The sequence below is a fragment of the Fukomys damarensis genome, unplaced genomic scaffold, assembly GCF_012274545.1.
Source record: "Fukomys damarensis isolate Sample0158 unplaced genomic scaffold, DMR_v1.0_HiC HiC_scaffold_2, whole genome shotgun sequence".
Lineage (NCBI taxonomy): Eukaryota > Metazoa > Chordata > Mammalia > Rodentia > Bathyergidae > Fukomys > Fukomys damarensis.
In genome coordinates, this window is record NW_022900914.1 from 40740036 (window position 1) to 40812124 (window position 72089).

General features: G+C 41.3%; 2 long non-coding RNA genes across 5 annotated transcripts in view; both read left to right on the plus strand.

The window, feature by feature from the left end:
* Positions 1-4008, plus strand: part of LOC104852187 — a 16676-nt gene extending 12668 nt beyond the window's left edge. For all 3 annotated transcript variants that reach the window (XR_777442.2, XR_777443.2, XR_777441.2), the window contains one exon: positions 2526-4008. This is a non-coding gene — a long non-coding RNA (uncharacterized LOC104852187). The remainder of the gene's footprint in view (positions 1-2525) is intronic.
* Positions 4009-25560: 21552 nt separating this feature from the next.
* LOC117286340 lies at positions 25561-45378 on the plus strand. Of its 2 annotated transcripts, none has more exons than XR_004517473.1 (3): positions 25561-25626; positions 36583-37230; positions 44674-45378. It is a non-coding gene; the product is annotated as an uncharacterized LOC117286340 (long non-coding RNA). The 2 variants fall into 2 exon arrangements; XR_004517474.1 differs by lacking the exon at positions 25561-25626 and adding an exon at positions 35824-35923.
* The last annotated feature ends 26711 nt before the right edge of the window (positions 45379-72089 follow it).

A 72089-nucleotide genomic window follows, 5' to 3' on the forward strand; every position in this document is an offset into this window, starting at 1 on the left:
GTTACTATGGTGAACTTTACAATTTCCTTTGATTGGTGGATTTCTGAAATAGGCCATCAATGGAATTCATTATATTCTGCTAAGTAAAAAATTTTAAAAAATACTGTAACTTTCCCTCTACACCAATATGAAGAAAATTTACACTCAATGACATAATGGATCATCACTAGATGTCTAGGATCTTTCAGAAGACTCAAGAGTGATGATAATCCTATGCCAAATTTAGGTGGGAAATATTTTATTGCTTCCAGTTGATTGTTCAGAGTTAAGGGCATTGGGTGACGAGAGTTGGGAGGGGCTGTTGGGATGGGTTGTGAATTGAAATGTAAACTCCTTTCTCTCAGGGGCATTAAGGGCAAGCTGGGTCTAAGTGCAGAGGACTGAGGGACATGCAGGCTCTAGGTGGTGCTGGTTAATTTTGCAACTAACAACAGCATGCTTTCCAATGCTTCTCCAGAAAGGAAAGCTGTGGGTTCTCCTGGCTAGAGATGGTTGACTAGAGTTGGAATCAAAATAGGCTTTGTGCTTTCTGAATTATTTCTCCCACCGTTTCCACCCTGGCTCAGCTTCTTCAGGTGGACAGGTCAGTCCTGGATATCTAGGCTCAGTACAGTGTGGAGGACTGTTTTAACCATTCATGGGCTAGGGATTTAGCTCAGTGGTTCTGCTGCCTGCCTCGAAAGCGCAAGGACCTGAGTTCAATCCCAGGTACCCCCCCCAAGAAAAAACCTTCATAATTTAACTTTCCTACAAGAAAAGTGGGAAAATGGAAGAAGAACATGGGAGGAGGGATGGATTATTTTAAGTGCTGTTGGCAATGGGAACAGGGGAAGGACAAGGCTGTAGGTAAGGGAGACTCAGAAAGCCACAAAAACAAAGCTGGTGTTGAATTAGAGCTTGGAGACATATTTAACACCTGGAGCAGATCATTTTAAACACTCCTTTCCCCTATGGGACAAAGTTATGTTTAGTTATAAACACAAAATGGACCAAATAATAATGGCTAGAAAAGAAATGTTCTGATATTAAAATTTGTAGTTTATCAGTAAAAACTAAATAATAGTCCCTAATGGAAAAAAGTTATAGAATAATTTTTATTTACATGAATTATTTTTGAAAAAGGTATGAAAACCTATACTTCCTTACTGTTTATTCAGAGTAATGAATAGTTCTTTTACAATTTCTGTTTTGTGCTTAACATCCCCAAATTTGTCAAAAACTTCATCAGAGTTGTTTTTCTTCCCATATTCACAAAGTGTCGACCATCTTTGATTGCAGAACACTTTTCCCAATACAGGGGACCAAACTCAGGATCTTGTACTCGCCAGGCAGGTGTGGCACCACTGAGCCACATCCCCGGCAGGCAGAACACTTTTCTTTTTTGGTACCAGGGATCGAACTCGGGTCCTTGAGCTTGCAAAGCAGGCCACCGAACCACTGAGCTAAATCCCTGGCCCCAGAACACTTTTTAGTAATTTTAATTTTGAAAAGTGAAGAAACAGATTAAATAAATAGGAAAAACTTTCAAATATAAGCACATATGGCAAAGCTGCACAAAAATCACATTTCACAATAAACTCCAGAAAATGTAAACAACCAATAACTCCAGGCAGTCTTGTAGAATGACAGAATTGAAGCAATTCCAGTTCTGATTGTCTTCACAGTCACTGTGCCATCATTGTTTATTTCAAATAGATTTTTTGAACACCAGAATATGCAGTAACAGGGAGGCTGAGACAAGAATTGCACCCAGAGCAAGCCCTGTTAGGCACGTGCTCTCAAAATAAATGCATAGAGTTAATTCTTTGATTGAACTTCCACTCAGATCTCAATGTTTGCTCTAGGAGAAGCAATACTAAATATGTTAAACTGAGGCTTACAGTGATGTTAAAACTAAACTGTGATGTCAGTGATTGTTTAAACCTTAGATCAACAAATTTATTTTTAAATGAGAGAACAGTTTATCACTAACATTATTTAGAATCGCTTGCTGTAGTGATACCAAAGAGCAGACTGGCATTCCATGGTTTTTATTATGGGTTTTAAGTCTTTTCCAGGCTGTGCACCCCTTGATTGCCTGCTCGGGCACGGGCTTCTCCTCCTTCCCTGCCCTCAGTACCACACTACAGTAGAATCACTGGGCTTGAGTCCTTCTGATGGGGGGATTGGAGTAAAAGGCAATAATGTACAAATTTGTAGGAGTTGCAGAACCGCTGAGATGTGGCTAGTCAGCAAATATTTGGTAAATTATCTGACCATGACACAACCAAATAGATTGTTTTTCTTTTCTCACTCTCATAATAGGAGGAAAGAAAACAAAATTGAGCATCATTAGCTTAAGTGTCCTTCTTTCTCATGAAAAACATTAGTGATTTCTGCAGCTTTGCATGTTATTTGTGCTAGCTCTTATGTGGCCTAACATTTCCACCTGAATGTTTGCCGATTTGTTCTATTCAGCTGCATTGTGTTTGACCTTTTATTTCGTGTTGCACTGAACTCAGCATTGGTTTTGTTTCTGTTTTTAGCACAGGTTTTATCTTTACCAATGAAGCACTTGAAACACTTTGCTGAGTCTTCACAACTGCTTTAGGAATCAGAGACCCAAAGTTTCAGGAACCATCAGGAAGGCTGGACTGAATAAGGGAAGGAGGAAGAAAAAAAAAGAGCAGAAGCTATGACTTATCCTTCAAGCTTGGCTAGTTATTTCCCCTGTCACCTCATCAGGCAGATATATTTAGACCCACCCTTGAATTAATAAGTGGTTTCCTGGGAAGGGTGATTTAAAACTCTGGTGCTTGAAATTCTGCTATTAGTCCTGTAAATTCCTTTAGATTAAAAGTTATTTGCTCTCATGGGGCCTCTGGAATGCAGTTTCCTCTGGAGTGCAGATACCTCTGAGTGAAATAATGTATCAGGTCCCTAATACCTCAGTATATAATTGAGTGTATTAAATCGCTTCCTTTGTTATCTGATGGGCAAGATTGGACCCTGGGAATTTAGAAGGCCATGGAGATCCCACTCAACTCAGCCCTGGCCAGCCTTGAATGTGTACTTTTCTTCTAAGAAATTCCAATTGTTATTGTTTTCCTAGAAGACAATAAAAAAGACATCCTGTTGATGTCTAAAAGAACTGCAAATGTAAAAAATAAAAAGTAACATTTTAATTCGATTTCTTTCCCAAGAACCAGAACATCCTCCTGGCCTATAACATAGCCCTCACTTTACCCCTCTGGTGCTGGAGGCTTTTGTGTCTCATTTTTATTCGACTCACACATGTCTGGGGAGAGGGCCCTCTGAGATTTCATCTTGGCTGTGCTTCAGGCTCCATAATAGGAATGGATCCACATTTTTTAATACAAGGAGGGCAGGTGGCAGCAAGCCAAAGTGGCCTCTGTGGAGTATGTGTGCAGGAGTGGTGTTTTTAGTGTGCATTGAAAAATCAGGAGCCAGACAAGACAAAAGCCCATGCTGGCAGTGTGCCCCTATGAAGGGTATCTGTACCAAGACTTAAAAAAAAAGGAAATTAATGCATTTTCTTTTCTATTGAATTAAGTTCTGTACCAGCTTTTGTTCCTAGGTACACTGTGTGGAGTGTGTGTGTGTGTGTGTGTGTGTGTGTGTGTGTGTGTACAGACATACACACAGACTAGTTGCTTCCATAGCTGCCTGAAAAATCACACAAGCAAGCTATAGAACTTGAACCCAGAGTGTTAAGTGGGCAACTGAGTGATCATCTACAAGTCTTTCAAGAGGAAAGGAAGTATCATTGTCTTTGTTAATAATTTGTCTCCTTTTGAAGTTTACAAATATATTTGTGTCAACCCATAATCCAAGAATGTTAATTAATTGCCTAACTGGATGAATCTCTCTATAATATGGATTTATTTTAAACACAAGTAGTTAGTAAGAAATACTAAAATTGATTTGGATGTGCAGTAAGTCCCATTATTCTGTGGTATAGACCACACATTCGAAATGCAGTATCACATAATTTCGCTCTCCATTTCACAAGCCACTGTCCTTCACTGCATATAATAGTGTAGTCCCAGAAGTGTGTATGTAAGTTAAATATTTAAAAAATAAAATCATAATTTGAGTACTGTAAAAAATTAAAATGTTTGTGGCAAAAATTTCCTTTCTGCAAAGTATGAATTAGGCATGATAGGGCTATTGGCTTTGTTTAGCCATTTTCCTTCTGAGGGTTTAGTTTTTATAGCCACAAAATTACAATGTGAATTGTAGCTTTGTCCTCCTGGGTTCTAAGAGCTTTTTGGTAGAGTGAATAATTACTCTTAACGTGTCCATCGGCTTTTTAAAATGTGGAGATTTTGCTCTGTACTACCTAAGGACAGGTTCTCCTGAATTGGGACTAACAGGTTGTCTGAAGTCATCACTCATTTCCTTTATTTTTTTGGAAAGAGGCCTAAGGGATGAGGTTATGAAAGTGCATACAAATCAACAAGAAGACACAGACAGGAAGAAAAGTAGTGACACCTGTCAGCATTTTCTCCTAGTTTGGTCCTGAAAAGCAGAAGCGGAGTCCTCACAGCTTTGTGCACTGCCTTGTAAGCATGGGACACACAGCCATGGGTCACAGCCCAGAGCCCTTCCTGCAAGCCCAGCAGGCCTCTCAGGCAATCAGTTGAGCTATAGTTGTGCTGTTTCTCCGCAGGACAGGAGTCTGAACTGTGAGTTTTAGGAAGTGAATTCACAGGGACAAAGATGGGCAGGGCTCCCTAGTCTTTACCTTGTGACTTCTCCTCAAGCCCAAAAGTTTCCTGAATGAGTTTTTTCCTTAGTATTTCTGTTGTGGGAAATGAAAGGCCTCTTCCTTTGTGAATAAAAATTAAACAATTTTTTAGTATTGTCACTTTTGGTGGTATAAACCCATTCTTCAGGAAAGGGCATATTGGCTAGGAATATTTATTAACATATTTTGAAAAGGATTGACAGCAGAATATGACCTACCTCCAAATCACAAATTACTCAATTTCAGAAGCATAACCATACCATTTACAAAAAACAAATTGGTTTAATGTCCATTTTCTAAGCGTTAACTCAATGTCAGCAGTGTGCTAGAAGTAGATGAAACCTTTCTTGCCATATTTAATACTCCTGGATGACTCCTTAGAGTGTGAACTCTATTTTCCAGAGCCACGTATTTATCCATTCTCTCTCCTGGGATTTTATGATGAGCATGTCAATAAATTCCAGTTTATCTTTAGTTCGTTGTAAAGCAGCAAGCTTGCCAAGATTGTCTGTTGTGCATTTTGACTCTAAGGCAGTCAGTAATTTTCTAGAAATGGTTGTTTTCTAACACAGTCTTCATTTTATAGTATAGTACTGGATTATTTGAACACTACTATTGTAGTTTGTCTACAATCTTAGCACAGTTATTATGGTAGCTGGTATCACTTACCATAGAAAGGAGAGCAGAGTTTACTCTCCTCAGTAGCAACTGCAATGTTTGTATATAATGTTAAAGGGCTGTTTTCTGTAGAATCATTTTCAAAAACCATAAGCCTGTTACCGATTGTTTCAACAAACTCTTCTGTCATCATAAAACATACTTTGGCTGTACCTATTTTACCTATATAACTGACTGAATTGATGCAAGTAAATACCACAAAGGTACAACCTAACCTGGACTGGGATATTCTTCTGAAAATGCTGTAGAATGTCAAAGTTGTCTAGACACTGTCACTGGACAGGGTCTGAGGAGGTTCCCCAAAGTGGAAAAGGGGAACCTCTGCTCACCCCAGCCTGCCATCCCAAAAGGCCTGTTACACACTTGCTGACCTCTATTACAGATAAAGAACTTCCAAGAGGCATCAGTTGGAGACATAGCGAAGTTTATTAGGCAAAAAATTTAAAACATTGTCAGAGAGAAAAGAGTGTAAGTGGGGTGGGAAGAGACAGACAGGTAAATTGTCGCCTAGTGCAGAATATGTAGTTTTAGAGGTGGAAATCTAGAGAGGTGGTTTATTAAGGCACTGACCTTCCTACAGGTGAAAAGCGATGGCCCATTTGCAGGTGAAAGATTCCTTGTAAAAGAGAAAGGGGAAGGGCCATCTGCAGGTGGAAAGGTAGTGGACCATTCTACAGGGGAGAAGCATGATGATTTACTGGTGAAAAGCGTGGGCTCAGACTTTTGTGTCTTTAAGAGTTTTAGGATTTGTTTTGCTTTGAGTTTCCTAGGAGGGAAAAGGCCTGAACCTGCAGTTTTGCTTTAAAGTACAATATTTTTCTGCCTATATTCATTTCTTCTATCATACTGCAGACACCTCATTATTTATCAGAAGTTGAAGGTGAAGGGCCCACAGCTACCATATAAACTGTGTGATACTGAAAATAGTAACTAAATCTCAAGCCCTATAACAAAGTGATTATAACCCAAATCTGAATATGGGAGCAAATGGATCTTTTTTTTTTTTTTTAAGAGTAGGAAAAATGTATGGAGGGAAAGAAAGCTTCTGTCTAAGAGAGACAGACAGGGGACCAGAAATTTTCAAAGATGTTTTACACAGCAAAGCCATGTGGTGAGGCAGTACAAAGTGGGACAAAACTGTAAGACCCAGTGGAAAATTACAAGGTGGGCACGAGGTGGGGCAAAACCATGACCAACTAATAAGATTGCAAGTACAGTCACCCAGATAATATTGATTAAATGGGGGTCACATGGGGAGCAAGTTACATAGTAAATGTATACATGGATTTTCAGTAAGCATGGGATTCAGGGATATTTCCTGGAAAGACTGGGTTAAGACTCTGACCCCCACTTAGGTGACTGAACCCTATTTAGCCTATCAATCACTGCTATTTATCCCCAGGGGAAGCACAAAGGTATGGTAGTTTCTCTCTTTCTATAATTCTGACCACAGTGAATGTGTCTTTATTGTCCTCTATGTTGGCTTCTTGCTGTGTTGGCTCCTTGAGGGAGGCCCTGTCTAACTGCCTACAAAACATCCAAATAACTTACCTATCTGCAATATTCCCCCCTCTGCAGAAGTACACCTTATTGCTGTGAGCAGGCAAAGGGCAAACACAGCTCTGGCTACTTCCAGCTTCACGGTTGTAGCTGTGACCAGCAGTTAGAGTTACTCTACAGAGGGTCTATCTAAAGGCTCTTGGTAGGTGCCTGGCATTGTCATCCTGGTAGCTGTATAGCTTTTAATTCTGGAGGAGACAAAGACAAAGAAACAGTTAAGAATGCATGGACCAAATTATAAGGTCAACAGGATTGCCATGAATATAGCCCTCAAGGAGGATAAAGAGAAGGTCCAGGGGACTTCAGAATCCAACATAGAAGTCATATTGTATAGTTTAGCAGTTATGAGCTGTTTATAAGGTTGATCTGGTGGATCCTGGTAAAAGAAGTCTAGCACATTTGTCCTTGGTTCCTTTTGCTTGACCACTTGGAGTTTGGCAGCCTCTAGGCAAGAATAAATAAAACTTTTAAGAAATTAGAATATTTATAATTTAAGCATGAGCATAGTAGAATGAAAGGGCAGGTTGGAGAGAAAGTCACACTTAGAAATTGAAATAGTGATTGAACCTGCTGGTCTTAGATTTTTTTCATTGTTAGAGGTTATCTGTAAGTCTCATACTTTGTCATAAGTCTCTCTAAGATAAGAGACAATTTGAAGAATAAAATTTTCTAAGAAACATAAACCTCTAGCTGAGCTCTTATAGATTTTTATCATAGTTTTTTCCTAATGATCCACAACCATGGTCAGCTACTGGTAGAACTGGAAACTTCCAGAAAGGATCAGAGACTAGAGCCCCTTTTTATATCTAGCTTTATTACTATGGCATTATTTTATACCTCTTTTGGTTACTCTTTTCTGCTGGGTGTTCAAGACCAAGTTAAAGTGAGACCTGTGTCAATCAACATGAACCTCTTGCTATCTATCAAGGTTAAATCTCTTCAGGCATTATTTTGGACCCATACATAGAGTCTCTCAGCTCCTGTCAGTGTCAGCCATCAGGATGGGTCATGGCCTTGATTGACCATGTTGCTTTCAGTGAAAGCATGAGAGACTTTTCCCTCATGGTGACCTTCCTTTGGCACACAGTATATTTGTCCTCTGGTGTCCAGCAATCTCCCTGCTCAGGAGGTTGAGTGACTTACCAAAGACGTAGGATCCTGTAGGAAAGGTTCCTTGTGTCCTGGATCTTGTAGACCTTGAGGGGCCAGGAACAAAATATGGCTGTCCTCATAGCCTAGTTACCTTTCTAGTTTTGGTCTCCAAATTTTAGTTGTTGAACACCCAGAAAAGTAGACCAGTGACATTAGTAGTGCAGTAGGAGCAGTGAACTTAATGATTATAATTTTGTCTGGACATTAAGGACTTTAAAATATAAAGCATAATTAAGGGGCTGTTATTTCTTATCAACCATGGTTGTTCTAGTAGTTTAATCCCTGAAGAATGTTAACAGACAACAGTTATATATTATAGAAACTTAAGATCAAGAGCCACACATAGTATTTTAGCATGACAATCATGATGACATTTTCTTAGTAACAATGTCCATCTTAATATGGAATGATCTTTCAGTCAAACACCTCCATCTGATCACAAGACATTAAATGACATATATTTGTTATCCTTTAATAGAATGCCATCTAAGGAGTACATATATTGTCCTATAAATATTCCTTTGGAGTTCATAATGTTGAACCTCTAATTTTAGTGTGTCACATTGTTTCAACTGTTTAGTGACTGAGCATCCCTAAGCATGGTGACACATATAATATACATCACATAAGTTTTTAAGAAAACTATTATTTATAGTTATCTCATGCTGGCTTGACATGTATCTTTTATCACAAGTAGTCTTGTCACAAGAGAAAAGCAGGTACCTGAGTCAAAAAGGTCATTACCACAAATATCCTAGAAGACTTGTACACCTGAAAGGCATGAATATATATATATATAAAATGAAACAACAATGAGTAGCAGTTACATGAAACCCTTTGTCCTTTAATTTTGTCTTGTACCAAGAGCATTTTAAATAAAACATTACTGTTTTCCCATAAGAAATTTAGCCATTTGACCATGACCAATGTAAACATATCATAATATTATTTTTAGCAATGCATTTCCCATAAGGCTATGAAAATTATGGAACTCCCCCTTTGTGAACAAAGGCTGGAATAAATATTTTTTCAGGCAGCTGCTCCTTCATTTACCAAGGGGAGTCCTGTCCAGTAGTTTTCCTAAGCCCAAGAGTCTTTGTTTAATTATCTTAACAAATTTTTAGATGACCTATAAGAGCATAACAATTAATACATTACTTTGACCAATAAAGATTCCTGAGTTATTATATATAGACAACAATATGTACTGTATTTGTCAAACCAGTTGACATTATCTGGATAATCTGGCAACCTGGGGAAAGCATGTCTTTAGTGACATCTATAAGCCAACCTGAGTTACAGGCAAATATCTTTAAAAATCCAAAATGCCAAAAGAAAAAAAGATTCAAACAAAATAGCAGTACATGTTGTAACAAATTGGACAGACAGACACACACATAAGACAACTTGTTTATAAACCAGAGTGCACTCAGATGTATTTGGCCAGGTTGAATTATAATAACTTTTATAATTCTTAGGTTTATAATATAAATAAGACTAGTCAGAACTTCATAGATCAATTAGCAGAGATCTCTTATAATAAGAGTCAAAAGGAATAAAAATCTTCTACACCTGTAAAGCAAAAACAGTTTTAAGATGGGTCCTACCCTAATGGTTTATCTGACTGGAATACCCAGCTGCACAGGCTTCTCATGGTTGCTGACAGCCACATAAGACTGTTCTTTCTAAAGGGACAGACTGTTACAAGTAATTTTAACTATCTCCAGTGGGGGTCCACTCGGGCCAGGTTTGTGTATAGAAGAGACCAGGTAACACTCTTTGGAGCTAAGTATGAATTCCATGCAATGAGGGCAGAAGGTCTGCCAAAGGCTTCAACCTGCTGTGTTGCTGATGTCTACCTATGACCATCTTTTATTTTGAAAAGAAACAAAGGGGAAAAAAGGTATCTCTGACTATCCTTCTTGTTCTGTGCCCAATCTAAGGTGTCTCTTAGACTTTATTTCATCCAGGGCCAGTGGTGGCAGACTAGAGGTACAAGGAAGTGGCCAGAGCCAGGTTAGCTGTGATTTTTATTCTCTAATTTCATCTGGGGGCTGAAAGACAGATAAATCTGGACTAAAATTTACATTTAGTCTTCAAGAGTTTTGGGATTAAGCCTAGACCAGTTTTCTATATGGCCCGGAAATAAATAAAGGTCAGCTTTACTCTGGAAGGTTTCCAGGAAGGGGAAACTCACCATTCTGGAATCTTTGTCTTGAAATCCAGCAGCCACAGAAGAGGGAAGTGCCTTGAACCAAACACTCTGATCAGTAATCTCAGTGGAAGACCTCCAAAATGATACAGAGGGAAGAGATGTAACTCCCAAACCTGCTAGATATCCAAAAAGCAAGTTCATGTTCTCTAAAATCAAAGAATGAATTCTAGGAACAATGTAGGTTAAGAGTAGGAAAAATTTATTGAGAGAAAGAAAGCATTTGTCTAAGAGAGACAGAGGGGGTCCTGGAAAGTGGTTGCCCCACAAATGGATCTTTAAAGAGAAGGGAATAGAAAAGGTAGTGGGGAGTTACTGAAGGCAAAATCACTTGCTCAGTAAAAAATGAAAGACTTAGGGCGTGCTATATAAATAGATGGGGGGAGTATCTTGCAAATTGTAAATTGAGTGCATTTAATGGGTTGGAAGCTCCATTTCTGCCTGCTATGCAGTGCTTACAGTGTTGCTTGGTCAAGGCAAATGAAGGAGTGGCTGGGATTAGCTATGTTCCTGGCTAACTCTGCTCTTGCATTTTCAATAGCTACACTCTGAGGAGACACTTCCCTATCCCCCCACAACCCTCACATCTTCCAAGGTTAGAGTTGTTGTTTTTCTCTTAGATTAATATTTCCTTCAAATCCTATGAAAAAGCAACTCTAAAGGGATTCTGATCTCGAGTTGCCTTTGATACCTGAGCAGGAAGGGTGAACCCAATACAATTAAAGAGCTCAGTTGGACCTTGCCCTATTGCCTCAGGAATGGTGTGGGCTCCTCAGAACATGTAGAGGACTGGGAAGAGACCAGAATGCTCTGATGGCACTTGGCTTCTTGGATCTGTCTAGGCTTGAAGGAGGATCTCTATGCCAGCAGGATGCCCTGTCATGACATGACAAAGACATACAGTGGGAGATGACTGCCAACTCACATACACAGAATAATTCTACCCTTCAGTTACAGCTGATGTCCCTTCTGATTCAGGGATGGTCTCCTTAAATGCAGCCACACCCAAGTTAATGGGGAAAATGCCTTGAACTGGGTACAAAAAGAAGCTGGGTAACAAGAGGAAGAACCAGGGTAGAAGGAGATGGGCACAAATAGTGCCAGATCTCCAGACCAGAAGGGCACCCGGCACTATCTAAACCACACTGTTTGCACTGTGACCTTTACCTTGTTGGTAAATGGTGTAGTGTCCATTATACTGTATGAATTCAGTTCTTCTTGATCAGTTTTTCATTTTTTGGGGAAGTGTGAGTGGGTGCAGGAGGCTTGCATTAGCTATGCCTGCGCAGAGGTGCCTTGTCTCTGTTGAGGGGCTAAAGCAGAAATGGATCTAGCCTTCTTGGTTTGCTGAATTGTCCAATGCAGGGCTGGATCAGCTGGAGGAGAATCAGCCAGCCTTTTTTCAGTTTGCAAAAAGATCCTTTCAGGTACTAGTGATTTGTTACTACCATCTAAGAGAGCCCAAGGGCTGTTCGTATAGTGCATTCTGGTACTTAGCATGGGTAGCTCCTGGGCACATGTGAATGAAGTCTGTTCTTTAGATTTCCACTGACCATTCTTGTACCTGAAGAATGACAAAACCTGAGCCTCTGGAAATTGAATTAATGACTGGTTTAACTGCTCCAAGTGAGGCTGAAGAGTCTTTCTAGTATGGGTTTAGGGAATGAACGCTACCCAGAAAGAACTCACAACACCTGAATTTTTGGTCTGAGTTCTTCTCTAAAAGCTGTTAGATCTAGAGTAGATCCACTTATCTCTTCATTTCCTTACTGTAAGATGGAGATGACAATTTTTCACATCAAGCAATTATCTATCCTGAGGATTAAACAAAATAATGTTCTGGAGAATATTTTATGACCTGTAATATCCTGAACAAATGCAAACATTAGGAGTAAGCAAGCATTCCTTTCCAAGTACTCTTAGCCTCTGACTCACCTCAGGAGGGGAAGCCAGATATTCTTGTTTCCTTGTGTGAGGTGACTACCTCACAGTCTTGCTAGGTCTGCTCAAAGATGCTGGTTGTAAGTGGCCCAGTGTTCTGAAGGTGAGGCTGGTCTGTGATCTCTCTGCTGCTGTTTGTTGTAAAAGACTTAATAACACTGCTTGTGGGAGCTTCAGAGAGGAAAAAAATATATATCTGTACCATGAAAGGGGATTTATCTTCATGAGATTTAATGTCTGTAAAAAGATGAAGGGACAGCCAAAGTCAGGAATCTGACTCTCTTCAAAATATTTTTTGTTGGTTTATAAATGATAAGAATAAACATTAGGGGATGGAGGTATAACTCAGGAATACAGCACATACTTAATATGTGTGGGGTCTTGGTTTCCATCCCCAGCACCACAAAACAAAATAAACCCCCATATTTGAGTGAGGCAGATATAGTTGGGTTGTATCAGTTTGACTCCAGGATGTCACCTTCAGGATTCCCCAAATCCTTTCAGATCAACCTCCTTTGAGTCTTCATCCTTAATATAATCCTCTTAAATTTTACTCGCATCCTTCATAGGTGGACCTACAACTTGGCTGATGAATAGGTGCAATATGAAATAACTGAGCTTAAGAAATTTCCCCACCCATCAGTCTCCTAAGTTTCTCATTGGTAGTGACTGAAGTCCTGTTATTAGCTAGGATGAAGAAATTATCTCCCTATTAAAATTCAAGGAATCCCTAGAGAAGTAACATATTAAAACTATCACACTTTAATGCAAAGAGATTGATTCAGGGGCCAGGAAGCTTTGATCTGACGTTAATAAATATTTTAGGCCTTAGAGGTCATAAAGTCTCTGTTGTGACTGTTCAACTCTGTCACTGCAAGGTGAAAGGCAGCCATGGGTAACTGGAACAGAGACAGATAAACCTGGCTTCTTTGTATAAAATATTATCTATGAAAGCAAAAGTTAGGCTGCTTTGGGTCCATGGGCCGTAGTTTACCAAACGCTGACTCCACTGAATCCTCTCAATGGTAACAAGCAGCTGAATGCAGGGGAAGGAAGAAGGGCAAGCACTTAATATCTGGTAGAACCATCATGGACCCCTATAACCAAACTTTAGGGCTGGAGATGCAGCTCAGCGGTGGAGCACTTGCCTAGCATGGGTAAGGCCCTGGGTTTGAACCTTATACCTGTTAAATAAACAAAGTCAAACTTCATAAGAGCAGTCCTGTTATGCCATTTAGACATTTTTTTTCTAGGTTTAGATTACTTGGCTCAACCAGTTTGTTTACTACATATATTTCTATAATTTTTGAGTGGAGGGGTACACTTTTTTCACTTTAATTTTATTTACTATATCAACTTAATAGTCATAATACAAGGTGGCTGCCATTCTACTATTTAACAGCTTGGAGTTTTATTCATGTCGTGGAAGTTGATAGCCATTAATAGGAAAACTCTTGTGGATACAGATAAATTTCAAACTACATTACACTCTCCTTCCTCTATTTGTGTTGAACACTTTTTGACAATTGAATTACATTGTGGATGGTCTGAGAAGTGAATGGTGTTCTGATTTCCTAGAAGCTGTGTTATAAAGAAGCTCTTTCATTTTTTGTCCAGAGAGCATTTTATTTCAGGATCAATGCTGGTTTATGCATAGTGCTTATTCTTAGTCATGACATATTCTTGAAGTAAAAAGAGCATTATTTGTAACCTTTCTTTTTCAAGTCTCACTTGGGTGTCCAGGCACATGGGGGAACCTGCATTCCATCTGCAAAGCTGGGCTGCTGACCCTGCAGAGGGTGTGACTTTGGGTGGTTCAGGGGTGTGTGGGCTTTAAGCTAAGTTATTACTCTTTCTTGCCCAGACCTTCATCTGACAGTCAGTGTAATGTAGAAGACAGCAGATTTAGACAGCAGATTTAGAATTAGGAATGAAGTTTACAGCTGAGGCCTAAGCAAGCTAGAGTCATAACCACAGCCTCTGAGAAGACTAATACTGACCATTAGGGTTGGGGAAGGAGGGCTGTGGACTCCTTGAATTGATGCCTTTGTTTCACTCAGACAGGCTGGCTTCTCTCCACTGTGGGGAATAAGCCCACTGCTTTAGAGACAGTCTAATTATTTTTTAATACATTCATAAAGAAGTTTATTTTTGGTAAAGATGCTCACATTGGAATATTCTTGATTGGTTTACACTGGAGAAGTAATTTGGGACTCATCACCCAAATTACATTACAAATGCTGAAAAGCATCCTAGTTATTACCTAGTCTCGCCTACTTCTTACTGTATCAGGAAGAAGAAGTAACATCCAAATTACTTCATGAACATGAACATCCATTTTATGTTCCTAAATATGAACTACTAAGAAAAAAACTTTCCTTGTAAAAGCATGCTTCACATTTTCTCTGAGATTTGTACATGAACTCCTTCTTCCTACAGAATACTGTCAGTGATCCAAATACAGAAAGCCTCACTCAACAGCCAGTTGCTCAATCTCTGTCTTGGAATTAATCAGAAAGCTTTGATTGCTCCCAGCCCACAAGTTAATATGCCTTCCCAGCAATTTTATTTTGCAGCAGAGGTGTTATTGTTCAAGCTCTAGAGGACTAGGCTTCCCTTTCTCTTGGGACCACAGTGCTTAAAGAACAGAAAGAGAGGGGCCTTGCCCTGTACTCTAGTCCTTTGATATGCATAAACCAGCAACATCTGTCATCACCTAAGAACTTATTGGAAATGCAGAACCCTAGAATGTGAAGCTGAATTTTTAGCAAAATTCCAGGAGATTCATATGCACAGCTAAGCTTGGAAAGCATGCAATGTGTAGCTATTTGAAGCCTACTACTGAATGTGAAGCTGAATTTTTAGCAAGATTCCAGAAGATTCATATGTATGAATGCATGAAATGCATGAAAGCATGCAATGTGTAGCTGCCTGAAGCCTACTACTGGTCCTTCGACCCTTATGTTTTAGGTCCTGAGCCCTGACCTATCTTTGTACCTACTTCAAATTGGATTTCTCAGAATAACCCCACTCCACCTGGCACCAGAGGATGACACCTCAATCTCAATTCCCATGGTTGGAGGTCCTTGAATATCCCCATCTCCTAAACTGGCCAGCAGTTTTCCTTTCTCCAAGTGCGCATGACTCTATTCCAACCCTTCTCCCCAAGAATACTACTTCTGCTCCTACCTGTCCTGTGTTCCTGCCACTCCCTTCTTCTTTGAACTTCTTTGAGGCTCTACATGCCAGACCATGTGAGGAGGAGTGAATGACTCTTCCCCTCAGAACTCACTTGGATGGATTCAAATTCTGATGAAGAGAGTTCTGAGAGGATGTAGGATCAGCTGAGAGTTTCAGGGAAACTGGCTTCAAGTTCTGAGTATCCCATTCCAGAGTAGCCTGAGGTCAACATATGACTTCTGTTTAAGCCTCCACCATAAATTGATAAGAACGCTACCTTTGAACGCCTCAGTGAGACCATTAAACCAGTTTGGAATCCTAAGGTATCCACATGCATTTGCTTTTGAGACCTATTTAATAAGGAACCTGTGGCTGGTAAAGAGTTACTTTGTTGATTTTACTAGAAGTCTAATGATTCCCTTTGCTTTTACTAAGCATGGAATCCATTAACCTGTCATTATGGGCTCTCCCAATGCCATGGAGTCAAATGGTAAGTGAGTGACATGTCTTTAATAGTATACTCTATAATTATAAAAGCCATTTTAAAAATCCTGATCATTCCCAGGGAAGGGAGATATCTCGCCATGAAAACCAGCTTTGAGATTGGTCAGCTATTGGTTGATTTCATGATAGCAGCCATTCTTTCTGGGGTGATGTGGAATCTCAGTGTTGTTTTTATTAGCATCTCTCGAATAACCAGTGATGTTGAACACTTTTTACTATGTTTATTTGCTTCTTCTACTTCATTGTCTGAGACATATCTATTCATTTCAGATACCCATTTTTGGATTGGGTCTTTAAATTTGGGAGGTCTGATTTTTTTAATGTTCTCTATATATTTTAGATAGTAGACCTTTGTCTTAGGAATAGCTAGTGAAAATTTTTTCCCAGAATGTGGGTTGTCTCTTCAAACTGTTGGTTGTTTCTCTCGATGTGCAGAAGCTTTTAATAAGAAGACATCTCATTTGTTGATTGTGCTAGTTCACAGGCAACTGAGGATTTGTTCATAAAATCTTTTCCAACACCAATGTCTTCAAGAGTTCTACCTAACCTCTCTTCCAACTGTTTTAGTGTTTCTGTTTTGATATTTAGATCTTTAATCCATTTCTATTTTAGTTTAGTGCATGGTGAAAGATATAAGTCTATTTTTATTCTTTGGCAAATAGAAACCCAGTTTTTCCAGCTATCTTTCCTCCAGTGAGGGTGTTTGGCTCCTTTGTCAAAGATGGGGTTGAGGTGGCTCCATGTGTCTGGAGTTGTTCCTGTTTTTTTTTTTTTTATTTTATATAAAATGGAGTACTACTCAGTCATAAAGAACAAGAAACTAGAGACATTCATAGCTAAATGGATGCACATTGAGGCCATATTTTATATGAAATAAATAGGACACACCTGTGTGAATACTGAATAATTTCTCTAGAGTGAGAAACTGAAAGTGTAAATAAGGACTAGAAGGTATAATAGATAATGTGAAATAGGAAGAAAAGGTGCAAAGGGGAAGGGGAAGTGGGAGAGGTAGAGGGAAGGAAAGAAGGGAATGAAAATGAAAAAATGGAAATAAAGTCTTTGTAAATAGGGAGGTGTGGAGGGATTGAAGGGAGGGCAGGGGAATAGGGAAAAAGTGAGAACCAAGATAGATTATGTAAAGGTGCACATTTCTAATGATGAATGTCATTATATTGTATACCTTAAATATACCAATACATTTATTAAACTAAAAAGATATTTCCTTTTCCTGGCATTAGGACCACAGTAATAGACAATGGGTTGGTTCCAAAAGTAATTTCAAGCTTCTCCTACTTAAACTAAATCAATTTCTATGCTTTTCTCCCATGTCTTCAAAAGTGGAAAACATAGTCATGAACTGTTCAATCGACTCTAGACTGCAATTTGATGAGATTCATTTTCTTTACTGGTCTGAATTACCGCATGATTAACTTGATTGTTACTGTATCCAGATAGACTAAATGTGGAAATTAACAGTAAATTAATTATACAAGTAAATTGACTTATACATGCCAGGAACACTCTGTGTTAATGCACTGCACAACTCTAGAGGCGCCATTGTTGACTTTGTAAATGGAATTCATGTGTAGTTCATAACTTGTGTATAGCATTCTTAGAGACACTCTTCTCCTGACTTTGCTAGTGGATGATGCGTTATCATCCATCTTTTTCAGCCATTATCTTTTCAAAAAGACCTTCTGACTAGGACATCCAAAGGAACCACAGGCTTGCTCCTCAATCACTTAACTCACTTTTAAAATGATACTTATTGTCTGAACTAACCTAGTTCAGGTTCTGCGTCTTTATATCAAACTGGATCTCTAGAAAGCAACAATGTTGTCAATCTTGCCTCAAGCCTGATTAATACATAGTAGGTACTTAATATTTTTTGTAATGAATTGATTTGATATTCAGTATGTGCATTCAAAGCAATCCCCTAAAACTGGAAGATTATTTTAGAAATCTTTTATTCTATCACCGAAAAGGTAAAGTACACTTGCTTTCCTAGGTATCATAGTAGACCATTTCTGTTGCTAAAGTAGAATACCAGAGACTGAGTTGTTTATAAACGAAAGAGGCTTATTTCATGGTTCTGGAAATTCTAGAGCTTGGCACCAGCATCTTCTCAGCTTCTGGTGAGGGTTTTCTTGTTGCTTTATAACATGAAGGAGGGCACTATATGCTGAGACACAGCAAGCCCTCAATAACCCATTAACCCATGAATGGATGAATCCAATCCATAAGGGCCCCACCTCCACATATCATTAGCATAGGAATTTGAGTCTTAAATTTCTAATAAATGAAATTTGGGGGAGACACTCAAGTCATAAAATACTTTTTTTAGAAATTTCTGATTTGTATACTTTTTTTCCTATTCAACTTTTTTCTTGCCCCCACCCCCACTATCTTGATTAAGGTACAAATAGTGGCCTTCAACAGTATTCAAAAACTTTTTAAAAACTAACTGGTATTTGAGAGCTTATTGAGTGTTAGACACTGTTACAAAGTTGTGAACACCATGGTTCTTATATAAGTGATGAGGGACACATGAAATGTTGATACTTTAAAATTGTTGGTGCCATCTCTGTGTTCTTAAGGATTAACAGGAAAGACTTTCTTGACTTTCTAATTTTTGCTGAATATTCTCAGAATTTTAAAATTCCCTTAAGTATATATATATAATATTACTATATTATATATTATATAGAATATATATATTAAGTATATATATATTTAGTATGATAAAAAAATTTAGAACCAATTTGCAAAAAGAACAGGAGTTGTCACAGAAAATGCATTATTAATTACAAAATTAATTGTACAACCATGACTGCTCCAGAGGCTTGTGAATTTAGCCTGAGGTAGGACAGATTTTAAGAATGTTGGCACTGAGTCTCAGAACCCTGAAGGGTAGGTAGTGGGATTACTCATTTGAATTAAATTGTGTTTGATGGTAAGATTACAATATTTTAAAGTACATCTGATGAAATAACCCGGCAGATAGCTCTCTGGTGTTCACCTGCATAAGTCAGTTGTCAATGGTTCTTCCATGGTGGGGTCAGGGACAGGGGAACAGGAAGGAAAGTATAGGGTCTGGAAAGCCTCTGTTCCGTTGAGAGGCTCTGATCTGAGCCAATTTCCTATTTGACAGAAGCCAAAGGAGCTCCTTTTCTGAGGGATCTGGGCTGTAGGGCAATGAATATTGTTCCCTAAAGTCCCTAGAAACTTGAGGACACCAGAGGCCGTAGTGCTATTACCTGGAGGGGTGTAGCCTTGGGGAGAATGAACCTCAGGATGTTCATGGATGGCTTCGACAGGAGTGTCTACCTCTGCTGGAAACACATGTTGAAGAAGGTAGATGGAGCAGGAGAGGAAGAACGTGGCAAAGGACACATATTTGTGGTATGTTGTGAAAACATATCAAACATCCCCTAGAGTGAAATATCTGGCTATGACTTGGAGGGGCTAAAAGGTTCTGCATCACTCAGGTACAATGCAAGGAGCTTCTATTCCTGTGATTCATAGGCCATAGAAACTAGACAAACTCAAGTTCAGTTTGAATAGAGATCTCTGAAGAGTTGGGCACATACTGTGATGGAAAGGTGTGAAAAAAAATGTGGTCAGTAAAAGCATGCACAATGCACTTCAGAGACATGGTCTTGTAACATGGTAGTAGGAAACCAAGATGTAAAGATAGATTGTGACACTTGCCATGGTATGATGCCTGTGTTGAATCCTTCCCCCAAGTTGATATATTAGGAAGTGGGGCCTTTAGGAAGGTGTAAGCTATGAGTATGGGACCCTAATGAATGGAATTAGTCCTCACAAAAGAGGCCCAGGGAAGGTCTCCTGCTTTTTACATCTTGTGATGTTATAGCTAGAGGACTGGCCCTATCCAGATACCAAGTCCAACTTGATCTGTGGATTTGTCAGCTTCTATTTAGAACTGTGAAAAACAAGTTTCTGTTTTTATAAATTACCCAGTTTTTGGTATTTGTTTTAACAGTCTGAGCCAACTAACATTCCCTGAATGGTCCAGCTGAGGAGTTTGCCATTGAAGCTGATCAGAATAGAATTAAAGTGGTGGATGATTCAAAATTGGGCATCTGAAATTAAAAGACATTTATCAGACAAACAATTAAAGCAGCAAATAAATATATGAAAAAATATTCAAAATTATTGGTCATTTGAGAGATGCAGATGAAAACAACACTGAGATTTCACCTCATTCCAGGAAGAATGGCTGCTATCATGAAATCAACCAATGACAAATGCAGGCAGGGTTGTGGGAAGAGAAAGGAACCCTTCTCCATTGTTGGTAGAAGTGCAGACTGGTGCAATCACTGTGTAAATCAATACAGAGATACCTCAAAAAATTAGGATTAGAGGTCCAATTTGACCCAGCTATCCCTCTGCTTTCTTTGCAAAAGAATTTTAAAAATCATACCACAGTGACATATGCATACCCATGTTTATAGCAGCACAATTTGTGATAGCTAAAATTTGGAAACAGCCCAATTGTCCATCAACTGGAGACTGGATAAAGAAGATGTGGTTTTTCTATAAAATGGTGTACTACTCAGGCATAAGAGCAAGAAACTAGACACATTTATAGCTTAATGGATGCATGTTGAGGCTATACTCTTTTTTGTTCCTTTCTTCAGGACTACAGCAAGCCTTTATTATAGGGAGGATCTGCCAGGCTGTCTCCTAACAAGAAAAAAGCCACATGGTAGAATAGGAGTGGGGTAGGGTTAACCTGAGCTAGGGTGGAGTTGAGTGAAGTAGCATTAAGAGATTGGAGGAGACTGTGACATCACTAGGAGGGGCTTGTGACATCACTGGTTACTTGGAGGTAGCAAATATCAGGTTACTCTTTTGGCGGGAAAAGAGGCATGATGGGAGGAAGAAGGCTGTCCCTTGGTAGGAGAAGCCATATTTAACATGGAGGCTGCTATTCCATATGGCAGCCATTTTAAGGAGCATAGCATTATGGGAAGGAGGCTATCATTTTATGTGGCAACCATCTTGTGGCAAGGGAAATCTAACATTCCAGGCCTTTGTTTTATGGTTTTTTTAGGTGAAGGTCTCTTCTGGAACTGCTTCAAGCTGAAAAAGAGGCAAAGATTGGGGCTAAACCTGGATCTGATGAAGGCAGTGGTAGGTGGGGGCTCCTTCCCTCTGCCACAGCAGCCAGTACCCCACCATGACAAGTTCCATGACTGTCTGGCTGGTAAATGCCCTCATGCATTCCTTCAAACAGCGTAACAGACATGTGCCTACCATGGACAGAAGACACACACAGGTCAGCAGGCCCAATAAGGGAAGTAGCCATGGCATAATCTTTTGGAGCCAGGAGTAGTCTTGGGTCAGTCTTCATGTACCTCATTGTTTCTTAAGGTTTTCAATGCATTGTTGTCATTCTTTAACCTTTGCCTTGACTATGCCTGATTGGTTAACAAAATAACTCTTCACCTAGAGCCTAGCACATTCCCCCTTGAGTTGCTGTTAGCATGTTGAGGAAACATCTATTTTGGAGCAGGATAGCTGCTAGGGAATTAATCTGGTCCTGGACTGTGTTTAGGGATTGGCTTATTTTTTGCATGTCTTTCAAGAGCTCTATTGACAATGCCTGATAGAAATGTGTAGAGGTAGAGATACATGCTATACCCATTGCCATGCTGGTGAGGACCCCTTCTTCCATCAAGAGGTGGACAAGTGTGCCACCCTCTTATTGTCTTTTAACTGTGGGAGGATCATTTCAAACATCTGGGATTCTGTATAAATAGTCAAGGGAGGGCTGAGAAATAACATGTAATAGAAAATTTCAGACCAGCTGAGGCATTGGAATGCCTCCTGGCTGCATATGAAGTGCACACCATTGGATAGGCAGACTGGGCACTCTTCTGAGATAAAGAGGGAGCAAGAAAGGCAAGTGATATTGTTATTTTGCCCCATACATGTCAGGTTAATAATTTGTGTAGGGAATGGGAGACCCATAGCAAAGGGTCCCAGAACTGTGCATAAATTGCCAGTATTTGAGACAGATAGGTTAAAATCTAGGGGGACTGAAATTGGAATGAATGGGTGGGGTTAAACAGACACAAACATCCAACAGTCTGAGATGTTGACAGGGAGATAGTGGAGTGTGGTATTAAATAGGTGTTGTAGCCTTCTTTGAGACTGGATTATCTAGTTTACCACTTGGAGATCTAGCCCTTTATAGGGATGTTGAGTGGTAGACCTTGAAAGTCTATCACTAGTACATGTTCAGTCACTGCTTCTTTTGGTTATTCTTTTCTGCTGGGTGTTCAAGACCAAGTTAAAGCGAGACCTGTGTTAATCAATATGAACCTCTTGCTATCTGTCAAGGTCAGTTAAGTCTCTTTAGGGATTATTTTGGAACCATGCATAGAGCCTCTCAGCTCCTCTGTCAGCATCAGCCAGCAGGATGGGTATTGGCCTTGCTTAACCAAATTGCTTTCAGTGAAAGTGTGGGAGATTTTTTTCCTCTTGGTTATCCTCCTTTAGCACATGTTACATTTGTCCTCTGGTGTCCAACAATCTCCCTGCTCAGGAGTTTGGGTGACTTACCAAAGAAGTAAGGTTGTAGAAAAGGTTCCTTCAAATCTCAGGTCTTTGATGACCTTGGAGGACCAGGTCCAAAATATTGATGGTCTTCTTAGCTCAGTTACCTTTTAGTGTTGATCTCTGCACTTTGGTGGTTGAACACCCAGAAGAGAAGATCAGTGACATCAGTAGTACAGTAGGAGCTGAACTATCATAACTTTATCTGGATAACAAGTATCCTGGAATCTAAAATATGGTTAGAGGACTGTTATTTTTTTATCAATCATGGTTGTTCTAGTAGTTGATTTCCTGTAGAATATTAACAGGAAAAAACTTGGAATCAGGAGCCACACATAATAATATTTTAGCATGACAATCATGATGACATTATCTTTGCACCAAACTTAGATATGTGTCTTAGTATAAAATAGTCATTGTTAAATGTATTTATTCCCCTCTAAGAGCACATTAAAAACAAAACCAAACAAAAAACCAGGAAACTCTTACTTAAGTTATTACCTTTTGATAGGATGCCATCCAAGGAAAGTGCATGGGCCTACAAATATACTTATAATCATGAATAGATGGAGAAGGTCAAATACATGGATCAAAAGGTTATTGCCATAAATAATATGTTGGAAGACCTGTATAGTCAGAAAACATGAATATATTTTGTACACCAGAAAAGTAGTAATAATAATTACAATTATATGAAATCTTATATCCTGTAAAAAATAAAATAAAATATTTATTTCTTTTCCCAGTACTGGGGATTGAACCAACTGTCTTTAGACTTAGCAACAGCCTTAAAGTCAAACACTCCTTTTTAGGCTTTATTTTGAGACAGGGTCTGTTTAAGTTGCTAAGTTGCTCAAAGTAGGTTTAAACTTGCCACCCTCCTGCCTCAGCTTCTGAGTGCTAGAATTATATGTATGTGTCATCATACCTGGCTCGAGAAGGCTTTTTTGCTTTGTTTTGTTTTGCTGAGTCAGGGTCTCTCTTTGTAGTTCAGGCTTGCCCTGAACTCACTATGTGGCCCAGGATGGCCTCAAATTCAAGGCAATCCTCCTGCCTCAGCCTCCCAAGTGCTGGGATTATAGTCAAGAACACTTTATAAGTATGAAACAAATAAGATCAGAGTGATTAAAAAAAAAAGGAGGGGGTGGGCAGAATAACACAGGACTCAAAAGGCAGGATAGGGTCCCAGCAGTTATTTAATGGTGGTGGGAGTGAGTTTCAACCTTTTTTCTAACCTCTATTTTCTAATTCTCTATAATAAACATTTATTACTTTTGCAATTAAAGACATCAAAGCTCTTTAAAAAACAAACAATTCATCACTTTGCTTTTAGAATAAGTTCATAACTCATATCCTGAGAAAAACTTTTCTTCTTACTCTGGACCTCACAGATTTCCTTCCAGTACATCTTACGGGCTCTTTAGTAATCCTGGATTAGTTCACAGAGGCACCTACTGCCCAAGGCGTGTTTATGTTGCCTCCCTAAGTAGTCTGCATACTTGCTGAGGTCAGGTTGTCTTAATCCACGTGTCTTTCACATTCATAAACAGGTGCTCAGTTAATGCCTGTTCCTTAAGGAAACAGGGAGGAAGCAGAATCAGGACCTTCATGAATAGTCTTTGAAACCCTGTTTGGAATGTGGCCTACAGTGTTGGAGACTTTGGCAGGATCTTGAATGTTGACTTGCTTTTAAATCAATTACCAATTCCCACTGTTGGCTGAAATGATATAGACACCCCCTAAATACCCTGTACCTCAAAAGACTTGGCCCCTTATTCAGGATAACTTTACTGATGAAGTTAGGGCAGAAAAAGGTGTGGGAGGCTGGATGCTAATACAAGTCAGACCTGAGGAAATGCCAGGGTGATGGGTAACTTACACCATGTGTATTTCCAGGCTTCAAACCTGCCAGACATGTGACTCATAGGTATCACAGTGACACCTACACCTGCCCACACAGGGCCATTTGCTCTCTCACCTTCAATCCTTCTGCCCTGGTGTCATAATCACATATACTCATGCACACACACAAACACACATATTCATGCAACACATTCTTAGTTTTGTGTTGCCACTTATTAACTCTTTGGTTTTATAGATGTATATGTTCAAGTAAATACTACTCCCTTTGGGTTACTGAACTCAGAAGTTTTCTCCTACATTCTGCTCTGGGTTCTTCTGGTAAGAATCTAAGGTGAAACAGGCATAAACAAAGGGATAAAAGGCAAGAAGCAGTCTGCAGGGACTTCATATTAAACCCATTTCATTACATAACAACAACAGAAAGTCCTAAATAACCAGAGACCAGGATGACTTCAAGACGACTTATTCTTTTCAATATTAATCCCAGTCAGAAAGAAGTTTTAGTGACAAGTCAGGGATTCATATTGCAAACTCTCTGCATGAATATTTGATCTGTTAGCACTACTGGCTAGCAGCCTCTGTCACCGTCTTTGAGTTGCCCTTATTGCACAATCAGAGAAGTTTTGCAATGGCTAAAAAAAAAAAAAAAGGGCCGAAAGCCAAGTTTCCTTTTGTCTGAAGCTGCCCACCCAGAGGAAAGAGGAAAAAGGTGTCTCTCAGACATGGGCCCAAAGGTGCTTCTGTTTCCTTGTAGCCTTTTAGGGGCCCAGTTTTTAGGACAATATGACCCAGAGTGATTAAAGGGAATTAACTATGTCCTCCCAGGAACTCCTAGTAGGCTGGGGCCGGAAGCAACTCTCTAGCCCCTTGTGGAAGATCATCGAGTTGTGAGTCCAGTGCTTGGCATTCTTCTCTACTTCCGGAAGCCAGCCAAGGCTAACCATCCTGAAATTTCTGCCTGGGTACTATCAGAGACAAAACATCCAGGCGAGCCCTGGAGCTTTAGTAGAAACTGGACCTGTAAGTGTGCCTCAGAGCAATTCTGAGTTCTGGGGTTGTTCCTGGTGCCACCCTTGGCTGGCTCAGGGATCTGGGGAATAATTAACTAAGGCTATCTGTAAGAGAGCAGCTGAGAGGCTACTGCAGTCCCCAGGTGACAGAAGATGGTGGATCAGACCAGGACAGTGGCAGAGGAGTGAGTGAATGGATTCTTGATAGGTTTTAGTGATAGAATGTACAGGTCTTGTCATTTGATTGGATGTATATAGTGAAAGAAAGTGATGGGCCAGCAAGAACTCTCAAGTTTCTGTGGGTGAAGAAGAATGTTTACTGAAGGAAGAATGTCTGGGGGAAAACAAGTACATGTGAGGAAATCCAAATGGAAAAGGTCAGAAGCTAGAAAGGGGTTAATAATTCAGAGCACAAAGGCTCTGGTTTGGAAGTAGGAGTGGTCATTCATTGCGTTTTGTTTGGTTTGGTTTTGGTTTTGCTTCTTCTCTTGATCCTGCACCTGTACAGTTCCCAAAACTCCTTCAGTAGGTCTCTCTCAGAGTAGCTGTGGCTTCCTCGAAGAGGCATACTCACCCCTTCCTGTCCCTACAAGAATTACTGTGATTTAAGCTCTCCATCAGTTCTGTTTACATTTTATCTTCAAGGCACTTATCATGGTTTGATTTTAAAGATTTATGCTTGCTTGTTCTCTTAGTGATGAATCTCAGTCCACACTGAGAAGTGCTAGAAAAAAATGACTTTATTTTTCTGTAATAAAACAACTTAAGCTCTAAGTTTTAGAGAGAGAAGGCAGTGAGAGGAAAGAAAGCCCAGAGCTGAGTGCAGATGATTTGCTACACTTATGGATCATATTGAAGAGGAGAAGCTGCCAAAGCAGCCAGGAGAGCTAGACAGAAAACAAGGTGTTTGGGATACAAGAGATGAGAACATTTCACAGCTGAAGATGTGTCCCTATGTCAATCTGTTGAGACATCAAGTATGTAAAGATGAGTACACATTTGCTGGATGTAAGACATGGCAGGCACAGGTCCTTTGGAAGGGCAGGTTGGGCAGAAAGGCATAGAAAGAAGGTAAGCTACAGTTAGGAAAGGGATGAATGGAAAGTAGGGATGGGAAATAAAGCACAGAGACAATTTTTCTAAGAAGTTTTATTGTAGTAGGGAGGACTAGGGTAGTAGTGAGAGGGTACATGGGTTAAAGGAGGGTATTTTAGAGCTGTGTGATTTTGACTGATGTATATGTATGTATAGATGATAGCAAGGAATTGAGGGGGTGGCCATGAGATAAAACAACAGAAGGAATCAGTGACAAATAAAAAAAGTAGGGAGAGAGTAAGAAGAAGAAGATATTAACATGGAGAATGAAGCAAAGAAAGCTCTGGAGCCAACCCCAGAGCAGCCCCTAGCAATGCCCAAATCCAGAGGAGCCAGGAGACTCCTTTGCCACACACAGGGCAGAAAGGAAATGCCAGCTGCTGCTCATGGAGGAGAAATCATGGTTCTGGCCCACTGGTTAGTCAGTCGTCTGGCGGCCAGACCCCACTGGCCCCTGGCCAGCCACATATTGGGAGCAAAGTCTCAAGCCTCCTGGCAGTGTTCTTTGAAGAGAAAGGCTGGTGTGGGTGAGTGCTGAACAGCAGGAGGGCAGCCAGGACCAACTGCAGAATGGACCAAACCCAGAGGGAGCCTACAGGGAAAGGGCAAAGAGCTGCCCCCTCCCTGTTTCCCTTCTGTCTTTCCGGCCAACAAGGTCTGCAACCAAAGGGATAGGGTGTGAGTTAACTCACTCTTACCACCATGCTGTTTGCCACTCTGAAGTGATAACCCAGCAGCCACCTGGATGAATCGCCTTCCCCTCTATGCCCCTTCTGTGGCAGCAGATGGGAAGAGAACAGGGCCACACTGGAGCTGAGGAACCCAAGCAAGGGGGCAGGGACAACCTGGTGCCCATAGGAAGCCCAGGCTGGCTGGGCCATGGAGCCACAGGAGAGGTCCCAGAATTTTGGAACTGCAAATGCCTAAGAGAGAGCAATTCATGAATTTTCCTGTGGACACACACACACACACACACACACACACACACACACACACACACATACACACACACACTTCAGTGTCCTTAACTGAATGGGAAACTTGAACTTAAACCTTACATTAGCTATGCTTTTTTCTCTTTGAAGATTTCCTTTCTTCCCTCTATACAAATCCCTTTCTTCTCCCTACACCAGTGCTTTTCAAATTATAATGTGCAAGAGAAGCATCAGGGGATTGAATTAAAATGCAAATTCAAAATCAGTAGATCTGGGCCAGGCCTGAGAACCAGCATTTGTAATGAGCTCTACTGCTAATAAATCAGGCTGATGCTGTGTTTCTCTAACATGTTCCAAAAAGCAAAGCTTCAGAAGACCAGATGGCATTGAAAGTTTTCTTTCCTGGAATATACATATAAGCTCTTACACACAGATCTTTCATATTAGTGGGGCACACACATGCACCCAGGATGGCAACCCCCTGCCCCACATATTTCTTGTCAAGTTGCTGCCCTACCTCTAAATTGTCCCCTGGGTGTTCTCAGGCTTCAGAGGGTGTCAGAATCTCCTCTAATCAATTAGAGAGAGAGAGAGAGAGATCCCCTTTCTCATTCCCAGGGGATCTGTTCTAACAGATCTGGGGAAGGATCCAGGAGCATGTTTTATAAGTTCCTCGGGTAATTCCAACCCAGGTGGATTCATTGAATACATCTAAGAAACACCAAACAGAACCACTAACTTAGGTGTGCAGTATCACAGGAATGAGTATATGTGCTAGAATCTGGAAATCTGAAGACTAAAGAAATGAAGCTGTGATGGAAAGGAGTTCAGAGCTGAGGTCAATTATTTCCAGGCAGGACAACTACCAAGCATTCCCTCACATGGTCCCCATGCGCAATTACTTTGACCACATGCTTAGTTGATTCTACTTTTCAACAGACCAGTGCTGCTACTCAAGGAAGTGACAGGTATTTTCTAGCACTGGTGATGAATTTGACAGACTGGGGTCCTGGAGACAAAGCACACACCTCCTACAGGCTGCCCCCTCCCATGTGAGAGATCTTTCAGACATCTCCAACTGCAGCACCCATAAGACAAACAAAACTTCTGTTCATGTAGCAGCAGGAATCTTATTCCACAATCTAGTGTATATGAGAAATGTCATATGAATTTGCTTTTTTTTTACACAACAATTTTAAGTTCCCAACCCAGTAGGTTGGTGGGAAGTTTGAGATCGATCATTATTAGGGATCTTAATACCTCCAACGTGTTATGTTGTGTAGAACAGAGACTCTCAGGCTTTAGCTAACACCAGTCCATCCTTGAATGGCTGTTACCTGAGCCCAAATGGCCCTCAACCTTGTGATTTGAATCAGAGTTACTACTTTGTATGGATCTTTGTGGAGGCTGGGAATCCCATACTTATGGTCCAGGCCCCTAGGGCATTTTCTTAGCCTCACAGGTGCCCCATTCATCCATTCCTGTCAGGGCTCTGCAAGAGAGCAGGCCAGGGGTCCACACAATATTCAGAGCCTGGTCGTATCACCCTCTCAGTCTTGAGGAATCTCCCTCATTCTGTCTGTCTTCTTCTGTATTTCTTTTCTCCCCATTTAGTATAAACCTTTTAGGCTCTCAGAAAACCAAAAGCTAGAAAAGAAGTTGTCTAGAACATAAGCCATTTCTGGAGATTAAAAAGTATGACTTTCATGTAAGCATTAAATGAAAAATGTCAGTGATTGTCTTCAATTCCAGTGAATGAGGGAAACAGTAAAACATTAAAACTGGTCCCAAGATCATTTAAGTGTAGATAGTCTGTAGGTACATAACTAGTTAATGTTCAATGCAGGGTACAGGTAGGGGTGGAAGAGTCTTGTCTGGTTCACTGGACAGAAATTATCTGTATCTCTAACCAACAAAATTTTTTCAACTAACCTCACTTTGAAGAGTTGTAATTTATGATGTGGTAAATAGATAGTCAACACTAGGACTGTACTAAAATAATACTTAGTATTTATTTTATTTTGCTTATTTTTAAGTTGGGGAAATTTTTTAGTGGAAAGAAACTCAACTGGCCGAGATGCCTCTTTGTGAAGGAGGAGCAAACAAAATACAGCAAGAATAAACCAAAATAATGTCACATAACAAAATGACCTCATTATTGAGACCTCTTTATTATGCTAACAAAGTATCTAAGTTTATACTCTTCTTCTCTGAAGAACCCCTTCTTTCCATGACAGCAGGAGAATGATGCAGAAACAAAACTTCCTTGTGTCCCAGAAAAAATACCCAAGTGAAGCCCAGCCTTCTTGCCTGAAGCATATTCACAAGTGCTTAGGAACACCACTAGAAAAATCCATAAAAACACAATTTTTATGTGAACTTTCCCTCTGGAAAGTCCAGCCTTGCTCTTTTTAGTGTAAAATGTTAACCCCTAATTCCATTTCTAAGACCTGCATTCTTACTACAATTTATAGACTGCCCTATGCCTAGGTAAGTCATAAGTGGAAGAAGAAAAATTGGAAATACAGGAGACAAAGCATGTCTGTGGTTGCACATTGTTAATAGAGGAAGAGCCAGAAAAAGTACTGGCGGGAAGAATTCTTCGTTAGGTCACCTTCAGTGGCCTCACCTACAGATCATGGATCTTGCTCTGTGTATTTGAGCCACCAAGAAAGATCCACTTCCTGTAAGCTAAGTGTTTGCTTCCTGAGTTCTTCCTAGGTGGCGCCATTGAGTCTCCACAGCTGTGCTCAAGTCTCTTCCTGTGCTCTCTGCTCATCTTTGTTTCATGTGAACTACATCTGGAAGTCAGGCATTGGGCAGGAGCCAGTGTAACCTCCAGCAAAGATTCTGCCAGAGTGGGAGGTCAGAGTCCAGGAGGAAAAAAAAAAAAAAAATAAGGCCTCTGCTGGACTAGATGTGGAGGAAAGTAGGCCTTGTAGAAGAGAAATTATTCCTCATCCTCAGTCTTTTTGACCAGAAGCCAGTGTTACATATAAGATTATGGAAGTGAGTTAAAACCAGAGCCTCTGAAATACTCAGCAGCCAGACTCCCTAGTAGATTCTCATTCTGAAATTATGACTTTGTCCCTCTGGAATTATGGCTCTAAATCTTTAGCACCCAACAGAATCGCCTGGATGATCTCACTTCCCAGAGTTTCTAAGTCAGTGGCTCAAGAGTGTGCATTTCTAACAAGTTCCCAGATGTCTATTCTGCTGGTCCCCAGACCATACTTTGAGTAGCAAATCTTCTTGGGTAGCTTAGCGGTGGTTCTCAGTCCTTGCTGTCTAATAGAAAAATCTGGAGAGGTTTTGAAAAATTCCCACGCACAGGTCACATTTGACCAATTAAGTCAGAATTTCTGGGAGGGAAATCCAGTCATTATAGTTGTTAAAAGCTCCACAGGTGACTGCAGTTGCAGTCAAAATTAAAGACTATTGTTTTAGAAGTGGTTCCCAGGCGTACTGCATATTTTAAATGCATGAGATGCTTTTGCAAAATATCTATTCTTGAGTCACATGCCTAAGCCCTTCCTAACTTGTCTCTCCAATTTCTTATCCACACAAACATCATCAGTACACACACACACACACACACACACACACACACACTCACATCTTTAAACTTTCTATAGCTTTTCCTTGCAGTTAGAATAAAAATAAAGGCCAGGATTTCTGATATGCGGAACCTTTGCATTAAAAAAAAATACTTCCATTCATTCTCAGCCAGGTTTGAGAACCACAGCTCTAGCAGGCTTCCAGTCACCATCTACCTTCTCTTTAATCTTGTCCATTAAACGTCTGTCTACTCAGGCATGTAGAAACCTGCTTTAGGTAACAGCCTCTAGGTATTCTTTGGCACTAGTCTCTCCCACCTCCCTTCCCAGCCTGCCATTCCCCACTTTTTTGGTCATTGTGTGACTGCGATCCATGGCATTTGTTTTGTAGCTCCTCAGACCTCTGTTGTCTCCTTTGGACCATGAGCCTACCTCTCTCAGTTCTTACTGCCCCACATCCTCCCAAACCCAGACAACTTTTGGCTCTGCAGACTCGCTCTCTCAGCTTCAGCCCCTCCCCACCTCAAATACTAGTTACTTGCTTAGAATCCCATGCTCTGGGTCACACATGTTCTGCAAGTATTTACTGTGGGATCCAAGGCCCTGGACATGGGATGCCATGGGATCCATAGTCACTGATCTTGTGGTACTTTATATTCTGGTCAAACAAATACGAAACTACTACAGCGTGAAGTACTGGGAAGAGAGGGGAACAGAGCTATAGTGTCAATCAGGCAGAACCTTTTCCTAAAGAGGGTTATTATACTTAGATTAAATGGGTGGTAGGAGTTACCTAGGTGAAGAGGAGAGGAAAAGAGAAGGAAGAATGTCATGTGCAGGGGCTGGTCTGTGGAAGGGAACCAGGCACAGTAGGGTATTAACAAGTGGCTGAGTGGCCGTCACAGGGGAGAGTGTGTGAGAGACGGTTGTTAGACCTTCTGAACTTTTGTGACCCCTCCACCTACTGCCATTCCTTAGCCAAGATTTGACAGGCTGCAGGCATTACCCTAGCATGGCAGTCATTTGGTAACCAGCTCTGGTGGGCCAAACTTTGCACATCTGATCAGGCTATATGCCCTGGTTATGTGCAGCAAAATACAATCTTTCTCTTTTCTACCAATGTTCCTGGGTCTTCTTCCTCCTTGCCTAGAGAATGGAACAAATTTACTGATTATGAGAGAAAGAGACGGGTACCACACTTTATTTTAGTGGGCCAGAAAAATCTCTTGGCTTCCAGAGGAAGTATTCAAAGCAATTCTTTATTTTAGATTCAAGTTATGCATCTTCTAATTCATACGTATCTATGTGGGTAAGAGGATGAGAGGGACTCCTCTGCCTCATTTAATTGTCCCTCACATCCTCAGCAGTAGGAGTACTTCCTTCAGTCTTAGCTCTCAGAGGCCAGCCCCTACCTGTCCAGCCATTAGAGAACAATGACAACAACAACAACAATAGCAATAACAACAATGCCTGCAGAATCTCCCCTTAGGCCCTCATTTACAGTGAAGTGTTCTGGGAGGAGGTGGCTTTCAACCTGGCCAGTGTGTAGGACAGAGGATGATTCCAAAGGACTGTATGGCTCAGGAGGGAATTCCATAGCTTCTGACCCATGGAGTGTGCTCCCAAAGGATGTGTGTGGGTTCTCAAGTGCTAAGAGTGGATGGGAATCAGCCTCTACACTCAAGCTGGTGAAAACAGACTAACCCAAGGGAAGAAAGATTCTAACAGAAATAAATGTAATAAAAGTTGGGGGAAAAATGATGTGGCCAAAAGACAAACTATAAAGTGTTCAATCTTCCATTTAGAATGTAATTAAATGCTATCTTCTATATTTTGTATTCATTACAAATATCAAAGTCTTTTCTTCCTGCTTGATTATAAGCTCTTTGAAGGCAGGCACTGGACCATGCTAAACTCCAACTAGAACATATTTATTACTTTTGTGTACTATGTTAGATTTCTGTCACTGTGACAAAATACCTGAGAAAGTTTGTAAGAGACAAAGTCTGTTGGGGCTCATAGTTTCAGTCCATGGTCAGCTAATTCCACTGCTTCCAGGCCTCTTGTGAGGCCCAATGTCAAGGTGGAGAACATGTAGCAAACACGGTAGCTGGGAATCAAAGTGAGAGAGAAGGGGCCAGGGTCCCAATATTCCCTTTCAAGTCATGGCCCCAGTGACCTTCCACTAGGTTCCACAGCTTAAAGATTCTATCACCTCCCAACAGTGCTGTCAGCTGGGGACCAAGCTTTGAACACATGGACACTGGAGGACATTCAACATCCAAATCATACATGTACCCAGTAGTACATAACCCACTGCTAGAATAGAATCCATTCCCAATAAATACTGTCATTAAATTGAATTCCCTCTAGCAAGTAACTGTGCACAATGAATGAGTACTGATCCAAAGTAGTCAAACTGGATGGCTCAGAAGTAGCCCTGAAGAAGCTGAGGTGCTCTGTAAAGCCTTTGGCTAAGCATTCTGGGTGTACCAGACAAGTCATCTTGGAATTCGGGGGATTTCAGACTTCAGGTTTATATCAGGCTGTACAACAAGAAAGCTATAGAATTTGGGCAAGCCACTCAAACACTCCAAGCCTCAGCTTCCTCGTTCGTCAAAAGAGAAGGCTGTGATGAGATGATCTCTACAGATTTTTTCTGCTCTAAATATTGCTTAGATCTATAAAATTTGGACTGCCTAATGTTTTTTCCATATCTGAAGACCTTTACTTTATCTCTTTCAAATAGAAGTATCATCCTGAGAAGAAACATCTAACTTTTTTAGTGAATGAGTGTCATCACCCATACCCTCTCAGAGTCTGTACCCACTCACAGTCCATCCTGAAGAAATAAATTTAGGCAGCCATATTTATGCCTGGCAACCAGGGTCTTCTGTCCACAGATGGACTGAGGATGAGCATCTGACTTCAGCTGGGCTAGACTCATTCAAGAATTTGAACTAAGAAACATCTAGCCATGTGTTTATAGTGAGGCAGAGCATGACCTAATCTCCGAAGTGGCCATCTGGTCAGTTTATGAACTTTATTTCCCTTGCCTTGGTAATTGGTTCAACTATAAGCTCATGACCCAAATTAGGCCAAATTAAGGCCCTGTATTTTAGCCAGAACTGAATGGAAAATGTTTTTTCTTCTTGTGGGATTGTAAATTGTTCGGAGGAACAATAAATCTAGAATTTCTGGTTTCATGGAATATTATTATCATGTTTCCTGAGATCAGAGGCAATATAGAGAGGGATGGAGACTTAGAAAGATGAAAAGAGAGATATGATATTATTTGAGCACCACAATACTCATTTGTATCCTAAGCTAGATAACTTCAGAACTTTAAGTCTGTGATTGAATTATTCTATTTTTGTGAGTACTAGTTTGGTTTAGATACATATCAATTATATCCCAGAGAGTTTTGCCTAGTCCATTGATGTTGAATTGAAGCCAGAGTCGATATTGTGGCAAGTTAGAGTTCGTATAAAAACAAATGTCTTGCAGAAAAAAATCAGGCTGCAAAGAAGAGCCCAGCGGTGTCATGGCGGGGGATGGGGGGGAGAGAGAGGGGAGAGGAGAGAGGAGAGAGGCGAGAGGAGAGAGGAGAGAGGCGAGAGGAGAGAGGAGAGAGGCGAGAGGAGAGAGGAGAGAGGCGAGAGGAGAGAGGAGAGAGGCGAGAGGAGAGAGGAGAGAGGCGAGAGGAGAGAGGAGAGAGGCGAGAGGAGAGAGGAGAGAGGCGAGAGGAGAGAGGAGAGAGGCGAGAGGAGAGAGGAGAGAGGCGAGAGGAGAGAGGAGAGAGGCGAGAGGAGAGAGGAGAGAGGCGAGAGGAGAGAGGAGAGAGGCGAGAGGAGAGAGGAGAGAGGCGAGAGGAGAGAGGAGAGAGGCGAGAGGAGAGAGGAGAGAGGCGAGAGGAGAGAGGAGAGAGGCGAGAGGAGAGAGGAGAGAGGCGAGAGGAGAGAGGAGAGAGGCGAGAGGAGAGAGGAGAGAGGCGAGAGGAGAGAGGAGAGAGGCGAGAGGAGAGAGGAGAGAGGCGAGAGGAGAGAGGAGAGAGGCGAGAGGAGAGAGGAGAGAGGCGAGAGGAGAGAGGAGAGAGGCGAGAGGAGAGAGGAGAGAGGCGAGAGGAGAGAGGAGAGAGGCGAGAGGAGAGAGGAGAGAGGCGAGAGGAGAGAGGAGAGAGGCGAGAGGAGAGAGGAGAGAGAGGACCTGTATTTTGTAAACTGGCTCAGAGGGCCAGGGATTTAGCTCAGTGGTTCTGCCCCCTTTCTTGCAAGCATAAGGACCCGAGTTCAATCCCCGGTACCAAAAAACAAACAAAAAGACAAAATGTAAACTGGCTTCTAGGAGATACTCCCACTTTTTTTCTTTTCTTTTGGTACCGGGGATCAAACTCCAGTCCTTGTGCTTGCAGGGTAAGCGGTGAAACCAATGAGCTAAATCCCTGGCCCCCTTTCTTTCTTTCTTTTTTTTTTTTTACATACTGGGGAGTGAACTCAGGACCTTGCACTTGTGAGGTAGGTACAGTGCCACTGAGCTAAATTCCCAGCCCCTCTTTATTTATAATTCTCATTTTTATCTGAATTCCTTCAGGTGTATTTCAGTATCTTATAATCAAAGAGTCCTCAACCAGGATAAGCAGGAAATCAAAACTTCAGAGATGACCACAATGCTTTAAAGCTATGGGCTCTAAAGTAAACTATGAAGACTAATTGGCATAGAATCACACAATATCCACAGTAGGATTTATTGCTATTTATCATAGGCTATTTAAATTATCTGCTTTCCAGGAAGATACTTTCTGTTCAAGGATTTCAGAGAACAGTAAACACTCTTAATTACAGCTGATCTGCAGAGAGAGCTGATAGCTTGACCTTCCAACCAAGTTAATGAGCAAGGTAGGAAAACTGCTCAGAACTAATGGCTTTCAACATTCACAACCACTTATTAGTGATACGCCTTCTGAGAATTGTTATGCTATGCAAAGTTTCTTTCATGTAGTCATCCATCTACACATTGATTCTATAAATATTTATTTAGCCATCTACTAAATAACAGAAATTAGAGTAAGCAAGACAAATAAGTTGCATGACCTGTCCTCAAAGGGCAATTAGTCTTTCCCATTCATAGAATGTCTACAACTTGTAACTATATGTATTTGTGGGATTCTTTGCTTATTCTTACTCTCTCCCACTACATCAACTTTATAACTCCTGTATCTTAGCATCTGGAAGGCTTTCTATCACACAATTAGCACTTAATACATAGTTGATGAAAAAATGAACAATGAAGGGATTTCAGAATATATAAGACTTATAGTTGTATATATTCTGTTTTTACTTAATTCATCCTACTCTTATACTTACCATCCTACTCCAACAAGGGGGATCTTGATAGGGCAGTTGGGTAATAACACATTTTGAAATATAAGTAACTTATGTCTGCCAGTCTGCCAACTTACATCCACGATATGGGAAAACTGCAGAATCTTATGACCCATATTTGAGTTGTAGGTCCTAAGTGTCTAAGAACCTTTCCTTTCCCATCTACCTTTCAGATTAAAACTTTTCAGTGAAGACCATGGAGAATTTAGCTGATTCATTGTCCTTGATGAGACACCATGGAAAACAATGACCCCTGGCAGAAGGGGCCAGGGACTCCACGCGCAGCTGTGCCAGCTATAGTCTGTAGAAAGACTCCCAGCAAGGATGTGAGAGGGGTTGAAACTAGCCAAGATCTGTTTCTAAGCCATGAACTCTGGCAAAAGGCCATGTCAAAGGTGCCCTAAGGTACAGAGGTGGCCCGGTGAGAAGTCCTCAGGTTCTTAAGACTGACAAAGTAATGAGAGAGACGTGGCACCAAGCACTGAATCAGAAGAGAGTACGTTGTTTTTGTCCACTTTGATGGCCTTACCCTCTGAATCAGTGATTTCGTCCTTTCCACTCTCATACTCTCCTAAAGCTTCCTTCAGCTCACTCAATTCTCAGAGTGACCAGGATTGTCTCCTAGTAATAGCAGGAGAAACTTGTGAGACGACTGCTAAGACCAAAACCACCAGCAAAAGGAAAAGAGCCATCTTGTTTCCTTGAGGATGAAGAAAAATAGAAGGCAGATGAATTCGCTGCTAGCCTGCCTGCCTGGGTCCTGTGATGGCAGCATGAGGCTTCCTTTTCCTGACTGTGAATAGCCTGTCCTGATACTGGAGGTAATTCATGTGCACAGCCTAATAGAAAAAACAATTTAATAGGTTTTTTTTTTTTAATTACCCACAGCTACCCTTATTCTTCTCTTCTTGGTACATGGACGCTCCAGGTCTATTTCTAGCTCAAGAAGCAGGGATTCTGATGAGCAGTGGGGTTCCTGCAGCTTACTGTTGATAGGATGGAACTGTTGCCACCCCACAGAGGTGCTAGGGACAGGCAGCTTAGCTGCACATGGGTAGCACATGGAAGGTGGGCGGGAGGATGTCTGGCTGGTTCAGGGGGAGTGGAGGGGGATGAATATGGCTCTGAAGCAGCATTTGGAAGCAGTAAGCTGAAGATATTGTGGTTCGGTGTGCCTTCAACACCACTACACATTCAGAGCTCTAAGCTTAAAGGACAGCAAAGAAAGAAGGAAAAAGAACTCCAGCACTATCATCAGTGCAGCCCTGTGGTTGCTTCTTTTGCTTTCAGTCTGAAATAACCATTGCAGGGGTCAAGACAGTTCTCTGTCTTGACCAAGAATGTGACTGAGATAATGAATAATCTTAAACAAAGCAGTCACATCTTAAGGAAAGCTGTCAAAATACCCTGGGGGAAATGCGGAAAGAGGATAATTGACTTTCACAATAATAGTTCTTTCATAGGCTTGGGAATGAGATGAATTTGAGTTCAATTCCTTTTTATTGTCAGCTGTGTGACCTTAGGCAGTGGCTTAATCTCTCTGTACCTCACTTCCTTCATCTGTAAAATGAGGTTAATCCTAGAGGTAGTGTAACTGAGTTTTTTAGTTTGGGGGTACTTGGAGGATTGTCCTGCTTGGTCGTACCTCTGTCCATGGTTCTGGACACTTGCTTCTTTCAAGCTGGTCCATCATTTGAAAGCCCAGGATATTGCTGACTCTTGCTCTTGATTCTCCTACTAGGGTATGTTTTTTTTTTTCCTTTATTTTGATATTTTACATCAGTGAAAATCATGCAATTTTATGTACTCAAAGAACAAACAGCAATGTAACTTATGTTATATTACTTACACAGCAACATCCACACTGTCTTGTTTCCAATAGTTTGAAACTTTTTTGCCTTCTAGGACATATGATGTGAGATAGTGCTCCCTGACCAAACAATAGTAACACACACTTCAGAGAGTTGTGTAATAATTAAGCATGTAAATTCTTAGCTCTATACCTAACATATATAAGTGCTAAAGGGGGAAAGTGGCTATTGTGATAGCTATGTGTTTAAAAACACCACACTTGGGTAAAAATTGTCCAATTACTTTATAAATAAAAGTACACATATTGCACCATTTATAAAGAATTGTTTTATTTAGTTCATGATTCTGGAAGCTGGAAGGTCCAAGGTGAAGGGCTTGCATTTGATGAAAGTCTTGCTGTTGGAGCCTCTCTTCAGAGTCCTGGGGTGACACAGGTCATCTCATGGTGAGAGCAGCACATACAAGAGATAGAGACAGACTGGCTTTTATAACAGACTAACTCTTGAGATAACCCATTAGTCTATGATGGGTTAATCTATGAGAGCTGGTTCCTCAGGATTTAATCACTTTTTGAAGGTCTCAAATCTTAGTATCTCATAAATGAGGATTAAATTTCAACATAAGTTTTGATCAGGACAGTCAGGCATAGCAATATTTTTTCCCTGAGCCTCCACTTTCAATACTTTATTCATTAATGTTGTTAGGATATTCTCCACAGGTCATGAGAATGCTTCATGGACCCTTATAGAGCAAAACTGTACAGGAGGCTTCCTGGGCCTTCAGCCCACTCTAGCCACCTGCTGATGTGCTCAGCGTCCAAGCACGCCAGGGATTGCTTCTCTGCTATTTCTATTTTTTCTGTGTGTGTCAGTTAATCTTATTTATTAGCCTGATGGATCAACACACTCCTGGAGAGGTGATTGGATCATAAGGAGTGCACTATACTTGTCACTGGATTAATCCACTGATGTCCATTGCTGAATGCACTGCTAGGAGGTAGGGCCCAGTCGGAGGACATGCCTTTTGAGGTTATATCCCCTGCTGCATTTTCCCCCTGTGCTCTGCTCCTGACTTCCATAAAGCACACAGCTTTGTCCCACCATGATGTTCCTGCCTTGGAGCTAGCCAACCATGTACTGAAGCCTCTTATCTGCAAGTCAAATTAAAAGTCTTCTCATTCAAGTTGTGGATGTCAGGTGTTTTGTCTTGGCAGTGAGACACTGACCAAATACACTGAGGTTCACAGTATTTGTAATGGCCAGAAATCCCAGTTCCCACTACCCAGCATTGCCTGTTCTGATCCTAACCCTTTGGTTTATAACTAAGCTACTCTCTGTGACTGAAACACCTGCAAAGAAGCAGGGGTGCTACTACTTGAGGACCCATGAATTCCCTGAAACCCCAGCCACTGTTATTTTCCCAGACTCAGGGACCATTTCCTTTTCTTAGGAAGGATGATGTGGAGACTGTTTTCAATCTTCATTGCTCCAAACTCAAATAATCTCTTTGTAATGGGCCTTTTTTCTTATTAGTCCACCTTTCTATTCCATTATTATTATTATTATTTTTTAACCAGGACATCTCATCTCATCACAGGAATTTAGAACCTCTTTTGGCATATTTTTGAGCGTTATGAATTTTCTCAAAGTTCCATTGTCTCTGATACCAAATAAAGATCTAAACCCACAGAAAAGAAATTAGCTCAGATCCATTAAGAAATTGACCTCTACTTCCAATTCTTTGCATTAATTTTTGGTTTCCCACTTCCTTCAAGATGGCACATTGCTTGACTTCACTGCTAGTCTCTGTGAAATAGTCACTACTTACCCTTCTCTGCTAGTGAACTTTCCTAAATTCATCCATGAACTATTTCACCACTGTGAACTAGGGAGTAAAACTGAATATGTTTGATCCCATCAAAAAGGAAAGTAGGTATTTCTATAGAATGGTAGGGAGATTTGATTAAAGACAATAAATATGCAGGTAGAAGCCCTTCACTCATTCCACATGTTTCAGAACTTCTGGATAAAATATGACCAAAATGTTAAAAATATATTTTACTAAGCATGGAATCAAGAAAAGGAAATTGTCAAGCTGTAAATGCAAAGGGAAAATTCAGAGTCAGAGGTGAATAAATGTAATGCTTTGTATTCTTTATTCACATTATCTATAATATGGTCTGTTATGGTTTAGATCTAGGGTTCACCCAAAATCTCATTCTCTGAGAAGTGGGACCTTTGGAGAGTGCCTGGATTACAGGGACATCATGGCTGACTTGTTTTTAGGAGGTGAGATCAGTTTGGAAGAGGAGGGTCATTGTGGGCGAGTCCTGGAAGAATCTTCCTTCCTGGCTCCTCTTTTGACTCTACTTCCTGCCTGACATGTGCTGAGCAGCTCTCCTCTGCCATGATCCTCTGCCATGCTGTCTTGTCTTGGAGCCAGATGGCTCTGGACTGAAACATGGGCCAAAATAAACCTCTCCTCCCTTAAGTTGTGGGTCTGTATTAAACATTTACATATTTTTCTTGTCATTTCTCCTGAAAGAATACAATAATTATTTATATAGCTTTTACATTGTATTAGGTATTATAAGTAATCTAGAGATGATTTAAAGTAGAAGGGCATATGTGCATAGATTATATGCAAATACTATGCCAATTTTATGTAAAGAACTTGAGCATCTACAGATATGCGGCCGGGGGGTGGTCTTTGAACCAATCCCTTGTGGTTACTAAAGAATAATCATGTATAAGTTCATCAAAAGATAGGTTTAAAAGATCTCAAGGTGAAAATAAAATCATGTTCAGTGGTAAGAAGACCCAGTTAAGGAGGTCAGTTTGTCTTAAGTTTATCTGAAGTTTTATAAAATCTCATTGAGTCTGTTTTATGGATATTCTGCAGAAAAGAATCTCAGCTGCTTGTAAAAATGTATTTGGAATGGCAAAGAAAGAGGAGAGATAGTATTGAAGGAGGAGAGAGTAGAATTGCCCTTATAGATATCAAGAACTAACTGTAAAACTCTAGCAATTAAAACATGGGGGAAGGAGAATGTTTTGAGGATAAACAGAGTTAACAATGGAATGGAAGAGAGATTAAAAATAAACTCACTGAATGAAAAGAGTTATTACTAGAAGAATGTAAGAAAGGAATGACATACTGGAAAAATGGGCTCCTACCTCAAACCATACACAAAAATCAATTCTATAAATTGATTTAATGTAGATAAAAAATTTAAATGTTAAATGTGGCAAAACTTTACAATTTTATTAAAAATACGGATTATTTTTATGATCATTGAACAAGAAAAATTTTCACAAATTGCAAATGTTTTAAATGACATAGAATATTCATACATTTGAACTCATGAAACTTAAAATTTCATTATAGGATATCATTAAGAGAGTGGCAAACAGGGCCGGGGATTTAGCTCAGCGGTTCAGTGGCCTGCCTTGCAAGCGCAAGGACCCAAGTTCAATCCCTGGTACCAAAAAAAAACAAAAAACCTGAGAGAGAGAGAAAGAGGAAAACAGAGAACATATCTGAAACCAACATAAATAAAAAGGATTATTATTTCTAGTGTATAAACGTTTCTGAATTAATAAGAAAAAAAACCACATTTTTTAAAAAAGACCAGAAAGGCATGGATTGCACTTCTAAAGTAGAAATAAAAATGGCTGAAAAACAGTTGCAGAGAATATTAGTACTGGACTTATTAAGACCATTAGTAACATACCCAGTTCTTACTCTGGGAGCAAGGTGGCATTGCATCTTCCTGAGAAGATATGTGATTTTTTTGTACCAATGACAGTTCCAGGAAAGTCCTTTAGGAAGGTGAAGATTGATGGAATACATGAAGTGCCCGAACATACTAAAGAGGTTTAAAAAACTGTCAAACAGCTAGAATTAGATTAATAATGCAGTTTTAGAAAAAGAATCAATTGAAAAAAATTGTTGATTCCATGGAAAATAAAAACTGCTGTAGGAAACAAAAGTATTTTTAGTATACCACATGGTCCAGCAATCTAAATTGTTTTCACAATCACAACAGTTGAAACACTGAATATGAGCTAATCAAATTAAGGTAGAGTTATTGGAAGGATGATGTACATTTAAGATGAGTGACAGGTGGAACACAGAACAAGAGAGAGCTTAACTTTTATTTTCCATAATGAGAAAGCAGCATAATACCAAACATCAAAGTAAACCAATAAACATACAAAAAGCAATGATACAAATATGTCATTGAAAGATGTAGCAGTAAATATTAAATACCCCAAAGAGCAGAAAATGACTTTTGGGGAAGGGAGCAGAGGATCATCTCATTTAATGTTGAGTAAATATAACAATAAATATAAGTGACTAATAACAGTGAAGAACCACATACAAATTCTAAGCTTAAAAAAAAAATGGCCATTGGAATTAACTCAAGAGACAGATTAAAGGGAAGAATAGACATAGGTCTTACTGGAATTTGGGATCCAGCTAGTAAAGCAGGGAAAATTAGATAGGGCTGTTTAGAGCAAGAGCCTGGACCAGGGAACCAAAGACAACCATGAAGGTAGCATGAGTTCTAAATTCATAAACACAGCCCAGGGCCCTCTTTTTTCCTTACAGTTTGGCTAAACTGCCAGGAGAAGGTGAGGAGCTAGAGAGGGGGACACTGATTTTCAGCATCACCACCCTGTCCTTCTCCATACCAATAGTCACTAGTAACACGAGTGCTGTATTTTACACATTAGTGCATAGTCACGTGGCACATAATGATGTTTTGATCAGTGATGGACCGCAAATACAATGGTGGTCTCACAAAATTTAAATGGAGCCAAAAAATTCCTCTTACCTGGTGATGTAGAAGTTGTCATAATGTTGTAGCACAATGTATTACATATGTTTTTGGTGATGCTGGTATAAACAAACCTTCTGTGCTGCCAATTTTTGCATAAATGTATAGTACATACTGTTATATACAGTATGTAATGTCTGGTAATGATAATAAATGACGGTGTTTCAGCTTTATGTACTTATACTATACCATACTTTTTATCATTATTTTAGAATGTCTACCTATTTTTTAAAAGTTTATTGTAATGTGGCTGCAGTTTTATATATTCTGGTCACTGCACCTCCTGATTCCATCAAGAGGCCATGTGGAGTAGCAGCCTTCCCCATCCATGTTTGTGTAATATACTCTACGATGTTCACATAACATCATCTCACAGTGAATTTCTTGGAATGTGTTCCCATTGGTTAAGGGACACATGACTGTTTTAGTGTTTTATCCTCACAGTCATATTATAAAGTAAGTGTTATTACTGTCATAATTAAAACTGAGAAGCACAGAATTACAGTATTTGCTTAGGTCACCTACTGGTAAGAGGTAGATTTGGGAGTTGATCATAAGCAATCTGTTTTCAGAGCTCACATTCTCAAGCATTATGTTATAGTGTAACTTGCCACGCACACATACACACAGACACATCCTACAAACTGAAGTCTTAAGTGAAATAGCAGAGAGTTTTTCCTTGAAAAAAGGTTAAGACTCACTCTTGTACCACAAATGAGAATAAGCTGAAAGCAGAATGAACTTGTAAAACAAATGCATAATTACTTACTGATTTTATTTTCAATCTCCTTTTCAAAATGTAGAAAGCAGCTTCCAAAAATGTCATATACAATAAGTGAAAAAAAAATGATAAAAAACTTTTAAGTAGCCTCAAAGAAAGTTGATAAATGCAACAAGAGTAAAATTCAAATTTGCTTTTTTGGCGGTGGTATCTTAAACAAATTTTATTACTGTCAATTATGAATAAGGACCACCACTCAAAGACTAAAACTTCTTTGCTATATTTTTACTCATTGTAAAAAATTTATTTCCATCCATTTAAATAGGGACGTGTTTTTCTCCATATTGTCCTTTCTTAATATGTCCAATTTTTCAGGAACTTGTGGGGGGAAATGTGAAAGATTAAGACATTAACAATTTCTGCAAAGAATCATACACAAAATATCTCTTTACTTATAGTGGGAAACAGAACAGGAGTTTAGAGCTTAGCGAAGATATCAACATATTAAAAGCATTTCTTTTAACTGTGGCAAATACATGGTTCTCAAACTTCAGTGTGCAAATCTCCTGTAGGCTTTGTTAAAAGCCTGCTGGAACTCACCCTGCTTCTGATTCAGGAGAGCTGGTCAGAGAGAAGGCTGCTGGTCCAGGGACCACACTTTGAGAAGCCCTGTTTGGTGAGTCTCCCCCTTGCCTCTCTTGGTAAACATCTTCAGAATCGGCCTCATTTTTCAATACTGTACTTGAAAAAATCTACTCTCCACATCTGGCAATTTTGCTAAGTGATTATGTCTATTTGCAGGAAAATGTGTTCTTCTAGTTATAAATAATTTTGTTAGGCTTATGATGCACAGATTTCAGAAATACTGTTGATCTTATTTCTCTTTAGGGTTGCTGTTTCCAGGCATTAGACATTCATCTTCTTGTGATCTGAACTGAGGAGATGGCATCCCTGAGCACATGTGTTTAGTGCCTGATGGTGAGATTTACCATTTTCTTCACCTCTTCTTTCTGCTGTTTTCTGATGGATTGGAACAAGTCCTGATTGTTGTAAGCAGCAGTAACTCCATTGTCTCAATAAGAGCAAGAGAGAAGGAAATATTTACTGGTGTCTTAAGCATCAACAAAGGAAGCAGCGGAGAAGAACAAAGTGCTTCTACCATCCCTCCCACTGTCCACAAACATGGCACATGCTCTAAGCTATGCTTCACCTACTCTGCATCCATGGCTGCTGGAGTAATTCAGGCTGCACTCAACTCAACCAAGATTTATAAGACTTTCAGGACACTAACCAGAGCTTCTAAGTGCTGAGACTTTTGCATAGCCTTCCAGGGGTAGAGTGGGAGCGTGTGGCACAGAACCACAGCAATGCAGTGAAAATGAAGCAAAAACCTGAATTGAATCACACACCACAAGGAACCTTCCTCTGGAGACTGAGTGCAGAACCCATCACACTCGCAGAGCCTGGGCCAGCCAAACTCCTTTCTCTCAACATTGTTGGAACTTTTGCAACTCCAAGAGGCTTTTGAGGTAATTTGGCACCATTAGAACATCCCAGGCTGTAGAAGAAATATGCATGGTCTCTGACTCCAAAATAAAGACAAATTAGATAATCTATCTGGGATTCCTATTTTAATTACTTGTCCTGGGTGATGAGCTTTTTTAAACTAAGAATGCCACTTCCACTCAGTAAAAATCACCCCCCCAAAATTTGGAACTATATAAAGCTACTAATTTCTTCTCATCAATTCTTACCAAAAAGCAAGAGTTTTGATACGAATGAAGTTGTTCCTTCAAAATACTCCATCTGAAAACTAATCCCAAATTCTCTTTTATTCATAAGTAAACCCAACTTTATACAAATAATCTCAAGTTCTCTTATATTCATAAGTAAGACTAACTTTGTATGAATGGTCATCATGTAAGCAGATAATGTCTAGGCATTCCCACTGTGGAAAACTAACAGGATTCAGACAATTTGTGCAGTAAGGTAGAATAAATCAGAATCCAGAAATAAAAACTATGGAACACACCTAAAGTTAGACTTTTCAGCAGCTCAAACACATGAGTTCAATGAGAATTATCAAATATGTCATGCTCCCTTTTTTAAAACACTGATTACAAAATATAATTTTGAAACTGTATCTTGAAATGTAACAGACTTTTCTTAATTTATAACATTATAGGGCTGGGGATTTAGCTCAGTGGCACTGTGCCTGCCTTGCAAGCACAAGGTCCTAAATTCAATCCCCAGTACCAAAAAGAAAAAAAAAAGGTATAACATTATGTACTGTGCCATATAAAGAGGAAATTTAAAATTTTAGATTTAAAATACACTGGATTCTGAGGTTAGCCTTTGGAATTGGTTAATATAAAAACACCAAGCAGAATAAATTAATTAATAATTCCTTAAGCATACACATTCAGCACCTTAAAATGAGAAGAGCCATTTACAACCCTGTGTTGTGTTGGAAAGTATTTGTGTGCTTAATATTCTGTTCTCTCAGGCAACTAATTTTCTTCCTATCTATTTCAGGTAGATGTTGCATTCTTGGGTGATCCCTGTTGAAAGTATTTAAACTATACAGAAAAGCATGCCAAGAAAAAAGATAAACATTCATGGCAAGCTCATAAATGTGGGTCTCAGATTGCTCAGGTCTACCAATGAAAAAAACCACAGAGTATAACCCAAGCAAAAAAGTCTCCATTCTAGGATTTTAATCCAGATTTAGCCATGTGATTTTGGGCAAGCCACTGAACTCTATGACTGTTTTTACCTCTGTAAAATGGCATGACTTCATAGCAATGTTTAAAATGTAAATAAGGCTATATATATAAAAAAACCTATAACTTAAAATTATATATATATTATATATATGTTATACATTATTTTAAGTTATAGGTTAAGAAAAAAGGGGGGCGTGAATAGTAGGCCACAGGTCATGAAGAAAAGATGCTGGCTTTACCTCTGCATCTGAGGCCTTAGCAGACCATGATCTCAGGACTAATCTCTGCATGAGCCACAGAGCTTGACATAAAGAAAAGAGTTGCATCCATAAATCTGTTCCTTAAATCCAGCCAAGTATGTTAGAAATACATGCCACAGACCACTATGAGGGCTAGGTGACATTGTGCATGACAATAAAATGTCCATTCATCATTAAAACAAGTCAGTAGTGCTATTGTATATCCGACAGACATGACATTTTCTGTACTTCTGTGGGTGCAGCCCATAGCAAAAGGAAGTGCAGCCTCAATGCCCAGTCAATATATTCACTTCAGTTAGCCAGGGATAATTCCAGAGTGCTGGGCTGGCGTCAGCGCGATCTCCCTCCCATCCGTAATATCATTCCCCTCTCCTTCCACCATTTTCCTTCTCAGGGTCCACTGACATGTTCCTGGTTTTACATAAAGTGCTATGCAAACTTAGCTTCCAATCCCCCATTCCAACCAGATACACACTCTCCCACCTGCCCACTTCCTTGATAAAGAGATTCTAGAGTTCTACTGATAAGAACTATAACTTTTAAACGAAACTTGATAGAGCAACCCACCATGAATTACATTCTGTGAGGGAGGAAGGGACCATCACACTTTGGAGAAAGAAGGTTCAGCACCTACATCCAACAAAACATCCAGGTGCAGAGTTGAGTGTTCTTCTTTCATGTGACCAGAGCAGGAAGAATTTAGCAAACAGCTCCAAGTATTTCAGAATAAAAGCACTCAAGTCATACAAAAACAGAGCCTTACTGTCAACCAGGTCCCTCAGTGACAGACACTCTTGGTAATACTTTTTAGAAAGTGTGGCTTTTCCTCCAGAAGCTCCAGGCGGTCGGTCACTGATTCCTCATTTTGACAAAGTGGCATCTGACTTCAGGAGCTACAGTACATATAACTCGATACACAGCTGAGTCATTAAAAACACTCCAAGTACAACGGCATGTCAAAAAAGACATTTTTCCTCCCCAAAGCATGGCCTCAAGAAGCCATTTTTATAATAGAGTATGAAATTCTGCTGCAGGTCATTGACCTATATATAACACTAGCAATAAAGTCCCGCTTACACTGTGACGTGGAGTAGTGAGACACAATCTGCTGACTATTTAAGTTTGCTGTACACCTAAACCAGTGGTGGCGAAGCTATGGCATGCATGCTGCAGTGGGCTGTTTGCTCTAAAAGGTAAACCACTTTCTTCATTCCGCCTATCTGTGCATCCAGATGTGTCCACTTTTTGTAGAACAAACGCTGAAGATGAGGTAAAGTACAGTACAGCCATCGGTGACCCCGTCAGACCATCTACAGAAAAATTGAAGAAGTTCCCAAGCCTTTGTTCCTGTTTGTTTCTCTCAAGGCCAATTAAGAACTCGGTTATTGGCTCAATGGCACTCTGAGTGAATTGAGACCAGCTGCAGGCAAGCCTCTTCTGCAGACACAGTTCCATGCAGGAATTTGTTTGGATGGGCTGCAAATTTGGGCCTTCCTCAAGTGATACCAAAGGCTATACACAAAAGGTATGGAAAAGCAGTTAATCATTTTTTAAGAAGACATACCTGCAGAAGTCAACAGCTCGATAAGGAGCTGCAGGTGAATGATGGGATAGCAATAATGTAACACATATAGCATAGGATAACCTTAAAAAAAAAAAAAAGGAAAACTGCTGCCTCCATACTTCACTAATTAAAAAGAAATAAAAAGGTTCCCACACCATAACTTTCTAAGAGAGCTGGCTGCTGTGTGTGAAGAATAGTCAGTCCTGGAATCCTGGAGGTGAAAGGACGGAATCTCCACTGAAATTTGCAAGACTGTATAACACACCCAGCTGCCAGGGAGGGTAATGAGCTCTCTAGCTGCACCCAGGGCTCTTCTCTTGTGGCATTTTAATTAGGATACATTTTGGGAAGGTGTTGGTTTTTTTGGCGGGGAGGGTACCAGGGATTGAACTAGGACCTTGGGCTTGCAAGGCAGGCAGCGGAACCACTGAGCTAAATCCCCCGCCCTCTTGTGGCATTTTTAAAAATGTCGCTGTAGTTGAGTCAGTGGCTCTGTCAGTTGCAGAGGTCTGGACCAGCCACTCAGAATTTGAATATTTCTGGCCTAGCGATGCTGGTGTGGATGGCTCCACCGCATCCCTGTGAACTGCACTGGGGCTGGACACAGATGCTGTGGCCACTGGCTTCTGTTTCCTCTTGGTGTCACACGAGCGTGGGGCTCCCCAGTGTGTGTTTGCCTGTCTGGCAGAGCAGTGCGCTGGTGAACATCTTCGGTGAGAAGCGTCAGCAAGAACGTCCAGGGAGAAAAAGGGAGAGAGGGGACTCAGCTCATGTGCACGCACAGAAATGTGAGGAAAATCAGATGGCAACGCTCTGTTCTTTTCATTCTGCTGGGGTCACCCAGAGTACTTACGCTGACCTCCTTCCCAACCAGCCTTCTTCGCCCCTTTCTGAGGCATTGAGCTGCGGCTCCAGGTAGATGATTCAAGTGAGCACGATATACTCTCTGGGCTGGCCTTGAAGGTAAAAGGAATGTGGAATCTCAAAATTTATCCAGTCCTGAATTCATTCTTTCTACTTCAGCACAGTGGTCAGGAGCCCACTTGGGCAGAACATTAGGAACAGTGACTCCTGGGATACATCCTCCTCCATAGAACCAATCCCTCTGTTCATCATCCCCTTGCCATCCTTCAACACTGGAAAAGAGCCCCGCGTCACTGCTACCACACACACTGCTGGTTTCACAGCTGCTGCAGCCATCTCCAACTGACACTACTTTGGGGGCCCAGTCTCCCCACCTGAGATTCCCTCTCTGACCTCATTTCTGGTCTGGTCTTAAATTTGCTTTAATATAAGAGTGAAGCCCAATTTTGAGCTTTCAGGTGGCCCAGACAAAGAAATGAAAGTTAATTTCAAAACTATCATTATAAAATAGGAGAGTGGATTAGTTGGTTTCACATTACTACAACAAAATACCTACAGCAGCTAAGTTGTGAAGAGAAAAAGATTCATTTATCTTAGTTTTGGAGGTTCAGAGTCCAAAGTCTGATGTGATTGGTCTGGCCTCCAGTGAGGGTTGTGGATGGCGTCATATCCTGTATCACTTGCTGAGCAGGAACAGAGACAAGGAGAATGGGAGAGGCTGGGCTTATTCCTTTTATAATAGTCATTTCAAGAGAACTCAAGGGCCTTCTGTGAACTAACTCAGTCTCTCAGTTAACTAAAGACTTCTCAGTAGGCCCTTGTCTTCCACAGATTCCCTCATCTCTCTGCAGCACTCCCTGAGGGCCAAGACTTTAACCACAGTAAACCCATGTGGAACACTCAGACCACATCCAAAGCAGAGCAGAGAGAGGTGACTGAATGTCTATGTGATGTACAAGTTAAGTGCGTGATAGAAGAGGAAGAGTAGGCAGAATATCATGTAAATATATCTTGAGTCACTATGATTTTGGAGATAGTTACCACTTTCATCAATCAGGGAAGTAAATTTGGAAAGTCTCAGGGTGTCTAAGTTGGCCTTGAAGTCATTTGGCTCCTTTCTTAGGCTCACAACAGTGAAATAATGCAGGCTGCTTTCGTAAATCACCAGAGTCACCCTTAATGGAGTTAATGTGAGATAAAAAGAAAAGCAACCAACAAAAGTCCAGGTGAGATTTGAACCCAGGCTTGGCAAAGTGAAATGTAATTATGAACATACTTCTGGTGCTCACAGTGCTTGTTGGCCAATCCCTCCTTCCTCTACCATGTGAAGGAATCGATTGGGCAGATTTTGTAAAGCTGTTGTGTTCCTAAGCTGGGATGGAAGCCAGCTGTGGACTGGCAGCCAAGAGTGTCAGACGTCTGAGCTGAGAATAGAGTCCTTAGGGTGATCCTGGCATCTTGGGTGCTCTTGGAAAATAGCAGCCACCAAGATATTGATGAGAATAGAAGGCAGCAAAGTGGTAAGCTATTAATGGGCTTGCACCCTTCCTATTTCCTTGACCTGATATCCATGACTCTTGGACCCTCTCTTTTTTGAGAAATTAGTATGGCCCTGAAGCTCAAGAAGACTTGCAAACCAGTGGAAATTCAGATAATCATTTGATGTTACCAGAATGATAACTGATGGGTTCCTGATGGAGCTGAGTCCGCTTTCAGCACAAGTCACCATACTCTCCCCAGCAGCATCTTGGTCCCTTTCTGCCACAATCAAACTTTTAGAAGGGGTTGTCTACACTTGATGTCTCCAATGAAATTGCTCCTGGCAGAGTAGTTAATGACCCTTTGATTGCTAAGCAGATACTTCTCAGTTCTTGACTTACTTGGTATCTGTAGCATTGGATTTATCCTTTCTTTGGAAAAACTCCCTTCTCTTGACTGCCATCAACTCTACAGTTTTGCAACTTTCCTTCTCATGTGTGTCTCCTTGTGTTCTGAGTTTTCTGTTGTTCTCCTTCTGTTTTTTGAACCTGGCATTCTAGGAGCTCTACAAGAGGAAGGAAAATTTGTTTGCTCACCATTGTTTCTCCCACTATTTAGCAAAAATGTCTGGCATGTAGGAGGTGGTCAATAAATACTTTGGTAGAGATGAATAAATGGAATTTTTTCACATTTATTTAGGATAAATATCCTACAAGTATTAAAAAGAGAATTGGGGGTGGTTTACAATGTTAGAATGTATCTGAAGATATAATGAAAACTTTAAAAGAGAAAGAAATAACAGAAAACAAATAAAAGTGAAATGCAACAGACAGACACACTGGCTTCCTGGGATGAATTAGTTACTGCAAGTGAACACTCTATAATTTAGTGCTGAACGTCCTGATGGGCAAAGCAAAATAAGAAATGCATCTAGCTAGTTCCCACTGGCAAATAAAAGGAAGTATGCAAATTAGACTATAAATAGAAATATTTTCTGGTACTAAATGTATGTGTTGAATATGTTGTTACCTTTTTACAAAAGGGACATCAGGTAATATAGTGGGCAATACCTTTATCATTTTTCAAAATATATGGATGCCTCTCTAAAGTGTTCTTTTAGACCCTTGAGTGATACCAATGAAAGGGATGCATATTCCAAAGATGTACCACTATTGTCTTATTAGGGAAATGGATTGGGATTAGAAGGAATAAACTTCTTGGTACCAAACACCAGAAGATCCATTAGTAATGTAAACTTCAACACTGTATCTTTCTTGTTCTTACTGGAAAGCCCAAGTAAATTTTAGTGGAGGCCAAAGAGGACTGGCTATAGATATTCTAATTCTGTTTTCCTTTACAGATCTAACACAGTGAGTTTATAAAAATTCTAATTTAGAAAGAGGTAAATCTGTGTTCTAGCAATCAGGGCTCTTGGGAACATGTTAAAATCCCAAAGGGAGGCCATGCAGGATGTCTGCTTGTTCTTCTCTCTTCTGTCAGATTCAAGTTCATCTCAAGGACCAAGTCATTAGAAACAAATACTTAAAAAACAAGGTCCAAAGAGATGGGAAAAAAGAATAGATTGTTCTTGACTCTAGAACATCCAAATTAATAATGGAAAAATAGGAATTGAGAGGCAAGACTTTCAGTGAGGATTTTTGGAGAAGGATTTTATTATACTGAGAGTTCCCCAGTACCTTTGCACACAAGGAGGAAAGTAAAGGATTCCCTTCATGATAAAGGAGGACTTGATCTGCATCACTTTCAGTTTGGAGAGACAGCAGACTGGTCCAGCTGGAAAATACAGAGGGCTGCCGGGTGGCCTCAACCTTACGATGAGGAGTGCAGGAGTGCAGGGCTGAGAAAGTGGGTGTAAGACAAAAGATGCAGGAAGCACACTATGTATGTTGGGTGTGAACTTAGATGCTGCCACACTGAGTCACTTGGAGGGGGAATAAAACAGCAGAAAACAAAGCAAAAGTGTTACTGGATCTCCAGGAACCCAGGAAGTCTAAATAACCAGTAGGATTTAGAAGCATCAACCCTTGTCAGGGCCCACAGGTGACAGATCCCAGTGATGATGAGGAGGAGGAAGTCTCTGAAGAAGACTGAACTATAATATTACCCAAGCCTTAGAACTTCCTTATGCCCTTCTTCAGTTCTCCCTCTTCTTCCTCCATTGTAGGAAGTGGTATGAGGATCAGAAAGTGTAGTCAGTAGGTTAAGGGAGAAGGAGGAGAGGAGACCCAGTCCCAGCTGCCCACTATTCTCTACAGCTGTCCTGAGCCAGGAGCAAGGAGAGGCCTCAACTCAAAATCCAGTTCTGAGTATTCATTTTCCATAGGAATTGGCCATTTAATTTCGGAAATGAGACTCTATTTCATGACCTCAGTGACCACAGGATTCTTTTTTAGCTGAGAGGGACCAGAAAAGTCAGAAGGCCCCCAGAGTCTCCTCCAGGGCCAGGGAAGAGGCTGCAGTTCATGTTCAGAGGGATCGTGAAGACCACACAAAGCTCCTGTGTGACCCAGCTCGGTGTAACAGACACTCAAGCAAGTCCGAGCCTGTCCCTGCCCTCGAGCTGAGACTGAGAGGGCGGAGAGTCCACTGAGGGCAGGCTTGGGTGCAGAGTGCCTGCAGTGAAGGGGCCCTCCCCGGCGTCAGGGGCAGGAATCCCGGCTCACTCTCTGGCACCCGGGAGGCTGGGAGTGAGAGTGACGCGGTCTGACAGGCTCCTGGCAGGAAGGGGCCGGGAGGAGCCAGCAGCAGTCTTCAGACCTCTGGTTCCTGCCAAGGTGAACACGAGGGCTCCTCCGTCAGATAACACTGCCAGACATGGAGGAAATTTAGCTCAGTGATGCGGCCTTGGTGCCCTAGGCTCAGGGAAAGAGGGTGAGTTCAGAACTAGAATCAAAAGAAGATGTAATTAGGATCATCAAGCAGATACAAACCAGCATGTCATAGACGCCCTCACACAGCTGAGAGTGCTCAAGCACTTTAGAAGAAAGGCACAGATACAAAATAATATTATTATCATCTTAATTATAATTAGAACCTACAAGTCAAGTCTTGAAAGACATTTATAGCACACCCTTACTTGTTTAGGTCAGCTTCCCAGAAAGGGGAAAAAATAGACTAGGACATTTTTCATTTAGGCAAGAAATAGATAGGTTTATGTGTCAGGGCTACTGTGTAGAGCACCCCTATTTTAAGGATGTCCTCTGGGGCTCAGTTATATTAAAGCACTGGCTAGAATCCAAAAGCTCAACATGGTGGAAAATAGGCTTGTTTTTAGTTTTGGAGGGCTTCAGGCCAATTGGAAGCTTCCACCCACTGTGAAGTAATGAGACTGGTAAAATAGCTGGTAAATTATCCATGACTCAGAGCTGCTGAGAGATGGGTCCTTAAAGCAGAGCAGAAGGGAAGGATGCTAAAAAAATAACATCCAGGGGACCCCTATGGCTCTTAGCCCAAGCTTAGTGTCTTAGGAACTTTAAACCTCGCTGACCTTTTGCCTCTCATTTTCCACTCCTCTAACACGGCGGGAAGCTTCAGATTGGGCTGGAGGGGAAATGCTACTCCTTATCTGGCTGCTTTGGACAGCTCCAGGAAAATTCCGAGAGAGCAGGTCAGGACCGATGGTTGCAATCGAGTCACTGCTTTGGTGGAATCCAGTAACTCATGCTGCTCCTGTGCTGGCTTTCTGTGAACAATCCAGAAGTGGCTGTGATTGGCAAAGCCGCCCAAACTGGAGCTTCACAGGTAGGATGGAAAGAGTCACCACACCACCATGTGGTGCAGCTTGGTGCAGGCTTCGTGATGGATGAAGACAAGTGTTTCAGGACAAGTTATGAAAAACTGGCTTTAAAAAAAATCTATGTACCTGTGACATAGTCGATGAGGACTTACGGAGATGCAGCCAGGGATTACTTCTGTCGCACGTCCTATTCCCAACATTTAGGTTCCCAAGCTCCACTGGCTTCCTAGGAAATTGTCATGTCTGGTACTGCCCCATCTCATACTCAGAATCTTTTTTTTTTCTTTTTTCTTTTTTCATTCTTTACTTTTTAGGAGATTTTTTGGGATATATTATTTGTGTTTTGAGGTAGGATATTACTATGTAGTCCAGTTTGGCCTTGAACTTGTGGTGATCCTCCTGTGTGCTGGGATTACAGGTGTGTGCCACTACACCAGGCATGAATCCATTTCTTGATTCCCTTTCCCTTCTCTACTCATTTCTTACATTGCAAACTTACCTTGTTAGTCCTATTCTTTGCCTGTTCTGATAATTTAAAAATCAGCAATATTTTCATGTATTCCTTTCTCCAGATGACACTCTATCTTACTAGGGGCTTCATGAAGGGTCCTTTCACCTAAAAAGAGACTGGTAGTGTTTTTGTTTTGTTTTGTTTTGTTTTTGGTACTGGGGATCAAACTCGGGTGCTTGTGCTTGCAAGGGCGGCAGAATCACTAAGCTAAATCCCCGGCCCTGGTAGGCATTTTTGAGGCATTGGCTAGCCCAGTGGGGGAGACAGTGGTATAGGGCATCTCTTAACAGTACCCGGGAAGCACAGAGCTGAGAAGTCTATAAGCAACAGAATCCACCTCCTCTCCATATTGCTCTGGGTTTTGTGGCTCCTCTCCTTACTCAGGGATAAGTTTTCTTCTAAGATTCTAATCCCAAGGTTTGTCATGACTCACATTAAAACAAACACATTTTAATTATCCCCCACTAGGTGCTATAGCAGTTTTCCCTGTTAGCAAAGGAACCTGGAGTCCATTCCAAAAATTGTGGAAAAGGAAACTCCATGTCTCCAATGATCACTATGTATTTTTCGCCCACAGCAGTAGTTTACTAAAGCAAAGAACATTATTTTATGCCTTCTGGGTAATTCTATGCAAAACTGTACAGTGTCAAGAGAACACAGTCATTCAGGACAAACCAGAACAAATGGCACAAACTCTTATCAGTTTCTCCACAGGCATGATCCTTGGGTTCCGAGCCAAGAGCCAGGTCATTTCTTGGGATCTTGTTTATCTGAGAAACTGCATCTCACCAGCAGCACTAGGTTGGATGATGATATCTTAGACATTCCAAATCATGCAGGAAGAAGCTCTTCTGAGGCCCTTGCCCTGTGCTCCTATGCTGCACGCACTTGTCCCACAAGAGGCTTTTAAGAACCAGGTTAAACTCTCATGTCACTCTTTAAGGATTAGGAAATAAATATCAAACTCATTTTAATTTAACAATGGTGTAAAGTGGGTTAAAGACACTGAAATGTAGAACTGAAAATACATTACATGTTTAAAATGTGTATTCTTGTATAACAGGATGAGCCTCCCCTGAAATTAATGTAATAACCTCCAAAGTTATTTTGATCATGCAAAAATCAGTATCAGATAAACCTCAAATTGATATTTCTAAGATAAGAGATATGACCCTAAAATGGAAGAAAATGTCTTCTCTCAGGATCATTAGCTATATTAATTATTTAGCAGAGTTTTCAATAAAAGAGTGAAGCTTTCAGGTTAGCTAGTCCCTTGTAATGTATTAACCTAAGAAAAGATACATAGGACTGTATTTTATACAGTTTTCAACTAGATACTCAACTGTTTTCAAATGAGTTTCATTAAGGTTTATACTCAGTACAACTACCATATGTGTGTGTTTAAATAAAATATATTCTTCCTACTAAATTCAAGGTTTAGAGAAAATATGTGGTGTTTGTATGGCTGACAACAAATAACAAAATAAATTAACTACATGTTCAGTAAAGTTACAGGTAGGGTTGAAAATTACCAGTTATTGTTGAAATTAGGATAAGTTCTCTTTTGCTTGGAATCTAAACTACTAAAAATAACAAATAAGAGAAGTGCTTTGGAAACATTCCACTTTTGTGGTTCTTTTGATGTAACTCATAATTAAGTCGATGAAGAGGTGTATGTAGCTAACAAAATCTTCTGGGCTACCTCTTAATTGCCATGTAACTTTACCCCAGGATGTTATCCGATAATAATGATTATTATTCCCAAGTGTTCCTTGGCCAGTGGATCTCAACTTTCTCTCTGTAACTTAACCAGACTAGTGATGTGAAAGGACCATGTGCAGGAGAGTCACCATAGAAATGCCTGTCACTGTTCTGTTTCCCAGGTGCAGATACCACTTGAGCCAACGTAAGCAGAGAATATATGTGGAACTGAGCATAAGTGTTACTATTAGCAGAAATAACAGCAAACACCTTTCCACAGTGTTACACAGTCTGCCTCGGGAGCTGGTTAGAACACCAGGTACTCCTCCATCTTGAATCCAGGATTCCCACACTCATGCTACCTATGTCTCTAGCAAGGAGACTTGCCAGTCTTCCTTGTCCCTCTGACCAGTGACAAATGTTCTCACCCTCCCTCATGACTGCCCACTCCAGCTGTAAGAGAAGCAGCTCTCCCTGGATCTGGGCCAAATTAGAAAAGCCACGAAGGAAACATTCAATTCTCTTCCCAGCTTGTCAAGTTTTTGGGAGCTGGCCAGGGGGAAAGATGGTGCTGTGGAGAACTGCAAAACCAGTGTCAGCTGCCTGGATATGGCAGGCCATACAAATTTCTGAGTGATGCTTTTTGCTAGGATTCAAATAGGGTGGCAGGAATGCATATCCCCCATGTGGTAGAAGCCAGCATGCCCTTTCTCACAGTGTCTTGGGGATTTGCAAGGAGCTTATTCATTTTATAGTACCTCTTGTTCAGATTTTTTGCTGCCTCTGTGCTCTTGAGTTAACCCTGTATCTGGCCTGTCGGAGTTCTCTGTACTCCACATTGCTTTGTCTCATGTTGGATGAGACCTTAATTCTTTCATTTTCTGCAAACCACCACCCCCAGGCAGGAGTGTGAAGCAGCATTTGGAGCCGGGGAGTGGCTACAGCACAGCACAGAGACAACAGATGCCATGGTTGAGAAAACTCATCAGTTATGGATACCATGGGAAGCTTCATGCTGGTCTATCACCCCTTTGACCCAGTTTGATTTCATTTTTCAGGTTCTCCTCCCCTCTGTAGGAGCCCATCATCTCCCCCAAATAGTGATTTCTTTTGCATGTGTAACATCTAGCTCTCCATCTAGGCCTCTCTCCTTAAACTGCATAAAATCCTGACAGAAGCCTTGAAATCATGCACTCAAAATCATAATAGGACATTTGTTTTCCCCAGTCTCTGTAGGAGGCAGGAGGAGGCATATTGATGACACCCAAACTAACAGTGGCTTAAATAGAAAGGAATTTTAGGTTCTCTTACCCATAGATGCCTGAGCTACATCTACATGAGGTCATCCTCAGGGCCCAAGTCCCTTTGATCTTATTGCTCTGCATTTCCTAAGGTGTTGTCTTCATCACCTGGTTCCAGACAGCTCATGGCTGAATGAGCCAGCAAGAAGGGATAAAAGGCTGTGAAGAGTGAATGACTCTCCCCTAAGGATAGAACCTGGTAGTCTGCTGTGTCACCTGTCCTCACACTGTGGACCAAAAATTATCACATGCCTACAAGAGACACCAAACGTGGTCTTTATTTTAGGTGCCTATGTGTCTAGTTAAGAATCTGAACCACTACAGAAATGCACTGTCCTGTCCTGGGGGTGTAGCTCAGTGGTAGAGCACTTGACTAGCCTGTGTAAAGCCCTGGATTCCATCCCCAGGACCACCAAAAAAAAAAAAAAAAAAAGGAAAGAAGTGTACTAATATAAATAGCCTTTAGTCACATGAGGCTATTTAAATTTAGTAAGTTTTCATTAAGTTGGATTAAATATGATTTAAAATTTATTTAAGCTCTGTCCAACTAGCCACATTTCAAATGCTTATGGCAACTGCATTGGATAGTATAAAAATAGAACATTTGTCACTACCACAGAAAGTTCTATTGGGCAGTAGTAGTGTTACAGAAGAAAGAGAGAAATATCATCAGGGCATAATTGGTAACGGGCAACATTTGGATCTCTTCTTTTTTCAAGTGACAATTTCATGGAGTTGGGGACTCCTCCAGCCCTCCAGGGCAATCTGTGTGCTGTGGTTTCTCCCTTATTTGAGAGCGTCCCTTGTTTGCAGCTGTTCATCAGGCCATTGTCGTGGGTAAAACATCTAGTACTAACACACCTGGCACATGCTAGCCGGTCAGTCAGTGCTGCCGCCCCCTCCCTTTTACTGCCCCCAGGTCCCCATAAACACTGACAGTCCCTCCACTTTATGGAAGTTAGTTAGAGAAAGCTGTGTCACCTCCTTGAGAGTGAGCCATAATTAATGCTTCCACATCACAGAGGAAGAACTTCTTGCTCCCTCAGCTCAGGAAGTGTCTGCTTTGATCCAGTAGAAAGCTGGACAGAGACAGATGAGCACTCCTCATGCCTTTTAAAGAAGTCAGGGAAAGAAACTGATCATGCTGCAGGCAGAACAAAGGGAGGCTGTCCTCCTCTAGGCTAAGTCAGTTCTCGGCAAGCAGGTGCTGAGTCTTGGGCGGAACTTGTGTGGGGCCTCATAGGACACCTGAAAGCTCACAGCAACTCTTTATTCAGAAGAACACCGGGCCCTTTTGTCACCTTGACCTTTGGCCTCTGGGTGCCCTCTACAGTGGCCAGGGAACTACATTCAGTTATATTACAGAGCTCCTCCATGGTAAAGGGCAGAAGTGGCAGAAGAAGGGAAGAAGAAAAGAAGGGAAGATACCAAAAAGTTCAACATTAGTCCCTCAAGTTAAGACAACTGTGTTTGGGCTGTTGAGCAAGTGGGGTAGGGGTATGATATTGCTAGTTCTTCAACTTTGCTAAGTCACACAACTATTTGATAATTTGATACTAGCTATAGACCAGACTGTCTCCCCAGGAAAAAAATAAAATGAGTGTACATACCAAAATGTTCAAACATCTTAAAAGGTTCCTGAATCTACTTAGTTGAATTAGGTTACTATTTGGCTCACAGTCCCAGTCATTGTGGTTTCTTAAAATTTTATGAGAGAACATTATCAGGCTTAAAAGAGTTCTCCAGGGCCCTGAGGCTGGTAAGGGTTAGCACTTAGCAGAGGCCTATCACGAATAGCCCGCAGAATGTGGGCTCCTTTTAAATTTCTTTGTTTCTGGGAAAGTGAGGAATGTCTTCCCAGGTTTTTATCGTAGGGTAGAAGGCAGCTATATCCCCAAGGTAATACCTGAAGCTTCAAAAATTACCCAGGAGTGAAAATTACTCAGATTGGAAAACAGGGAAATTAAAATGCATGAGAAAGGAGAATAGACAGAGCTCAGCTACCCAAACTTACAAATGAGAAAGTAAAATTTCTAACTTGCAATCTTCATGGAGAGGAGACAGCTTTGCTGTGTTATGAGAGCACAAGATTATTGAGTGGTTGATGAAAGCTTTTCCTGAGTGCTCTTGGCTCAGGAGCAGGGAAAGAAGCATGAAGGGAGTGAGGTACGTGGAGCAGGCTGCAAATGTGGTAACTGTGCTATTGTCACTTGCACTGGGTCACCTGGGGCTGCCACCAGTGACATTTTTAGCTTTTCCTGCTTTGTCCAGAGCTGTAGCTCCTGGGGCAGTTGGTGCTCACAGCTTCATAGACTAAATCAGTGGTTCCCATCCCTGAGTGTACATACACAGCCATCTGGATATTTTAAAAATATTGCTTCCTGGACACTGACATTTGATGGGTCTGGAGTAGGACCCAGCAATCCAGCAATAAAAGCTCCCCAAGATATTTTAATACACAGCTAAGGCTGAGAGCTCTTCCTTTTAAGTGTTGATGTCCTGGTGATCTATAGGGAATTTAGATACTTAATCTTCAGAGGCAAGCTAAAAGGGCCGTTCTTTTAACAAACATGATAGCGTTACAGATAGGGAAAATGTTGCCCAGAAAAGAAAGTGGACTAGGAAAATGGGCTTGTGGGTCTGATGTTGTCCTCCTTTCCACTGTTAAATAACGGCCTGATCAGCTTCGGTAATGAAACTGAGCTTCTATTAAATACTTAATAAGTGAGTTTCCAGAGAGAATTAATCAAGAATGAGTTTCATATTATTCCAATTAGGTGTGGGTTAAATGATGCCACATAAAAATTCAAACCAAACGGAGATAAGGGATACTGTGGGTGTCTCAAGGCCACTCAAGGGGTTACTAACTGCACATTGTCAGCCCATACACATTGTTTGGCAATAAAACCTAGCAATACCACTTTCATGGGATTTACTACTCTTCCAGTGAGGTGTAAGTTAAATGTCACCTTTCTTCCTACTAGACTTTCTTGTTTTTTGGGAAGCAGACAAGAGGGTTAAGAGTGATCCTGGGGACTGCTGGTCACATGGTCAGAGCAATCAGTGACATAGATTTCTGAGCTTGAGTTTCCTAGAAGCATGTTCCACAAGAAATAAAAAACAAGTAGTGTGATCCCAGAAAACAATGGAAGGAGACAAGGATGAAAAGAAGGCAATAAAAGCTATGTTATCTAACAGTTAATTCCACTGAATAGGGGTTAATCCCACTGAGTAGGCACCTGGGAGTCACCCTAACTAAGATGAAAGGAATCTGGTGTGTGTGTGTGTGTGTGTGTGTGTGTGTGTTGTTGTTGTTGTTGTTGCTGTTGTTGTTGAGATAGGGTCTTGTTGTGGAGTTCAGGATGGACTTGAACTCACTATGTAACTCAGACTGGTCTTGAATTTGCAGCGATCCTCCTGCCTCAGCTTTCCAAGTGCTGGAATTATAGCCACCACTCCTGGCTGATGTGTTTGTCTACCAAGTGTCCTTGTAGAATTGAATGAGAGCTGCTTCCAGAGCATCAGCTTTCCTTTTCTGACTCCCAGGCCTGATATGCTCCTCTAGCCAGAGAAAGAGAGAGGTGAGAATACAGGCAGAGCAGTGACCATGTCTGCCACAAGAGCGGAATCCATCCACCCACCCACCCATTCTTCCCCATCCATCCATCCATCTGAATGATTACCAAATGCTAGTTTTATACAATTCAGATTAAGGGTTAGTCACATGCCTGCATAGAATCTTACAGTTTCTGTACATGGCCTTAGAATAACCAGTGATATGTGCATTCTGTCATGCTTCTTTTTATCTGCCTGTGAACTTTCCAAACTGCCCAATCTTTTACTCTAGGAGGGAATGCTTTACCTGACACTCCAAGAATTTCTTGTCCTTAACACTGCCTCATTTTGTCACCCATTCCCACTCTAAAGCTCAAAACTCAATTATAGGTTATCAAGTAGGATCCCATTGGGTCTGGCTTGTCAGAGATAAATGGAGAAAAATCACTTGAAAATCACTGACACCAAAGGAAATGAGAATCATCTGACCCAGTCAGGGCTGGATCTGCTGATATTTTTGTCATTATTAAGAACTTTGCTTCCATCACCATAGCCCTTCATTATATTCTCCTGACCCAGCCAAAAGCATGTGTCCATCAACAGGTGTCCTATGCATATGCCTAATAATCAGAGACTAGCGAGAAGCTAGTGAGAAACTAGAGTTGAGACAATCTAGGGTGCTATGGTTTGAACTTTTGTTCCCTCCCAAATTTAAGTTGACATTTTAACTGTCATTGTAACTCTATTAAGAAGTGAGACCTTTAAACTGATTAGGCCACCAGGCTCTGGCCTTATGAATGGGTTAATGTTGTCATGGCAGTGGGTTAGCAACAGTGGGAGTGGTTTCCTTATAAAAATATGAGCTCATCTTCCTTATGTCTCTCACTCCCTCTCTTTGCCCTTCAACCATGACATAACACATCAAGAAGACACTCACTAAATAAATAGGACAAGTGTAAATACCAAATAGTTTCTCTGATGTAAAAAAAACTAAAAGTGTAAATAAGGTTCAAATTGAATAATTGATCATGTGAAATAGTAAGAAAAGGGCTAAAGGAGTAGGGAAAGTCGGAAGGGTAGGGGAAAGGAAAGAAGGGAAAAGAAAAAATATGAGAAAAGGAAAAAATGGAAACAAAGTCTTTGTAAATAGGAAAGGGTGGAGGGGGTGAAGGGAGGGCTGGGGAATGGGGAAAAATAAGAACCAAGATACGTCATGTAAAGGTGCAAGATCCCAATGATGAATGTAACTGTACTGTATACCTTAAAAGTACCAATAAACTGGGCTAGGGATGTAGCTCAGTGGTGCTGCACCTGCCTGGCAAGTGCAAGGTCCTGAGTTCAGTTCCCGGTACTGCAAAAAAAAAAAAAAAAGTATCAATAAACTCAGTGAAAAGGAGGAGGAGGAAGAGAAGGAGAAGAAGAAGAGGAAGAAGAAGAAGAGGACAATCACTAGGCCAGGCGCAGTAGTGCATAACCCCTGCTCCTCAGGAAGCTGAGGAGGAGAATCATAGGTTTGAGCCTGGCCTGGAAAACTTATCAAGGCTCTATCTAAAGTAAAATAAAAGGGCTGGGGGGTGTCTCAAAATGAAAAAGTGAAAAGGGCTTGTGTAGTAAAATACTCCTGGGTTCAATTCTCCATACTGGAAAAAGAAAGAGGAAGAGGGAGAAGGAGATGGCCAGCAAGAAAAAAGAGACTCTCACCAGATGCTGAGGCCTTGATCATGGACTTTTGAACCTCTAGAACTGAGAAATAAATCTTCATTCGTTATAAACTACCCAGTCTGTGGTATTCTGTTAATATGCTATGGTTTGCATGTGACTTCTCCCTGAAGGGTTAAATGCTGGAAATGTGTTCCTCTTTAAGAAGTGAAGCATAATAGAAGGGGGTTAGATCGTGGGGGTGGGCAGGAGGAGCTGTGCTATCCTTGGGAGGGAATAATTCAATTCTCTGAGACTCCAGATAGTTTTTGCAATAGTGAAATGCTGTAAAGCAAGTCTACCATGTACACTTGCTTTCTGCACATGACTGGTTCTCTTTCCATTTTTCCACCACGTTGTAACATAGGTAGAGGGCTGGTGCCACGATGTTTAGATTTTCCAGCCACCAGAACTGCAAGCCAAACAAACTTCTCTTTTTCACGAAGAACTCAGCCTCAGGTATCTTGTCATAACAATAGAAAACAGATTAATACAAATAGCATAAAAAAGACCAAGACATAGCATCATAGTAGAGAGAGGTTAAGTGTCTCAGTTAAGTGAAATTTGCAATCATTTCCTATGGGAATTCTTTGACACAGCTACAAACAAACCAACCTACTAAATATTCAAATTTTAAAAAGTAGCATTTTGCTAAACTAATCTCACAGCATCCCTGTCCTTTCTTTCTTCAGGGCAGAGATTGGGATAAAGTAAGAGTCAAGAAGAGATGCATTGGGGGAGGAGGGCTGGCACCATCTGGTGCCCAGAACCCTGACTCTTCCACCTGCTTTGCTTGCAAATCTCAGGAAGGGACATCAGCCAGGCCAGCACGGCATCTCATCTGCTCTACAATATACTTGTGTCTCTCTGCCTCTCAAATTCTCTATTAGACCCCTTCAAGTTAACACATTGCGATGTTGGGAGCAAAAAGGACATTTGAACCTAACAGTGTCTCTTTTTCTTAATTTCAGAATGCCCAGGAAATCTTTAATTAAACTTCTAGTGCTTCTTTAAATACTTTCTATAAAGAACACATTATTTTACACTTTCCCTTCCAAGCTATGATTTTTAGAGGCAGAAATAATATAGCCTTGGAGTATTACCCAGATCTGGCAATATTTAAATATTACTTTTATGACCCTTTCTGATTGCAAAAATAATTCATTTCCTAAAAATTCAAACCAAGTGGAGGTAAAGCAGCCTGTGGGAGTCCTTCAGGGTCAGGGGAGGGTATGAACAGGACATAACGGCAATGTCAGTTGCACAGGTTACTTGGTAAGAAAACCCATGTGATTTTACATGTGATTTGGCAATGAACTTAATGATTTTATACTTTGACAGGGGTACTAATGTCAAAAGACTTCATCAAACTGGCTTCCTCTAGATATCTTGCCTTGTGGGAATCAAGAGGGAGGCAACAAGGTCCTGGCCTGTCCCACTAAACACATCAGGGAACATCATTCAGGAAGAGTTCATGGGGAGCCAAGCACTGAAAAGACAGGAAGAAGCAGGGCAGACATGGCACCTGCTCTTCAAAAGCCTATTTCTGCTGATGCACAATTATCATCACAGACAAGAACCGTGGAAAGCAGCCTGCTTCAAAAGAATCTTTTCTTTTTGTTGTTGTCATTTTGTGTGTGTTTTCTTGCCCAGGGGATTGAACCCAGGGCTTTCACAATGAACTACATCTCCAGCCCTTTTAATTTTTTTTTTTTAATTTTGAGGTAGTTTCTCCCAAAGTTGCTAAATTGCTCAGGATGGGCTCAAACTGGCAATGTTCCTGCCTCAGCCTCCTAGAGTGCTGGGATTACAGGCATGTGCCACTATAACTGGCTAAGAGAACATGTAACTAAGGACTCCGCTCTCATCTAGGGATTGAGGAAAACTTTCCCAAGGAGATGGCGCTGACATCAGATGGAGGAGATGTTAACCAGGGAAAGGGTGGGCAGTGGTATGGGGAACCACGGACATTCCAGAGGACAGGAGTGGCGAGTGCAGAAGCCCTGTGGTGAAGGGAAATTTTGCAGTTCTAGAGACTGGAGGAAAGCTTAGGGGGCTGGGAGGCAGAGAATAGCAGACAGTCAACTCAGACAGAGTTTGTCAGCCAGGCCAGGACTGGAGAGCTGAGGAGGGTGTTAAATAAACTCTGTACATGGGATCGAGGTGAGGGCTGGTTGTAGTGGGAGGGTGGTTTGGGCAGGAGAAGAAGAGGAGTATCATTGTTGACCGGCATCGCCCCGGTTGGTGGGCTGGTGCAGTTGTCCTGGCAAGAGCAGGCGGAGGCTTGCCTGGGGCTGGCAGGGCTCCAAGAGCATTTGCCTCCAAAGCCTCCCACAGCCACAGACAGAGCATCACTGTTGCGGCTGCTGGCCTTAGAAGCCTGCAGACTGCAGCAGCTCCCTGGAGGAGCTATCTGGGCTCCTGCACACACAGATTCTTTCCTAGGTCTCATGAGGGCCCAGGAGTCAGAGGTTTTAAAGCTTCTCCAACTAATTCAGATGAGCATCTACATTTTCTCCCACTTTCTCCACCAAGATTTGTTTGGAAGGATGGTGCTGAACACTGGCCTGGGCTCCAAGTGTTAATTCAATTCTACCTCCTTAAGGGAATAGGTACAGTTCATGATTCTCAGTTTCACTGTCCATAAAAGGGGTGAGCATATGTGTCCCATGGGGTTGTTTTGAGTAGCTAATGAGGTAATAGATTTGACAGCATAGTACAGATATCTGATAGTCTTTATTTGTATACAAAACTTTTCGATGTGGAAAATGTCCAGATTTTGTATTTTGTCCCTTTTTCCCCTTGGCTAAAGAGGGTCCTTCTTCCTCCTTCTTTCTTTTCTCTTCTCCTTTCTCCTTCCCTCCTCCTGTTCTTCTTCCTCCTTCTCCTTCTCACTCCTATTCTTATTCCCCTCCCCTCTTCCTTCTTGTGCAGCGGATGGAACCCAGGGCCTCATGCATACAGGATAAGTACTCAGCCACACTCCCAGCCCAGGTAAGGGCTCCTTAAACACATGGAGGGGGTGCCTGTCCTTCTCCGGGTCCCAAGTGGTTCTCCCTCATTCTAGGCAACAGCTCTTGCCCACTCTCCCACTTACTCCCACAGTCATCATCCACACAAATGGCTCCTGGTGTCTGCTATGTGCCAGGCACTGAACCAAACTCTTAATTCATATCATCAAAATGACACCCCCCACCAAGAGATGGGGAAATTAAGCCTTAAAGAGGTTGAATGATGTATCAGTGGTCGTGTGGATAGGCAATCCAGAAGCTGCTTTTGAACCCATTTACCACAACTGCTCCCCCATTGTTTGTAGGAAGGAGTTTCCTTCCCCCTGGAGTGTGATCCCCAAAGCTAGGGCAGCCTTTATTTTCACTTTTTAACCTGCTGCCTTAATCTCTGTGCCCCAGAGCACTGACATCCTCTTCCAGAGAACAAAGACACAGCAAGCAAAGATGACTCCTGGGTGAGCACGCAGATCCAGCCTAACTCACTAAGAATTAGAGATGCTCTTAAGGTTGTGAATTTCCTGAGGGCAAAGATGCCCTTTTATTAATCTTTGTGGAAACAGCACAAAATAGGCATTCAGTAAAGTCTACTGATGATGGAAGAATTGGCAAAATGACATTTACCAATCTAATGCCAGCTTCCAAAACTGCTTTGAACTGGGGTGGGGGGCAACAGCAATGTTAAGAGGTTTGTGGAAACCGGGCATGGGGGCGCAAGCCTATAATCTCAATATTCTGTGAGGCAGGAGAATAGTGCAAGTTTGAGCATAGCCTGGGCAATGTAAGGAGGACTTGTCTCAAAATTTAAAAAAAAAAAAAAAAAGAAAAACTTAAAGAAAAGGCTGGGACAATTCGTGATAGTTAAAACTTGGAAGCAGCCCAATTGTCCATCTGGATAAAGAAAATATGCGTTCATGTGTATGTGTTTTTAAAAATAAAATGGAGTACTACTAAGCCACAAAGAGCAAGAAACTAGAGACATTTATAACTAAATGGATGCACACTGAGGCAATACTCTTAAGTGAAATAAGTAGGACACATATGTGTAAATACCAAATAATTTCTCTAGTGTGAGAAACAAAGTGTAAATAAGAACTGAAAAGTATAATAGATAATGTGAAATCAGAAGGAAAGGTATAAATGGGAGGGGGAAGTGGGAAGAGTAGGGGAAGAGAAAGAAGGGAATGGAACTAATACAAGAAAAATAAAAAATGGAAGCAAAGCCTTTGTAGATAGGGAGGGGTGGAGAGATTGAAGGGAGGGCAGGGGAATGGGGACAAAATAAGAACCAAGATGGATTATGTAAAGGTACAAATTTCCAATGATGAATGTCATCGTATTGTATACCTCAAATGTACCAATAAAATTAGTAAAAAATAAACTGAAATAAAAATTAAAAAAGGTTGGGGACATAGCTCAGTGCAAAGGCCCTGGATTTTAATCCCCAGTACCATCAAATAATGATGATGATGTTGATGACGATGATAATAGTAATAACAAATTTTAAAAGGTTTGTGGTGCTTTACAGTGTACACTATGCATCAGTATACAATGTTCATCCCACAAGATGATTTTTACCTCCTTTAGAAAGAAGATAAATCTGAGACACAGGGAAGATAAGTGGCTTGCAGTAGTGCAGAGTGACTTAAGATCACTGGCAATAGAGTCAGACAAATTTGAGCCCTACTCTGCCTTGGACTAACTAGTTGCTTTGTGTCCATGTGACACTTAGCGAAGTACTTTCACTTTAGAGACCCTCCTTTCCTTGCCAGTAAAATGGAGATGATAGCACCATTTACAAATAGGATTATCCTGAGAGTTTAATGACATTAGACATAGAAAGTGCCTCCTGGAAGTGTTCAGTAAGTGCTCAGTAAATATTATTCTCTCTAGTGGTCATGGAATTAATGAACTCCACTTGTCTAACCTCAGTCAAATGTTCTCTGACACAGATGTGAAGTCTGTGGTCAGTGCAGTTATACTGAACAAACAAATGGCAGGATGTTGTGGAAGAATTTATGGAAATATTTATATAAAGAGTTGGCATCTGCATTGATGAAACCAAAAGTAGGTGCTTCAGTTCTGGCCAAGGAGAAAAACTATAGGCATCTTTGACCTACAGTACTTGTGTCCTTTTCTCCTTCCTAAGGATGGTCCTTGTTGCCTAGAACTATAAGGTCTAGCATGGTGACCCTGGCTAGGAGCCACCAACTGATTTCAGCAGCTATCTAAGGTAAGGCTTCACTTAGAATGGAATGACATTAGTTTATCCAGTAAGTGCTTATTGGGCACCTGCATGTGCCAGCCAAATGCTAGAGCTGGGAAGTAATAGTAAGCAGAGAGGCAGAGTCTGTGACTGCAAGAAGTTTGCAGTCCAGTAGGAACACAGGAAGGGCTGCTCTTAACCTAGGAGAGTCTCAGCTCCCAAGGAGTCACATTCCAGATGGAGTACTACTCTGGCATGTAGTGATCAGCATCTCTTACTGTCCTTTTTCTCTTAATGAAAAACAATTAGCAAGTCTCAAAGCCCATTTCTTCTTAGAGGATACACGGCAATAACTGGTTATAGAATAAAGCTAGGTAGGAGGGACCTTTCTTACCATAGGGTTCCAGGACCCATGAAAACACCTCCAGATGTCAAATGTCCTCTGGTCTTCAAGGAGAAAGCAAGGCCTTCCTTTCAGCTAATCAGATCATCTAGACTTTTAAATGCAACCTCACAGGATGAATATTTTTTCATCTAGATGGGACAAGAAGGAATCCCTTTTGGTTTGCTCTGAAGAGACTTATTTCCCTCCGGTGTGCTTGCACAGGGATGGTGGCTGCCCACATCCCCTTTGAGTCCTCTTCATTCCACTTGGCCTTGGTGGCCATGGAATCTGGATGGGGTCAATCATGGTAACTGTTATCCAGAACACAACAGAACCGAGGTAAGTAAATATGCAAAGACGTGCAGTGATCAGAGTGGGATGGACAGAGAAGTCCTGACATACTTGGGACCTTAGGTGGCCCCTAAATCCCAGGCTCCTACTGCTCCTTTTGAAATTGCAGGAGTCACTGTGGGGCAAGCCCCAAAGCAGGCTAAATGTTCCCTTTGTGCTTAAATAGTTTGAGTTGAGTTTAACTTCCCATTAGGACTGTGGGGAGCTGAGGGCATGGTGCCACAGCCCACAGAAAGGAGGATGGGTGGGAAATATCCTCTCAGGTGCTCACAACTGAGAAGTGAGGCTGCTTTCAGGGTACCCGGATCTTGCTCACTGACATTTAAACAGGCTGCACAACATCTTTCCTCTGCTGTCATATGCCCTTGGTAAATTGTACCATGTGGCTTACCACTGATAACACCTCCCTTCACCTCTCAAAGACAACTCAAGCCAAACCCTTGGCACTATGTTTTAGTGATGGAAACCTCTTTGTTCAGGTGCTGGGGGACATCCAGTTATCTGAAAGGTCAGTCAAAACCCACACCAGTTGCTAGATGGTCAACAGAGGGGCCCTAATGAACAATCCCAGGACAGTTGCTGTGTTTTATTACTCTTTGGACCTCCAGAGATGAATGCAGCTCCAGGTTCTTCCTTTATCTCTTTAATCGGGTCTCACAAATGGAACAGAGTCTGCCCAGGCCAGCCGCCCATCCTTAGTTCACTTGGGGGATAAAGCCTGTGTTTCAGGAAAGGGCATGAGATGTGGCTGGTGCCATCGAGGAGCTCTACTAATGACAGAGATGAGGAAACTCCTGTGCTGGGGGAATGCAGAGTAGAAGAGACCATTACAGGTCTGTGGATTGGGCTTGGAGGGACAAGGGTCCCTTTGGGCTGTGTGAGCCTGACAAGAAGAGTCGGGCCTGTGCTGACATAGGAGTGAGTGGAATTCCAAAACAGTGGAGGCTGGGCTGGAAGTTTGGAGCTCAGCAAGGGCTTCAAGTTTGGGGGAATAAAGCCAAACAGATCAAATAAGTCACTGGGCAGGGCAGAGCACATCACAGTTAAGCGGGAGTGGGTTGTGGAACATTTTTTGGCATTTTCATTTGCATTGACAAGGGTATGTTCAAGCGTATCATAACCCCATGCTGGGTGTTGGATGAGCCGTGTCTTTTGTGGAATGGAGTTATACCAATAAGTGTGGTCCTTGACCAGCATCATGGGCAGCTGCTGAGAACTTGTTGGAAAGGCCAGTTCCTGAGCCCAACCCCTGCCATCTGTGGATTTGTGACCCAGCCAGCTGCTTCAGCAAGCCCTCCAGATGACTGCCATGCGGGGTCTAGTGCAGTCAGCAGGCAGAGATGGCTGAGGGATCACACAGGTGTAAGTTGGCATCTGATTGTAGGATCCTCAATACCAGATTTTAGAATTAAGGCATTTTCTCATCCCACTTGTAGGAGGAGGTCCTACAAGTTTTTGGACAAGTCATTTGTTCACTCTTCATTCAATACCTGCCATGCTGGGCACCCAGATCCAACAGTAAACACACCCACATTAGCTCTGGCAGCTTTTAAGCAAGGGCTTATCTAGAGATAAGATTCCCATTGTCTGTCTCTTTTATCAGACTTGCTAATGGAACATACATCTATTATGCTCTCCAGAAACAACTCTGCTGCCGGTCTCTGACATCAGAAGCTCTGCATTTGATGAAGTTTCAGTCACTAGCTATGTGACTGGTGAAGGAAAAACAGGTGTGCACAACAACAATGTAAAGAGATCTGTGCTGCACGGTGTGTGCATGTATATGTGTACATGTATGTATGTATGTATGGTACTGGAGACTGACCCCAGGGGCTCACCATCACCAGGCTACATCTGCAATGCCTTCTCTTTAGTTTTGAGACAGGGTGTCACTAAATTGCCCAGGCTGGACTTGAACTTACCCCCTCCGGAATCTGTGAGCGGAAGGTAGGAGCGAGTGAGAGGGGGATAAGCAGAGGAAGGCTGTGGGTAGCTTCTCTCTTGTTTGCACATATCAGCTCTGACAAAACTAGAATGTGACTGCAAAGACAGCAGCCTTTTAATCTGAATTTAATGAAACAGCCCAACATGCCCTTTTGGGGTCAAATGTGCCCTGGATAGGCTTTAGTTCTCTTTCTAGTCTGGACAAGGGCCAACTTGGGGGTAAGGACAAGGAAGCAAAAGTGCTCCTAGGTCCCAGCCTCAGGCTACACAGCTCCTCCAGGTTCTGGCCTGGGTGAGGCAGTGGAGAAATGAGCTAAGGCCAGGGGTGGTCACATCGAGAAGCAAAGAACAGGATTTAGAGGAGTTCCTGGGCTATCCAGTTTGAGCTTGCTTCCCTTACCTCGAAGCAGGAGAAAGACAAGTTTCTGATCTTCACCAACCTCTCTGTCTCCCATGTCAGGATCCCAAAAGATCCCTAATCCTCCTGTACTCCAGTCAAGCAACTATCCACTTCTTTCTCTGAATGATCTGTAATGTGTACCAGATCTGAGCATATCGTGGAAAGGAACAGAAAGGAGAAGCGGAGAAATCTTCCTGTCTGGCACTGTAATGCTTGCTAGGGTTTGGCTCCATCAGAGCAACCTTTCCAAATGATGAAGGCCCTCTCCTGCTCACTCCCTGGGGCCACGTCCCAGGAGACCAGCATTTCCGAGAGCGAGTGCCACCTTAACCAATCAGTAGGCAGCACCATCAACTGTACCACCACCAGTCTTATTTTAAACTAATTACATTACCAAGGGGTGGGTGGGAGAGAGGAGAAGGAGTAATTATAATCGGGGAAATTTTTTTAAAGACCTAGTTTCAAAAAACATCAGACTTAATTTAGTCAGTTTCAATTACAGAGGGAGTTACTAAGCTGATGATCATTCATATTATATCCTTAATTACCACTTCATTTGTATATGAGATCATCAATAGAGATTGTTGGGCATGT